The sequence below is a fragment of the Tachysurus fulvidraco genome, chromosome 7 (assembly GCF_022655615.1).
Source record: "Tachysurus fulvidraco isolate hzauxx_2018 chromosome 7, HZAU_PFXX_2.0, whole genome shotgun sequence".
Lineage (NCBI taxonomy): Eukaryota > Metazoa > Chordata > Actinopteri > Siluriformes > Bagridae > Tachysurus > Tachysurus fulvidraco.
This window is the reverse complement of record NC_062524.1, coordinates 21782086-21854174: the sequence shown is the minus strand read 5'-3', so window position 1 is coordinate 21854174 and position 72089 is coordinate 21782086. Positions and strand designations below refer to the sequence as shown.

At 36.1% G+C, this 72089-nt stretch overlaps 4 protein-coding genes across 13 annotated transcripts in view; 1 reads left to right on the top strand and 3 right to left on the bottom strand.

Moving 5' to 3' along the window:
- The window catches only part of si:cabz01007802.1, a 10814-nt gene extending 4109 nt beyond the window's left edge, over nucleotides 1–6705 (bottom strand). The window contains exons 1-9 of one of the 3 annotated variants that reach the window (XM_027139267.2): nucleotides 6552–6705; nucleotides 4157–4214; nucleotides 3939–4022; nucleotides 3723–3786; nucleotides 2644–2703; nucleotides 2448–2528; nucleotides 1949–2008; nucleotides 976–1023; nucleotides 65–142 (exon numbers count right to left, since the gene is read on the bottom strand). In XM_027139267.2, the coding sequence (XP_026995068.1) occupies nucleotides 65–142; nucleotides 976–1023; nucleotides 1949–2008; nucleotides 2448–2528; nucleotides 2644–2703; nucleotides 3723–3786; nucleotides 3939–3964 (417 nt within the window). In that variant the 5' untranslated portion in view covers nucleotides 3965–4022; nucleotides 4157–4214; nucleotides 6552–6705. Of the gene's footprint in view, nucleotides 1–64; nucleotides 143–975; nucleotides 1024–1948; nucleotides 2009–2447; nucleotides 2529–2643; nucleotides 2704–3722; nucleotides 3787–3938; nucleotides 4023–4156; nucleotides 4215–5388; nucleotides 5630–6551 lie in introns of those variants that run through there. The other 2 variants (XM_027139268.2, XM_027139269.2) reach the window with 2 other exon arrangements.
- Nucleotides 6706–7347: 642 nt separating this feature from the next.
- On the bottom strand, nucleotides 7348–25812 carry si:cabz01007807.1. 5 transcript variants are annotated; one of them, XM_047816530.1, is made up of 36 exons: nucleotides 25702–25812; nucleotides 25557–25616; nucleotides 23681–23725; nucleotides 23311–23367; nucleotides 22466–23215; nucleotides 22274–22336; nucleotides 21538–21675; nucleotides 21270–21335; nucleotides 21117–21176; nucleotides 18490–18525; nucleotides 18143–18205; nucleotides 18028–18063; nucleotides 17873–17932; nucleotides 16996–17055; nucleotides 16799–16873; nucleotides 16665–16715; nucleotides 16500–16556; nucleotides 16355–16399; nucleotides 16168–16224; nucleotides 15220–15270; nucleotides 15027–15107; nucleotides 14880–14930; nucleotides 14687–14785; nucleotides 14535–14588; nucleotides 14365–14448; nucleotides 14218–14271; nucleotides 13554–13637; nucleotides 13386–13439; nucleotides 13205–13288; nucleotides 13058–13111; nucleotides 12446–12529; nucleotides 11801–11893; nucleotides 9434–9473; nucleotides 9272–9326; nucleotides 8637–8970; nucleotides 7348–8324 (listed from the first exon to the last, which is right to left on the bottom strand). In XM_047816530.1, exons 1-36 carry the CDS (start codon nucleotides 25702–25704, stop codon nucleotides 7911–7913), a joined length of 3552 nt encoding a protein of 1183 aa, XP_047672486.1. In that variant the 5' UTR covers nucleotides 25705–25812; the 3' UTR covers nucleotides 7348–7910. The 5 variants fall into 5 exon arrangements, with proteins under 5 accessions (XP_047672486.1, XP_047672487.1, XP_047672488.1 ...); XM_047816531.1 differs by lacking the exon at nucleotides 15220–15270 and having other exon boundaries at nucleotides 16355–16402; XM_047816532.1 differs by lacking the exon at nucleotides 23311–23367 and having other exon boundaries at nucleotides 16355–16402.
- A 7562-nt stretch (nucleotides 25813–33374) lies between these two features.
- On the top strand, nucleotides 33375–40259 carry LOC113638246 (protein translocase subunit SecA). 4 transcript variants are annotated; one of them, XM_027139258.2, is made up of 3 exons: nucleotides 33375–33741; nucleotides 34079–34151; nucleotides 34874–40259. In XM_027139258.2, the coding sequence occupies exon 3, from the start codon at nucleotides 34958–34960 to the stop codon at nucleotides 38102–38104; it is 3147 nt and encodes a 1048-aa protein (XP_026995059.1). In that variant the 5' UTR covers nucleotides 33375–33741; nucleotides 34079–34151; nucleotides 34874–34957; the 3' UTR covers nucleotides 38105–40259. The 4 variants fall into 4 exon arrangements, with proteins under 4 accessions (XP_026995059.1, XP_026995062.1, XP_026995060.1 ...); XM_027139261.2 differs by having other exon boundaries at nucleotides 33376–33741; nucleotides 34084–34151; nucleotides 34879–40259; XM_027139259.2 differs by having other exon boundaries at nucleotides 33376–33741; nucleotides 34879–40259.
- Nucleotides 39602–70034, bottom strand: ndrg2 (NDRG family member 2). The gene is made up of 16 exons (XM_027139262.2): nucleotides 69874–70034; nucleotides 51661–51754; nucleotides 50632–50673; nucleotides 50412–50517; nucleotides 49825–49945; nucleotides 49359–49421; nucleotides 48100–48160; nucleotides 47547–47633; nucleotides 47347–47403; nucleotides 46941–47044; nucleotides 46817–46855; nucleotides 46403–46454; nucleotides 45638–45685; nucleotides 45469–45504; nucleotides 45296–45347; nucleotides 39602–43275 (listed from the first exon to the last, which is right to left on the bottom strand). The coding sequence occupies exons 2-16, from the start codon at nucleotides 51733–51735 to the stop codon at nucleotides 43112–43114; spliced, it is 1107 nt and encodes a 368-aa protein (XP_026995063.1). The 5' UTR covers nucleotides 51736–51754; nucleotides 69874–70034; the 3' UTR covers nucleotides 39602–43111.
- Nucleotides 70035–72089: the final 2055 nt, after the last annotated feature.

Genomic DNA, 72089 nt, shown 5'->3' with positions numbered 1-72089 from the left:
TGCTACAATCTGTTAGACATTATGTTAAAACTCTCTCATGTTTAATGTGTTTGGTTCCATTTACCTTAAAATGATCCCATTCAAACCCAAGCATCTTGGTAGACCCGGGTTCAGTGGATGGGCTGGATGCTAACATTTCTTCCTGGACACAAAAAAAATGTAGATAGAAATGAAGCAGTAACATTGTAGGCTTTGAATCAGACTAATTAAAAAAAACATTGATATCATTAGATTATCATGTTAATAAATTATACCACAGTTGTAGTACTGCAGACTACAAGCTTTATATTAATGCACTTGTTCTAATACACAGCAACAACTTACACGAGGATTTGTATGGAATAAACAGATTTTTATTTGATATATGTGTATAATGGTTGAAATGCTGGTAGATTTTTATTTAGCATTTTTAAAAAGGAGACTAAAGTCATTGTAATCTAAGGTCTTTGTAATAATCAAAAGGTAAGTTATGACAGGACAGAGGGCATTAAGGGTTCTGGTTTCTTGGTAACCCAAGAACGAGCAAGAAAGGGAGGAAAAACGAGAGGATGATGAGGGAACAACTGGATAGAACCAACATTTTGCGTGTACATTCCACAACATAAATTTAGACAGGAAACAGGAAATCTATTTCTGGAAACAAACTCAACATCACACCATAATATTCTGTATTGATTGATTTCCTATAACGGCATATTAGATTACGTTTTATTCCTTTTTTACAAGATGAAACCCAAGCTGTTGGAAATCCTTAGTAAGAACCAAAAAAAAAAAAAGAAAATAGACAATTTTTTGTTTACTTTTGTTCACTATAATCCACAAAGATTTTGGTATGAAAAAAATTCATCATGCAGTTAATATCCCCTACCTAAACTGTTTGGTTAAGCATATTATCTTGATTATTGTTAATTTCTACATTCACTCAAAACCTCTGTACTCTTAGATTCAACACAATTACAAGTAAACATATCTTACCGGATTGTTTTCGTCTGTGTTTTGTGGGGAAATTTGATCATTGCAGCTCTGAATTGAAAGGAAACATGGAAAGGGTGAGAGTGAGAAGATCATGTGCTGAAGCGGACAGATATTTCCTGCTGAGCTCTGAGAAAAGATTGACAAGTGTTTTGTGCTGATGCACAATCTGTGTGTGTGTGTGTGTGTGTGTGTGTGTGTGTGTGTGTGTGTGTGTGTGTGTGTGTGTGTGTGTGTGTGTGTGTGTGTGTGTGTATCTGTGTGTGTGTGTGTGTGTGTGTGTGTCTGTGTGTCTGTGTGATTGTCTGTCAGTCTGTATTGTATTTTTGTTTTAAGTTTTAAACTGCATTCATTTTTGCCTCGTCCAGGTTACTTCAAGATTATTATAAAAATCTTCATATGTCCCTAACATCATGGGTAAATCTAGCACTGCTCGTCTGTCCCCACCGTCTCTCACGGTACCAGGTTGGTATACTTCAAAACTCTTCTCTGTTCTGACAACTAGGTGGCGGAATGAACTTTCCCTAGATGTGTGAACACTGAATGTCTTCAAGCATCTTCATACTTAAACTAGCATGGTATCCATAGTCTATGACCTAATGAACCAGTATTGATATATTTGTTATTAAAGACTTTAAAAGCACTTTTCTACGTCACTCTGTATAAGGGGCATCTGCGAAATGCTGTAAATGTAAACGTAAATTTGGTTCCCACAAAAAGAGCAGTTTCTCTCGTCTTAAACCGAACATGTCTTTACATCTGTTTGTGTTGAATGGGTTAAACATCTCCATTGTTGTCAATACGGAAAAACTTACTGCCTGATTCAGATGTACAGGAACACTGCACAATGTCAGACATGTACATTTAAGAGAGATAACAGAGAAATCTGCTCCTTCTCCTCTCTTTTACACTAATCTCTACTATCTACTATGCAAATAACAAAAGCACTGTCATGTGTGAGTGGTGAGTTTGTTACCTTTGAAGATGACTTAAATGGGTTGACCATCTGAATTAACCCACTGATCATACCAGGATTCTGTAATCACATGTTTTACCAAAAGAAATAAAGCTAATGAAGTCAAAATGAAGCTTGAAAAAAAAGTTGTAGTTATATGTATCTAGCACAGTCACACACCCATATAGTCCAGATGTGTCTTAACAATTTGTGAATAAAACACTTGGGGTGATGCTATGATAGGAAACCATGGGGTGGTGTAATGCACTCCATGTGAAGCAAAGTTTCTGTTACCATCCCAGAGTTATTTTCCAATAATCACTATCAAAAGCATTGTCTGTCAATTGCTATAGGTCATATATCAATTTCATAAAATGCACAAAGTCACTGAGGTAAAACTTACTGCCTATCACAGTATACAAGGCCAAACAACAAATTTCCATGTATTCCTATTATTATGGTGACATGTGTTTACCACAAAACGATCAGTTTTGCTGACCAAATCAAATCTGAAACTCACTTGTTTGTGTTCAGTGGCTTTATCATTTCCATTGGTGTCAGTGGGAGAAGACTTACTGCCTGATTCAGATGTACTGGAACACTGTACAATAGCAGACATAAATTTAATGCATCTGTGCTTTCATTTCTTTTTCACATTGTTTAGTGTCATTAGAATACAAAGAACAGAACACTGTGCATATGTTTGAATGTGTTACCTTTGCGGATGACTTAAAGGGGTTGAACATCTGAATTAACCCACTGATCATACCAGGGTTCTGCAATTAAATGTTTGATAAATAAATTAGCAAAATGCTAGTAAAGCTAGTGCAAAAAATTGTGTCTTTTATCTATCTTGTACATATGAGCCAAACACCTTTATAGTCCATATGCATGTTATTTCAGCCCCAGATGTGTGTTAACACATGGGTTAATGACATGATAGTAAAATAATCAACTATGAGGTGGTGTGATGCACTTAAAAAGTAATGTTTTCCTTTGTGGAGATATAATCTAATTATAAGCCATTGATTATTGTGAAGCATTTGCCATACGATTGCCCGTATTAAATGTTAGTAAATGAATCATCTTCAGCCCGAAAAATTTAAGAGCAGCGTTGGGTAAGCGTGATTACTTGGTCTCTCGGTTGCTCTGGGCCTATGTTATGTTTCAAGGGCATGAAAATAAGCTGATGAATTAGGCAAGTTAGTACAGGAAAAGCAATGAATCGTGTAGTGTTGTAAACCTCAGGGAACCGGGAAACACCCAACTCTGTTATTTGAGAAAATAACAAAAACATGCCAAGTCATGCTGCAGTATCAACTTTAGACCATGCAACACTGTTAAAAGGAAAATGGCTTGGATGCTATTTAATCTATTTACACTGTCATACTACATTGTATACTACTACACCATGGAATTGACAGCAGATTATATTCAATTCAAGATCATGTTATTTTCCTGACAGGTAGAAATATATAATCATTTCTAAATAACAACAGATGTACAAATGTACTTTGTAATAGTTTTATGAAACATCCGTACAACCTTACCTTTTAGGTCATGTTAGCTAGCTGGCAACTGCATATATAGCAGCAATATATATATATATTTTTTTTAATAAAAAAAATATATATTCCTCTCAGAAATCCTGTTTGGTTAGCGTATGCTTGCTAGCATACTGTAAGCATGAAGACCTCATGTGCTATCGTTCCTCTATGTGCATTTTAACTTGCCTAATTGTGATGTCTGTTATGTGACACACAAAATAGTTGTTTAGTTCGAATCAGAAACTCACCTGATGGTCTTCAGTGGGTTTATCATCTCCATTGAGTGAAGACTTGCTGCCTGATTCAGAAGTGCTGGAAAATTGCCATACACATTCCATACATGTTTATTAATCAATAGATTCCCATGTATTCCTATCGTCAGGGGAATATATGTTTCCAAAAAAAGAGAGATCAATTTATTCTGTCTCACAAAAATAGTTGTTTTAATTCTAACAGAAACGTACCTGTTTGGTTTTTGGGGGTTTATCATCTCTATCTGTGTCAATGTTTAATCAAGACTTACTGCTTGGTTCAGATGTACTGGAACACTATACAATGTCCGAAATATAAATTAAAGGTAGATGTTAACACAAATCTCCTCGTCCACATCTCCTTCATACCTGTTTAATCTCACTAGATTACAAATTATCAGACCCACTGTAGATATGTATGAGTGTGTTACCTTTGAACATGACAAATTGTTTGAACTTCTTAATAAACTCACTCATCATACCATGGTTCTGCAATCACAAGTTTTACAAAGACATTAGTAAAATGACACTACCGCAAAATAAATAGTTACAGCTTACAGCTATCCAGCACAGGTCTATGCACTAAGCAACCTACAGTTAGTAAGTGAGCCACTCAGCAACCTACAGTTTTATGGTGCTCACTGCTGCATAGTTCTGTGATTGCTTTACATTGCCATGTGTGGTTTGTTTTGGTTCATGTTTTCTCTCCACCCATGTCTTGCCACTGGTTGTATCCCTTATGTGTCCTTATTACCTGCACCTGTTTTGAGTTATTCCCTTTGGTTAGTTTCTTTATTAAGGAATTGCCAATCAAGAAATGGAGGGATTTTTGTCATGAATTTCCCCTTCTCTATATTCGGTATGCTCAGTTGTTGAACAAAATCTCATTTTTTCCCCCTTTTGACTGTTTTGTGATTTATTGTGATTTATTCCAGTCTTTTCTCTGTCATTGGTATATATCTCACCCCCTTGCTTGTCCACCCATGATTAGTTTGTCTAATGCAAGGTCATATCATTGTAAATATCTATTTTTTGAGCCATTTCAGTGTTCCTTAGTTTTCTTCTTTTATCAGATTTTTTTGATTCACCTTTTTTTTTTTTAAACATTTTTCTTTCACCTGCGTTTGTCCTTTTTTCTAGATGTTGTTCTAACAGCTGTAGCAGATGGACTCAGCAAATATACACACATCCGGTTAAAACTATTATTTTCTCTGTGCTTAGGCTATATATGTACGTGTTTAATAGATGTGTGTGTTTGAAAGGGTAACTACATTGCAGACTAAACTTTTACATTATACTTTCATCATATTTTTAATCTGCCATCGGGTTATTTGCAGTTTACTTATATCTTAAAGTAGATTGGATTTTTCTGGAAGTAAGTGCAACAGCACCACCAATGGTCATAAAACAAACACACAATGGTACGATTCATACAGAAACACTGTGACAGTCATGAGTACACAGAGTGAATCACCCCTTTGATATTATGTACACTGAAGCGTAGATTTCTCAGCCCACGTCATACCACATCATTAACAGTCTGTTACAAATTGACATTTTGCTGTATTATGGGATATCTAGTACCAAAAACACAGGCCTTTATCCAGCATTCACATGAAAAAATGTATATGCTCATACACACACATACAGTACACACATTTACCTTTTCAATGGGACTCTTGTGTGTCTTCATTTTTGATGTGAATTCATATGAAACAAACACCAAATCTAACAAACTTAATCTAACCTAAATCTATCAAAATCTTTAGAGCTATGCATACACTAAGATCGAGTAGTCTTGACTTGTATAATCCAATCTAAATGTATAGTATAGTGTTATTTATGTATGTATTGTCTTGTATAGTATAGTGTTATTGATGTCTGTATTGTCTTGTATAGTATAGTATAGTGTTATTGATGTCTGTATTGTCTTGTATAGTATAGTATAGTGTTATTGATGTCTGTATTGTCTTGTATAGTATAGTATAGTGTTATTGATGTCTGTATTGTCTTGTATAGTATAGTATAGTGTTATTGATGTCTGTATTGTCTTGTATAGTATAGTATAGTGTTATTGATGTCTGTATTGTCTTGTATAGTAACATTCTGATTCTGATTCTGATTCAAGTGACAAATTTTTCACAAATTTCATCAGTAATCTAAACTGTGTGTTAAAGATTGAATATTTTCCTCTAAAATAAGGACAATTGCTTAAACTTTTAAGCAGTGACAGAGTAATCACAGCTCCTACTATTGTCTGTCATCTCATTTATTCACAATTTAATTACATTGTTTATTTAGTATATTTTCTCATTAACCAATAACGAATTCCACTTTAAAATTAATATCCACTGGTATAGCTATCTTTTATAACATTAACTTCATATACACTTATACACTTTAAACTAGTTTTTATTTTATTTAACATATTTTTATGACTATTTCAACAAAACCCGCCTCCAATGCTAGGATTGGCTAGTAGTATTAATATCATTTGCTATGATTGGCTAGTCGTCCAAATCCGGAAGTTCCGCCCTTGTATGTCCTAGAACTCAGGCGTGAATATGACAATAAACACCGGAGGCAATAATAAGGTTATAAACTGCGTTTATAAAGTATTTTTTAAGTATGAAAATTTGATCGCTTTGAGTTGTTATTATTACTATTTTCTAACAATACTGCTTCAAATTTGACTGTTTTTGTCCACTGAAGTATTTCTCCCAAAACAAAACAATAAAGAACCTTAACATTCCTCTAAGTGACCATAATAAAGCAGGTTGTCGTTTAAACTGAATAATGTACTGAACTAACAACAAACAAACTGACCTTTCAATGTGTCTGGAATCCTTTTAGTCGGTAAAGTTTTGTTTGAGCTTGTAGTTTGTTAGGAAAAGGAGTGAATCAGTGACTTTCAGAGTTGGAGAATCCAGAAGTCCGACCTCCAAACGTCACTGCAGCTCCTTAACCATTGGAGATCAGGGGACTATAGTGTTATGTGATTAAAAAGCCTAAATAAACATATCTTATTGTGTATTTGGAGTATAATGGACTTATATAATGTAATTATAAGAAAAATAAGGATGGTAACACTTTAGGTTGATTATTTTCCAGTTACCAGAAATGTTATTCCACTTATACCACAGCAACTTGACAGCACAATATTTCTTCACATTTATTAATGAACCATGTTATTCCTTCACCCACATATATTTAATATTGTGGTACGTCTGCGAGCCTTAGTCCCCTAGAAAATGCTGACACAAAGATTCCTTCAATAATAAAAATAAAATAAAATAAGATATTCAAATACCATTAGTGATTAAACATATCCTTTGTTGTAATTATTAGCATTAGATTATGAAAAGTGTCCAACGTTTAAGTCCCTGGGAATGAGCTGTTTCTCTAGAAATGATAACATATTAGAATGAGAATATTTTATATAATTGGATCGGACTTCTCTACTGTCAGAAAATAATCAAATCCTTCCGAGCAATCAGATTGAAGAATATAACAGCACTGTGGGATAAAGTCTGCTTGTATTAATTTGTCATAATATTTGCAAACTTCAAATTGAACCATATTTAGCTTCAAATTTCAACCAAATTTAAATAAAGCAATGCGATTTCAGCTGGTCACTTTTATTTTTTGAGAATGTTAGGTTGCACTCTGCTAAATGTAAGCAAACACAAGTACAATGTACATAAAAGTATTAGGATTCTAAGTTCCTACCTTTTTTTTTTCAGTCTTTTACTGTATGTTTAGTATACAGATTACAGATGAGAACTAAAGAGCAACTAAATCCCAGAATAGTGTCTACCATGAATATTTCTCATTGTGGAAGTGATTATTAAAACAAGAACTAAACTGCACAAAGGAGAAGGAAACCAAAACTCCAACCACAGAAACTGTTTATCTAAAGTATAGAAGTTACGTTATGTTTCTGTACATCTAAACAGAATCAAATGCTCCACAGAAAAAAAAGGTAGAAACCAATAATAGTCCTACATTTATATTAATATTTTCTATGCATTTTGATTTTTTTGACCTGTGACTTCCTTGTCAGAGGTCTCTGCTTAAGGTAATACACTATGATACAATCGTAGAAGTCAAAATCTTCCATCATGAGTAGCATGTGAACAGCTTAGATAACAATGTTCTAAATGCCTTATTTATCTATTTTCTGTTCTAAACATGTCCCATAGCTTCCATTAATTGTTCTCGCATGGAGTTGAGCATCACTAAGTCTTCATGCAGCAGCTTAGCTAACATATTCACTTGCATTGTCACCTCCTTCTTGCAGCCCTTCTTCAGCTCCTTCGAATCCTTGCTAAAGTAACTATATATGCCTTTGCACACACTTTTCAGAGCCACAGTGGACTTCTCCACAATATCCTCGGCATGCTGTACTGGTTCTCCAACCAGGCTGATGGTCTGAAGGGCTCGCCGTACCTCCCAGTCACCAGCATAGTAATTATTACGCCGCAGCAGAGGGTGGAAGCGCATTCGGCGCACACCTTCAGCCACAAAGTGCAGGCTGCGCCGGAGTTCTGCTAGCCGGGTCTCATAGTCCTGAACCACCACCTCAATCTTCTTACGGTCCTGGTTGATGAAGAAGATAGTAAAAGTGAATGAAATGAATGAAAACATGAAATAGTTACCAGTTTCGATCTTGCTATTGTGCTACTGTAATTTCACTATAAAAGGAATATTAAGCAGTGAGCAACTCTCCAACACGGTTTGGATAGTTTATGTTTAATTCCAAAGGTAGAACATGACATAGGTAGATATTATTTAATAAAAGGAAAGTCTCGTTGATGATTATTTAAAACATGAGTTACAAGTAGCAAGTTTCAAATCTTTACCTAATACTGTATTTTGGGCAAAGAAAGTAAACGAAAGCATAAAACGTACATTCATGTCGTGGACGTTGTCTGATATGCTGGCCGAAGCTGCTGTGATCCCACCTGCCGTTGCTACCCCTAGCCCAACAGCAGATACAATCAGAGAAGCCCCTAATGTGACAGGTGCCAGTGCCAGGCCAGTGATGGCTGCTACACCACCCACAGCTGTGGTTGTGCCACCTGTGATGTTGGCGATCTTAGCACGGCGGTGGAAGTTGCTGATGTCATCACTAATGGTGTAGAGGCGCAGCACATGCTGATACAGAACTTCAGCATGCTCAGTGAAAACTTTATAGAAAACTCTGAGACCCTGGTGAACTTTTTCAGCAATCTCAGTGAAAGATCTGATCAAGAAAGAAAGAAGAGGATGAACTCTTATTTTTTTATGTGTTGCATCATGCTCTGTTCATTAGTTAATGCCGGGTCTTTCATAGACCCAGGTCAATGGTTTGGCTTTTATAGATATTAAAAAACACCCAGTATGTACAGTATAATCCTAATGATGTATGCATCATTTGCAGATGCAGATACGCTAGTTGGGTGTGTGTGTTATGGCATAAAAGATGTCCTCATACATATAAAGCCAAGTTTCACTCTGGGAAAATTTTGGTTAAATGAATGACAAGTGAATTTAAAGTGATTTACTTAGTCTCATCTTCCTTCAAGCTGAGTTCCTCATCAGATGGCAACTCGTCCCATACTGAGGAAAAGGATTGTGTAAATATCTTTATTATGGCTTAAGTGTTTATGTGTTTAAAAGGTGAAATATGAAGATTTTGCAAATGTGCAATACTAATGAATGCTTACATTCTACTGTGCTCCACCACTCCATTAGACTGTCAGTATCCTGCAAAGCAAAGGAAGGGTACCGAATTAGTATGGATACAAATAAATAAATGGACCCAGGAGGACTCCTGTTTGGTGTTTGTGTGTGTGTGTGTATGTGTGTGTGTGTGTGTGTGTGTGTGTGTGTGTGTGTGTGTGTGTGTGTGTGTGTGTGTGTGTGTGTGTGTGTGTGTGTGTATAAGTAGAAAGTGCCTTTTTGTTAGTGATTGCTATCAAAATAAGTAGTGGGGAAACATTTTCAAATAAGCTTGCTTTGCTTGCTGATTTGGTGGATGACTATTTGATTTACCTTTCTTTGCCATACCAACTCACCAATTTTTACATTTTTACTATGTGTCAGTCACAGCGAAAACACACAAGGAAACCTATTGTGTGTGGATGTCATGTAGATGGGATAGAAACATGTGTATGGAATAAAAACACTGTCAATAATAATCGTACGTAATTCAAAGCATTGTGTGTAAATTTTAATTTAGTTGTGCGTAATTTAAAACTATTGTACGTAATTATGTTTTTTGTGGAGTTGGATCCCAAAATCTACGGCCACGACAGTTTACAGATACGAGATTTTGTGTGTTTGTTCAAATACGACTCCAAAATGTACGACTATGACAGTTTACAGACACAACGCTTGTTTTCACAACACCTCTTTTTTGCACACGAAAACGGTCTGCGAAACAACTGTCAAAAATACGTCATCACATTCACAGGCATTACTATCTGAGGGAAGATGAATCGATTCCACAAAGCGCATGCGCCCCGCCCTCTTCTAAACCACTCATAGAAACCACTGGCCAAAATGGCGGGTTAGTTATCACTAATAAGAGAGAGAATTTTGTGCTAACACTTTAAAATAATGGTTTTTATTTTATTTCTTGACTTTTACAAGGCATTTGATACTGTTGAACATACTTTTTTTATTTGAAATCTTAGAGTTTTTAGGTTTTGGGAGTAATTTTTGTAAAATAATTAAGATGTTTTATACTGACATATAGTTCTGTATCCCTGAAACCGAGTATAACTCCTAGGTTTGAAGTGCTCCGCAGTATTAGGCAGGGATGCCTGATTTCTCCCAAACTGTTTATTCTAGCCACTCAATCACTTATATTACTCATTAATCATAACCCCCATTTGCATGGGATCTAAAGGAATTTAAAATTAGTCAATTTGCAGATGACACAGCAATCCTATTACAGAATAAATTCATGGTTGATGTTGCCCTAAATTCAGTCTCGATTTTCCCTAAAGCTTCAGGATTTACCCTTAATATTAAAAAATGTGAGCTACCTCTCTTCAATTTAGGTTAAAGACGAAGTGAAATATTTAGGAATAGTTTTATCTAAATGCTTTATGCTATTAGAAGAGAAGACGTTAACTTTTCTAACCAGTTAATAGATATGAGGAAATCTTTGAGCTATTTCCAAAATAATCTATCCATGCCACTCCCTGTATGTTTCTACAGTTAATGTTAAGAAAGCTAATTTGATCGTTTTCCAATTTCTGTGGAAAAACAAAACTCATTATATTAAGAAATCACAGCTGGTTAAAGACTATGATATGGGTGGTATTAAAGGACATTCAAGATTAATTGGTTGAAAACATATCGGTGGCTTAGTGGTTAGCACGTTTGCCTCACAGCTCCAGGGTCGGGGTTCGATTTCCTATGCTATTACTTATACTGCTTAGTTCATCTTGCTTCCATATTAGTTAGTAGTATTAAGCTCAGTGTTAATGCAGTACTACCTATTACTTCCTGCATAGTCACTCGTTACCAACAGACCATTATTTTAAAGTGTTAGCACAAAATTCTCTCTCTTATTAGTGATAACTAACCCGCCATTTCGGCACCAGTGGTTTCTATGAGTGGTTTAGAAGAGGGCGGGGCGCATGCGCTTTGTGGAATCGATTCATCTTCCCTCGGATAGTAATGCCTGTGAATGTGATGACGTATTTTTGACAGTTGTTTCGCAGACCGTTTTCGTGTATAAAAAAGAGGTGTTGTGAAAACAAGCGTTGTGTCTGTAAACTGTCATAGTCGTATATTTTGGAGTAGTATTTGAACAAACACACAAAATCTCGTATCTGTAAATTGTCGTGGCCGTAAATTTTGGGATCCAACTTCACAAAAAACATAATTACGTACAATAGTTTTAAATTACGCAAAACTAAATTAAAATTTACACACAATGCTTTGAATTACGTACGATTATTATTGACAGTGTTTTTATTCCATACATGTGCAGCTCAATGAATTCCTGATTTTTGAAAATTATGAAACAATGTTTTTTTCTGTGAGTGACTAGAATGACCAAAAGCTGTAAGACTCACCCCATCCACTTCCTCCGTCACTGCTTCCAGTTCCTCGTCTTCAGTGGGTGCTCTTGCTCGCCTCACATCCATCTGGGAGGACATCCACTCAGCCTGAAGAAATAGATAGTGAATCACATCTGTTATATATTTTACACTCGTCAATAACGAAAAAATACTTATTGCTGGGAGAAAGTAAGAAAGAAGATTGCTGATAAAGACAGTTTTTTTTTTTTAAATAAATGATAATAGCATTCATTTGATTCCATTATCTTCTTACTTTTCTTCAAAATCTAAATATAATTTCTTTTGGAAGACTTTGGGTCAGAGCACTGTCACGTTAAAAAAAATGCAGTCACATGGTCAGAAATCTTTAGGAGGTGACCCCTTTGATTTTACAGGGTGTAACAGCTTGTTAAGCTGGTTTAATTACACACAGAAAAGCCAAGGCAAATTGGTAATTGCTCAGGATAAACAAAGCAGGTAGAAACTGAAAGCAGCAGTAACAACTGGCCAGGCAATCAAGCTCTGTTGTTTTGATATTTCACAATACTGACTAACCAGGAAGCACATTTTCTAATCCTTAGGTTGTTGATTTTCAAGATAACTGATATGTTATCATTCTTTAACTTATATGTATGTTAAGTAAAGGTTGAGTGTGGATACCTTGGCTGCTTCTGAAAGATAGTAATCACCAGAAGTAGCTCCTGGTGGTTCAATGTCTTCGGGAAAGCACAGTTGGTCCCTGGCCTTGAGGGTCAAAGATGAAAATTGAGTATACATAATAAGCACTAAAAAGACAGTACAGCTACATTGCAATACTTGGGAACTGTTTAATTCATCTTGTATTTTTGTATTTGCTTCATGCTTATTTATTATGTAACTTTATTTTCTGGTGGAGAAACCAGAAACACTGGTTTTTAATATTATCAGCACTGCCCAGTGAAAGCCTCTCTATGAGAGTATAACAGCACTGAAACCTTTTATTGTAATGTCCAACATTATAAGAGAGTTGTTTTGTTTTAATATTTCTGTTGTTTGAATGGGTGTTTGTATCGGTGGATCATTGTATAGGTGGACTAATAGGTTAGCAAGGCACATTCTAGGTTGTGTTTTTGCACTCCAAGCTCGCAACCAATAAAAATCACCTACAGAAGGACCTAGAAGTGAGGCTAGAAAAAATATTGGAAAATATTTTGAAAAATGCTAAATGGTTTGGCAGTGTAACATAAGTAAACTTGTGTATATACACATAGCACTAGTACCTAATAACCGTACCTTTGATTCTCTGCTTGGAAGACGTCCTTTTTTTACCTTCTCTTTTTTTGAGTCCTAAACACATACAAAGAACCGACACACATTACTTGCTTGGATGACTAAGAGACTAAGTCAACATGAGCAATGAAAACATAGATGAACAGATACCATGTTATACTTCTCTGTCCAGTCATCATCTGCAATGTCTCCTGCTTTAAATAGATCCCCTCCTTTCTCTGCCTCCTTTAGGCCCTAAATATCACAAAACAAAAGCATGTCCTGTGTTCAGCATAGAATCCATCTATAAATAGATTAAACAAAATGAAACAGTATAAAAAAACACACTAACCTTTGATTCGCTCTGAATGATTGGTGAAACCCTTTGTATAGGAGACTTCCTCGACTATGAGAAATGAAATAATTCAAAAGATTTACCGACATCATCAGAAAATCCTCATTAACTAATACAAATCCAAGGATAAAATCTGTACGTTAAGTAAAGGTTGAGTGTGGATACCTTGGCTGCTTCTGAAAGATAATAATCACCAGAAGTAGCTCCTGATGGTTCGATGTCTTCGGGAAAGCACAGTTGGTCCCTGGCCTTGAGGGCCAAATATAAAAATTGAGGAGACATAATAAGCACTCAATCATTTTGGAATGAAACAAAAGACAGTACAGCTACATTGCAATACTTGGGAACTGTTTAATTCATCTTGTGTTTTTGTATTTGCTTCTCGCTTGTTTATTACTTATTTTTATTTTCTGGTGGAGAAAACAGAAACACTGGTTTTTAATATTATCAGCACTGCCCAGTGAAAGCCTCTATATGGGAGTATAACAGCACTGAAACCTTTTATTATAATGTCCAACATTATAAGAGAGTTGTTTTGTTTTAATATTTCTGTTGTTTGAATGGGTGTTTGTATCGGTGGATCATTATTTAAGATTAAGAGGTTAGCTAGGCACATTTTAGGTTGTGTTTTTGCACTCCAAAGCGAGAGCTATGGCCAAACCATTCAGCATGCCTTCCAATATTTTTTCTAGCCTCACTTCTAGGTCCTTCTGTAAGTGATTTTTATTGGTTTTGCAAACAAATATTGGAAGGCATGCTAAATGGTTTGGCAGTGTAACATAAGTAAACTTGTGTATATACACATGGCACTAGTACATAATAACCGTACCTTTGATTCTCTGCTTGGAAGACGTCCTTTTTTTACCTTCTCTTTTTTTGACTCCTAAACACATACAAAGAACCGACACACATTACTTGCTTTGATGACTAAGAGATTATGTGAACATAAGCAATGAAAACATAGATGAACAGATACCATGTTATACTTCTCCATCCAGTCATCATCTGCAATGTCTCCTGCTTTAAATAGATCCCCTCCTTTCTCTGCATCCTTTAGGCCCTAAATATCACAAAACAAAAGCATGTCCTGTGCTCAGCATAGAATCCATCTATAAATAGAATAAACAGTATAAAAAACACACTAACCTTTGCGTCTCTCTGAATGATTGGTGAAACCCTTTGTACAGGAGACTTCCTCAACTATGAGAATTGAAATATTTCCAAAGATTTACAGACATCATCAGAAAATCCTCATTAACTAATACAAATCCCAGGATATCATCTCTAAATTAAAATACCTGACTATAATCTTCAAATACATTGTTCTCCATCCCATTAATGTCACTGGCTTTAAACAGATCATTGCCTTTCTGTGGAATATCATCCACCAAGGTACTCTGAAAACAATTTTGTAAACAAAATGTGAAAGCCGTCTACATATGTCAGGAACAAAAAATTCAGTCTTACATTAATTACAGAACAAAGCAGTACCTTGGATCCTTTTCGATGCAAGTAAGGAACTGTGAATTTAAAAGATCTCTTCTGTATAGACAATAGATTAATTAATTAATTAATTACATCAATAAATCATTTATGTGGATTCATAGACAGGGATAAGAGAAAGCATTAGGGACATACTTTTCGAAAGTCTTGCAATTCTTGCACTTTTGCACTGCTGTCTGAAGATTTTGGAGAAAACTGTTCACGCTGGTACTCTGCCTAAGCATTATAACATACAAACATTTGCTAAATTCTCATGAAGTAAAATATGAATATGTAATCTTAAGGCACTAAACAGTACTTAAATCTCATACTGAAGTATGGTACATACAAGTAAGTCAGCAGAGAAACGACGATTTTCTTTCTCAGCTTTTACATTTTCCTAGAAAAACATACATATCAGATATGTATAAAATCTTTAATCAACAATACTATAAAACTTTAAATATGCACGCGCATGAGTCAAGTGAATGTATCCCTTATAGGCTACCAGCTGTTATGGTGACACACTGGATTTATTGTTCAATTTATGATCAATTTATTTGTACAGCTCCAGGTTTATTACTGGCTATGCAAACATAAACCAGCACAAAAAATGTTCGTGATGCTCCTGTGCAGTACAGTCTGTACAATTTTGAGGTGCAATTATCTCTTACAAGGACAGGCAGATTCTAAAATGCTTTGTATTCAATTTATATACTATACAGATATATACTATATATACTGTTTTCCAAAGACCAACATATGTTTAAAAATGGTATCTTCCTATATAAGGTATAGACCCAAACAGAAGTTTGCTATATTTTATATAAATATATAATATATGACTGTCACAGCCATGTATGGTTCTTCCCCAAACTGTTGCCACAAAGCTGGAATCACACAATTGTGTCATAATATGATGCAGTATTATGGATTTTGTTTATTGGATCAAGCCTAGCCCAAATTTATTCTGTCTTGACAATGTTTTGCACAAAGCAAGGTCACGGTTTGTTAATGCTGCTGTGGAAGAATGTGATTTGCCTGACTGAACACCAGGCTTTTGTCCAACATCAGTGCCCAGCCTCACTAAAGCTTTTATGGCTGAATGGGCAAATCCCCACTTCATTCTTCCAAATTTGTTGCCAAGCCTTCCCAGAAGAGTGGAGGCTGTTAAAGCAAAGTGGGGACTAATTTCATATTAATGCCGATGGTTTTGGAAAGGACTGTTCAACATGCACATGTGGTTGTCACGGGCCATAAAGTGTAAAGTTTATCCTGATGATCAGTCGTAAAATACCTTTGATTCCTCCAAAAACGAAAGTCCATTTATCTTCTTCAGTTCTTCAATAGAATCCTTTAAAAAGTATATCAATTCATAAGAACGTACAGCACAATGATAATGAGTCAACCTTCACACTGTGTAACTTATTAAATTAATTAATAGAGGGGAATTAACATATTTATTACATCACAGTATAATTTACCTCAGATTTTCTGTGAGACAAAGACGGTTTGAATTTCATTGGTTCCTTCTGTCAAAGAGGGATTTTTAATTAGAATAACAGTACATAAAACATAACACATGTGTCATTAGTTCATTAGGTGCTACTGAAAGATCACAGTGCAAACCTTGGGGTCTTGTAGAAACAGTGATCCGTCTTCAAAAACGTCACCAAGAGATTTTTTCTGTTAAAAGAAGTAAACAAATCAGACAGAGCCTCTTCCCTAAAGAGCAGAACTTTTGTAGTTTCACATATTTAACTTTGCTCATTAAAATTTCATTAATGAAATTACCTTGCTTCCTCTGTATTTCAAATGAGGAACTACGAATTTTGTCATTTTACTCTGTGGAAATGAATACAATCATTATTAAGTCATGCATAATGAAAACCAAATACATATTTAGAATAAAAGAGAGTGAGTAAAACCTTCGTTGATTTGCTCTTTATTCTTGTATTCTGGTCTTCTTCTTCAGGCAAAAAAACGTCATCTGATGCATGGTACTACAATAATAATAATAAAAAATTCATGCTTATAAAAATCAAGTGAATATAAGAATATACAGAATATAAAGAAGTGGAAGTATAATTATTTTATAAAAATGTTATATATTATTTTTGACCACCTTTGTCCCAAAAGGCAATGCATCACCATATGCACCGTTCAAGCTGTCAGGATATTTTTCCTAGTGACATGGAAAATATAGAAAACATACTATATTACAATGGCATTACATAAAGCTATACTATCTCCAACTTTTGGGCTGTAAGAATATCATTGTTGAGGAATGATCCACCATGAACTACTTTCTTATTAATATTTTTAATGTGATATTGTGCAAAAGGTTTATGTTATGAATTTTTAGTTTAAACTTCTTTCATTGACAAGTTAGTTTTTTTCTGCATAGGTTCATGAGAAGAAGACATTTTTTTGTCACATATACATTACAGCACAGTGAAATTCTTTTCTTTGCATATACCAGCATTTGGAGGTTGGGGTCAGAGCACATGGTCAGCCATGATAAAGCAACTCTAGAACAAAAAAGCTTAAGGGCCTAACTCAGGGGCCCAACAGCAGCAGCTTAATAGTGCTGAACCCCGACTTTCCAAACAACAACCCATATCCTTGGCCAATTGAGAGCCCACTATAATGGTTTCCTACACTACTCACTTCATTACTACTTAAAGAGTTTTATGTAGTAGTTTGGCCACGCCTCTTTCACCTCTTCATCTGTACACACTGCTGAAATAACATAATGCTCAATGTCTTTGCGCTCGTCAGTTAGTTGTGGAGTTGAGGTTGATTGAGTCACTGTCAATAAACATTATTGCTAATGATTAGCTATTTTGCATGTAATCACAAAGGCTGCCACGGCTGAGCTATAACATGTAGGATTTATATTGTCATGATGTTAGAAAATGTAGCAGTGTTTGGGGGAATATCAGTGAATTAGTTTGACAGTTTCTGTTTTGCAACCTGGATATATGTACAGTATATATTACCTTTGATTCTGGGCGAACTGTGTCTATGTGTGGAACTATTGAGCCATCTCCTGATTTATCCTAAAATCCAAAAACATTTTATCAACATGCCTTGATTTTACAACAGAAGTTTTGCAAAAAAAAAAAAAAAAAAGTTTGAATAAAGTATTATTTACCGTTGACCCTTTTCTTAAGATGCTCATCTTCTTTTTCTAAAAAGAAAGGGAATTCTAATGAAGACAGTGATCCCAGACACGTTCTTAAATAAAATAGCATAAAGGACAAAACTACCTTTTTGCTGGATTTCTTCCCAAGAGTGTCTGAATTTAGGGCTGCCTCAGATTCTAAAACAATCTAACAAGAACATACACATTTTCAGTGTATGTTCAAATTGTCTAAATGTTCAACTAAAACAATACATCTCCATTTCCACACTTTCTAAACTAGAAATTAAATAATAATAATAATAATAATAATAATAATAATAATAATAATAATAATAATAATAATAATAATAATAATTATTAATAAATAAATAAATAAATAAATAAATAAATAAATAAATAAATAAATAAATAAATAAATAAATGTTTTGGCACAAATGAATATGAAGTATGTGACACTCATTAATTACTCACCCTCAAAGACTCCCTCCTTAATTTAAATTTCCCAGACTGAAAAAGTAAACAAGTACAAAGATGAAGTACTGTATTTTGCAATACTGCATTATAACTATAGAGCTAAACAAAGAAATGAAATATACATTCAATAGTCACAATTGCCTGTATTCAAAATTGAGTTTAGGGAAAAGAATACTGACATTGTACGCTTTTGTATTCAGGTTTTACATACTATAATCACAGACCTAATAACTACTCAGACAGCTATTTGGGCGTGTACAGGAGGAGTTTGAAAAAAACAAACAATGTCTGACAGGTTACATGGTTAGGACTCTAAGTACATACAAATATATTTGAGATGACATCCAAGGGTAATATTCCCTTTGCATTTTGAATTAATTAATTTATTACATGAGTTATTTATTCTAATTATCACTATTAAAGTGGCCACAATGATTTGAAAATGAAAAGAGATCAGATGACATGGCATCTTAATTGGAGTCAATAATAACATAGAATTAAAAAAAAAAAACATGTTAAATGCTATATAAAGAACTAAAATGCTTGGGTTATGTTATAGGAAAATGTATTAGTTTCCATTCAAATAGCATGCCTGAGTGTTGTATTCCATGGCAATTTGTTACTGAACAACATGTCATGCTTTTAATTTGTTTATAGTTACATTTAATGTTGTAAAACTTGTTAGAAATCAAAAAGTGCAGAAAATATAAGAACGAAAACTGATACTAGAGTGATAGATTGAGACTTATAGAATTGTTAAATGTCTCCTTACAAAAACTTTACCATATAAGTCATTATATATTTTCTTTAGTAAACCAGTTTAGTTGTTAACCACCACATATTTTAAAATCTGCTAATTATTTGTTTTAGATAATGAAGCTCATTCATCGTATACTCAGAACTAACGTCAGAGTTGTGACGTTATGGAAAATTATTTTACAGCACAGAAAACAACAGTATAAATTACAGTTAACGATAATATGCTGTTCATTCACATACACGTTTATGCTGCGACACCATGGTCCTGGAGAAACGTCATTTCATTTCTCTACTTACTTCATCACAGACATCATTAACTTGACTTGGCGTCACTTAAATTCTCACACATGCAACTGAACGCAATGCAAATTTAGAGTAGTCGATCCTGCTTCTGGCATGTTTTTGTGAACTACTTTCATTCCTAGGCTTCATACGCTTTGTAAAAAATATTGACCTACTTCTAGTACAAAAATATGAAGATGATGCACACAGAAGATGTGGGTGGAATCCAAATCTTAATACCTACGCAATTCTAATAATTCTTATAATTTTTTGTGCCCTGTTTGAGATTAGATGCCTTAATATCCAGTATTTACATTATAGTATCAAATGTCTACTACTAGACATTTATTTGAATCTGTGCCCACATCTCATTTATATATCATTATATTCTATATCCAGTATTTTTAAATGTCTTTTGCTTTTATGCTAGATTGTATTAGAAACTGATAGCAAAGGGATCTATCCCGTGATTTTTTTTTTAAAGGACAGTTCTTGTCTTTAAAGCTGGTGGCTTAGACACAACTCCTGTCAAAACATTCCTCCCAGAGAACTCGACAGAACTCACACGCGCAAAAAAACTACACTGCACTGCACTGCACATAGGAAATGTAATTAGCTAAAATGGGGCAACCAGAAATACAACATACGCACATAAGTGGAGAGTTTAACATAAACACCTGCGTAGGTTTTGTTGACGCAATTTTGGAACTTATAATGCTGACTCTGAATGTGACGTGAATTTGTTGAGGCGCAAAGTGTAAATGTTCCATTCATATTTCTTTGACAACTATTCATGCAACCCTTTCTACCTGTTAATCACTGTAAAACTGTTGCTAGAAAGAAACACAAATGATATATAGCATGCCTTAGTTGTGCTGTGGCATTTCATTTCTGTTAAGTTCAGCTGACATATGGTTCAAAAAAACAGCATGGATTCTGGAAAACCTCAGATCCTCTCATCACCATGTCACATGAGGCTATTTTCTCAATCCTAAAAATTCTGCTAAAGGCAGTCATGTGCCTTTAATCTAATTTAAGAATTGCCATGGGAACTGTCAAACCCATCAAGTCTCATTTCTTAAATTATCCAATCGGGCAACTGTGTGGCAAAACAATACATAAAGTCACAGATTTTGGCCACAACACATGGCAGAATGAGGAATACTTTGGTGATATGGTGCTATATGGAGAAAAAAAACAAAATTGCTAGACTGGTTCAAGCTGCCAGGAAGCCTATGGTAGCTCAAGTAACTACTCTTTATAACCGTGGTGAGCAGATAAGCATCTCAGAACACACGATAAGCTATACATTGAGTGTTAATAGCTACAACAGCAAACGATCACATCAGCTATCAGTCCTCTTAGTCATAAACAGGAATCTTAAACTTTAGTGGAAACAGGACAGAAAAAAAAGGAATTGATTTTGTTAACAAAGGAAGATCTGCGAAACCTAACAGATTAAATGCCCTTTTGCTGTGATTAAATTATAATAGGATGAAAATGTTTACAGTCAACTTTATGCAGTTATTGTCAGTGATGTGCCCCTAATAAAGAGGTAATTAGGTGTTTAATGAACTACATACAGGTTTCCAGTCAGGGCTAAGCTCAGGGCTGTCCTCTGGCCAGTCCTCCACACACTTCTCCTGGAAATCATTAGAAAGGCACAATGTTAAAACACATGTCCAAGCATAAGGGTTTATGCTAGCACACAAAAGCACAAACACAAAAGCACACACCTGGCCGATGAAAAGAATGTCTTCATAAACTTGGCTTGACTTTAACTCATCAGATATTGTGGTGTCCTGTCAACCGAAAACACAGAAATTACTCCTTCCATGTTCTCATCTATGCAGTAGTGTAACGTTATTACTGTAGACTTTACAAGAGTATCAGACATGATACTCTTAAATTACTATTAGATAAAAACAAACTGCTATAGTATATACCTCTAATCCAATAATAATAATAGTAAAAAAAGAAAAAGAGTAATTGGACACAAATTACCTGGCTATTACTTTTAGCTCTTGGCACAGTGGGTAAGGAGAAGGGATTAGCCGGCTTAGGTGTAAACAATGTCTGTGCAAGTTTTCTATCAGTAGGTACAGATACTGCAGGTGCTGAAAAAATGTCATGATGGATACTCTGTGAAATGGACAGAAAATAAGATTTAAGCAGTCCAATGAATACCTTTTCCATTTTTTTTCCAGACAAAGCATGAGAACACGAGTTTTGATAATTGTCAATACTCTGCCAAAAATAAATAAACTACATCGTACGAAGCAAAGTGGGGACATAATAACAGTTGAGGACGAAATTTTGCTGTTAACTATTATACGGTGTATAAACCGGCACAAGGGCGACCTACTGGAACATAAGTGAGGGTCAATGTTAAAAGTATCTGCACCTTTACACACAAGCAAAGTGTAAACCTTGCAAAAAAGTAAGTGTGCATATCTTAGTGTTTCTAAGTTTCTCTGCATGCTCACTTCAGTCATGAATGTAATTGTGAGCTCGGTACATGACACCTTACAGTATATGCATTTTTGAAAACCATGCTTGCTGATACTGATCTGAGGTCTCAGGTCACCGTCCTCACAGTCTCTGTTCAGAAGTGTCAAAACATTCACTAGGCTTATGTGAAATGGTATCATGTGCTATTGGATGTTGGAAAAGTATGAGCACAATAATAAAGCATGGTAGATGGACTGATACATTTTTGCAGGTCTAGACCTCTGTTTACCTGATCAGGATTCTTAGGAGCCTTATTGCGTGGAGCTGGTATGGGAGGTCGTCTTTTAAACATCTGCAAAATAGAAACAGCTTGTACTGGTTTTTATATGGTTTTTAACATCTCAAAAAAAAAAAAAATCATTTGGACCTGCAAAGAAAGATGGGATTGTCTAAGATGATCAGATTATTAAGATGTTCCTACCAGGTCTCCATTTGTTGGTGAATTAAGATGTGAAGGCAATGTGGAAGTCTCCTGGAATATTCCATGACTCAGATCTGTAGACAGGACCATTTTGCTACAGTGGCTGTCCTGTGGCTTGAACTGTCCGTTATGTACAGTGAAATTATCAGATAAATTAGTATTACCATTCTGGACAGATGTTGGGTTCTGAAATAATTGAATTTTTTGAAATACTCTGTTCTGTACACTAGACTCAGGAGCTTGAAAGATATCACTCGACTGAGATGCAGCAGTGTTTGTGAAAATGTCACTGGTGATAAATGTGGCAGGTAAAAAACTAGACGAGTCATCAGAAACTTCCATATGACTAGATGCTGCGGAAGAAGAAATCGATTTCTCATCATTTTTTTGATTGGCTAGTATGAAATCTAAAAGATAATCTCTCTCCTCCGATGTTGTCTCATCAGCCACCATTCTTTGGCAGGCACTGGTTTCCTCTTCGAAAGGTTTAAAAATGTTTGATTTCTGTTCTCTTAATCCCCCTGCAGACGTTGTAGCAGAGTGTGAAACTTGGCCGATGTCCCATCTTTGATTGGGGAATGTGGTGTGGTTTGTTTTCTGGCTGAGAGTAGGAGGTGGGAAAACAGCCCAGTCACTCTCAAGTGATGTTGTAGAGGAAGTTGGAAAGTGAGACCACATATTACTTTCCAGTCCATTACTTAAAATGAAGTCTTTGTTGTTGTCTCTGAAAACAGTGTTCCCATTGGCGTCCTATAAGATAAAGTCATATTAAGGTCATAAATTCATTTTTTGTTGTTTTTATCTTGCAGTGAAGAAAAGAAAGGATACATGAGTTTATAGCTTACTTTGCCTTGAGTAAAAAATGGGTTTGTGACTGTTGAGCCGAGCCCATTGTCTACTGTCTGAAAGTAACAATCATAAAGCCATTTTAAAACTATGTACTGTAGCCATATCACACCCCATATCACACCCACCCTAATTCACAGATATGTATCTGGAATGAAGTTGGACTAAAAAAAGCAGTCGACCCGTAAACAAGATAAAAGGATTCACATTTTTTTTGCAAGCCCATTTTCAGGAAAGATAGCTTTTGAAGGAGTAGAATTTTTTCAGTAACAAAATATGTCCCTGGGCTCCTTTGAAACATTTTATATTTAATTAACATTTTTGTCCAACACAAACAGCTAGGAACTAGAAAGGTGGAGCTATTTTTACCTGTGCTTGGTGTAGAAATGGGTTCAGTGACTTCAGACATCCATTCTTTTTTAAAAAATAAATAAATAAATGAAAGAAAGTTATTAACTGATGGTCTTTCAGGGTATTAGCAAGATTAAATTTACTTTCAACATCTAACCCTTCTCATAAAAGGCACAGCAGTCTAGTCATATTTAAAGAATCTACATGTTTAGACTGCAAATAACTGGCTAAACAATTATTTGCTTTAGAGTTGGAGTTCATTTAAAGTCAGGTTAACAACAAAATACCATTTGTTAGTGACTCATACAGTTTGTTTCACAAGGATGACATGAAACATAATGTAACTTAAACCGACTGATACAGTAAACCGATCTTATGCCCTCTAGAACAATATGAAGACACCCAGAGTTTATGAAGTGTTTTGTTTACAGCGGTGGAAATAATCATCAAATTATTAAAGTTATAATGCTTATAAATAACTCTACTTAGAATTCGAATGACAATGTTAATAAAAATGGGTGAAACGTTTAAAAACACTATGGTTCCTATAAATATGCCAAATAATATTGTACATGTTTAAATAATGTACCTATTTTTAATATGTTTTAGATAAAATAAAACTGTGCATTAAAAATGTAGCATACTGCTCCATTCTGTGTTATTAAAGTTGTACTCTAGACTAAATGTAGGTTTGTGCATGCGTTTGCCTTGTATAGGCTTTTATTCTGATTTGCTTGATATGCAAACAAAATGTTATTAACACAATTATTCCAAACATGTTATGTAGCAGTTTTTTATAACATGGCATTTGTTACACATTAAATATCTTCTTTAAAATCTGAATATTTGCTGAGCAAATACAAACATCCTCTTTGAATATATATATATATATATATATATATATATATATATATATATATATATATATATATATATATATATATATATCTTCCACAAAGACCTTGTAATACAGTTTTTCCCCCACTTTCCTACACTGTTTTATCCCTACATTATCTTAAAATCGAATTAAAGTTGCGATCATTGATCAATCCACTAAAAAAAATCAATTTGTAGCTTGGCAGAATACTTAACACAACAAATGTGTTTGTAGGAACAGTTATAATACACTGAACTCTCATTGAATATGTCCATATTCAAACATGTGTTTAAAAGATATACAGTAAATACAGTTTAAAACATTTTAAATGGTCTGCAAATGAAAATTAAAACGGATATTTGTCAGTCATGCTGACACATGGAATTTTGCAACACATAAAACATGGTGCATTGCACACACACAAAAAAAGATAACCGACTTGTAATAACTAATTACGGATATGTCAAAAATAGTTCCATCCACTAATTTTAATATAAAAGATTATATGTATTACTGCATTATTTTGAAATGCAACTGTTGTAAGAAATTATACTCTATGGATGAACGTTTTGACATTTTGTTTAGTTAATAATAATAATAATAATAATAATAATAATAATAATAATAATAATAATAATGATAATAATGATGATGATGATGATGATGATACTACTACTACTACCACTACTACTACTACTACTACTACTACTACTACTAATAATAATAATAATAATAATAATAATAATAATAATAATAATAATAATAATAATAAAAAGTTTGCATCTTCATTTTTATGTTGTAATACAAAAATGGCTTTCTTTTTTTTTACAACTGTAAAAAACTATGAACTAGAAACTATGAACAAACATCAGAGACCAAAATGTGTCTTTTTACCGACAAGAATCACTAAGTGGTGAAGGAATTAAATATAAAAATGCAGAGAGAACACAACATTTAATCACTGAGTAAATGATAATCGAGTAAGTCTAAAATTGTGCTGTTTTATTATTAACTTACCAGTTGTCGCTCTCCTGAAGTGACCTCATTTTGTCTGCCAACGTGATCATCTCGCACCTCCTGAAACACATGAGAAACATCCCATTTAGAAACAAATTTACCTTTCCAAAACCTTAATTTCTTTTAAATGTTTGTCTCATCTTACCATGTTCCTCTGTGTATAAGTGTTTAAAAATCAAACAGAGCAGATCAGAGCTTTTACTTCTGCAGACAAGTCGTGAGTGACAACTTTCGCAATTCTGAAAGACAACACGAGCAACATGTGAGAGAAAATATGTGAACTCGTCCGGCCAGTTAGTCTCACTCAACGCGCTTCATTCTGTCATCGTGGGCATGAATTTCAGTGATTAAAAAACCAGTCCTAAATTTACGTGCAGCACTAAAACAACATGTGTTCAAAAACACATCAGAATGTCTTCATGGTCATATTATAAGAAGCCTGTGAGGTTCCAGTAACTTTAATATATTGTTTCTGTTTGGATATTTGTTCTGGTAACCAAAAAAACTTTCTCTGTAGATAACCTCCCAATAAAGTTTTTATTTTTTTGTAATAGCATAAAGAGAACTAATACAGAACATTTTTATTGGTATTTTTGCTTGTTTTATTTTTATAACCAAAAATAACTTTCCCAGAATACTCGGGGAACCAGATATTGTTAGGCAATCATTTATTCTCCAGACAATTTGGACTGCCCAGAGCCACAAATGCCAAAATACAGGCTAAGCTGGTCAGACTGCCGTCTGGAAAAAGGTACCGAAGCATTCGGGCCCTCATGGCTAGACTATGTAACAGTTTCTTCCCACAAGCCATCAGACTCCTTAATAACTGAACTGTACTGAGCACAACACACACACATGCACATCAGCTGTATGGACTGCACAGACCTACACCATATACACACTCTTCCAATATACATCCATCAATCTGTTTAGTTTTTTGCACACTTTCTCCTATTTGCACATTCTGTCTGACATTTCAGTTGATTGATTGCTGTTTTGAACAATCCTTTACAATATCTCAGGTAACTGCTTTTATAACACTGTGTTCATTCCGATATTTCTGCACACGTAATATTGTCTGAACATACAGTATTTACACTGAGCAGCGCTGTTTCTGTTTACTGTCTTTTGTGTATTGTCTTTCGTGTATTGTCTTGTATTTTTTGTTTGCGCTGTCTTTTTTCCTGCATTGTCTTGTCTTCTGTCCTGCAGTGTTTGCACCAGGTTGCACAGATGCACTTTATGTATCTAGGACTAACTTACTACTGTCTGTCCTTAGCTCTGTTTTTGTTTTATCTAGCTTCCTGGAGAAACATTGTCTCATTTCACTGTGTACTGCAACAGCTATATATGGTTGAAATCACAATAAAAGCTTCTTGACTTGACTTGTCTTGACTTGAGAGCATTTGCAGAGTTGAGCTTTCTTGTCTTCATTACTGTAACGTGTAATGTCCATGTGACTAATTTACACACATCATGCCATTTACACCTTTTTCAACCATTTTGCATTTTATTGCCACCCAAACTCAAGTGTCTATTTGCACCTGAAGAAACGTTGTCTATGAGGATGACAACCTCCTAATCAATACGCAATTGTCGGACTGTATATGTACTGTATGTAGAAATTATTATTCATAATAACGCTCTCTAGTGTTTATCACAGTTAATAATCACACCCTCTAGTGTCACCCAAATGAGAATAAGGTTCACTTTTGTGGCTGGTTTCTCTCAAGGTTTCTTCCTCTTTCATCTAAGGGAGTTTCTCTCACCTCATGCTTGTTCATTGGGGATGAATACAAACACATTTAAATACAAGTCAAATATTAATCTTGAATCTTTGCATAAATCTTTGTATAATGTTAACCTTTTTGTACTTTCTACAATATTTTTTATATTTCGCTATACATATGAATTTGAATTTAAATTAATAATATTGAATAACAATAAATTATTGAATTCAATAATAGCTTCTTGGCTTGGCTTGACTTGTTCAATCTAATCTAATCCAAACTAATGCCGCATGATTAGCGCCAGTATGGTTACTTAATATAAAAAAAAAACTGTATTATAAAAACATACTTACCAATATGAAGAAACCAAACTGTCGCCCTCTAGTGGAGTTCTTTTTATAGACTAATACAGTAAAATAAAAGCACAATAAATTGTAAAAGAACATAGAATCTAACATCAGGTTGGATATGTTTTGAGAGCTGTAGATGTGCACTTTATTTCCAGACTTTAGAAAATTACACTGTTAAAAGCTAATTCTTTTAATTTAAGCTTTATTCTGATTTGTAAATTAATTAATGCTTTAGGTGAGGCACTAAATATGTTCATCAAAAGGCTAAATACAACGTGCATATTTATCTCAATTTGCTAGTTTGAATTATTCACTTTTAGACTGGTGATTAATGTCATTCATTTAACTCAAATTTATTTATTTATTTATTTTAATGGAAAATTGCTTTTTGAATGCATTCACAACTGAACATTCTTTTAAGAGAATAATCCACAATAACAAGAGTTTTCACAATCCACAAATATATTTTACTCCATTTTTGTGTGTGTGTGTGTGTGTGTGTGTGTGTGTGTGTGTGTGTGTGTGTGTGTGTGTGTGTGTGTGTGTGTGTGTGTGTGTGTGGGTGTGCTCAACCAGTAAGTTGAATTTTGCTCAAGCTACCATAAATAGGGTACAATATGCAAACTTTCTGTTTCATAAATGTTATGTAATAAAGGTTTATCATCAACATGCATCAGTTTGTCTGATAAAAGCTTCAGATCAAGATTCTTTGTGAGAAACAACAAAACTGGCTGGAATTTTAGACAATATTTCCAGACTCTTCTGTGTATCTCAGATGAACATAGCACACTGAAAAAAAAATGGAGTAAAATATATTTGTGGATTATGGAAACAAAAGTAAATTTAACTAATCATATTGTGAGGTTTACGTGGCACAAAGGATTATTCTCATAAAAGAAAGTTCAATTGTGAATGCATTCAACAAGCAGTTTCTGTTTCTTTTAGATAAATAAATTGAGTTAAATAAATAACATAAATCTCACCAGTCTAAAAAGTACATATCATCCAAACATCTTTAATTAAAACACTACAAATTTATTCTTAATCCATCATAACTTCTTAACTTATTTGTGGAGACAAAATCTATGCATCTGACTGAGAAATACAGAGAACGAGCCAAGTCTTTTGATTTACCTGGAAGTTTCAATAAATACATTCAGTACTGAAAATAAAGCATTAAATAATTCAAAGAATTTGCTTTTTTTGCAGTGGTTTCTGACCCAATGGAGTTTATGCCTTGATAGGGCAGAGCTGTTTTGGCAGCACAAGGGCTAATGGTATATGTTTAAATCAGATATTGACAACCAGTCAGTTGTTTCTGTGAAAGTTGTGTGATGAAGACAGGTTTTCTACAATAATTAATTTTATTTAATTGTACTTAACAGATAAAGAATACAACTGACTGAATTTCAGAAAGAATGAGTATCAACACAAAGTGTCTAAAAAAAGATAGCTTTTTGTTGTCGCCCTGTCCAAGGTGTCCTCTGCCTTGTTCCCCGAGTCCCCTAGCATTGGCTCAAGTACAGAAAATGAACTGGTGGATGGAGTTACCGAGCTGAGCAGAGAGATAATTCAACTCCAGTCACTGGGACTGGACACCCTCTTCTCAGTACACACTGTGTTCTCTTTTTTTAAACGTTTGAGTAAAATACTGTGTTTAGTTAAAGGCTCAGCTAAACTATTTGTCAAAAGGTACAGCAAAGAAACATTTTCAGCACATATCCTTTTGGCATCCAGTAGGGAAGAACTGAATTATAGTGAATTGCTGATTTAGAAGGGCCTCCTGAATATAGAAAGACATTTATTAAATATCATTTTTATAATCATCTTTTTAATTAAAGTTACTACATCAAACTGCCAGACTTTAGTAGCAGAATTAATAGTGCTCCTTGCTCAAGCCAATACTGCACAGTTTTCCCAGGCTAGTACTGTACCTTTGCTATTATTTTATGAAGTGACCAATGATATGATGATATAACACACTTATTGTAATGATTTGTTTGTTAATATTGTTATTACAAGTCTTCTCTTACCATTTATACCTTTTTGGCTAGTATTAGTAATACTGCTAAGTATTTGCACAAGAGTCTACCCTTTGTGTCTCTCTTTGTGGATCACTGTGTACATGATCCTCGTACCTATAATACCTACATTTACATTTACATTTACAGCATTTGGCAGAGTTAAAGCTCTAACACTGAATACATTAATGCTGGTTCACTAGGTTACATACTTAAGATACCATGAGTTTAAAACATTTGTTCAAAGTTACAATGAAAAAGTGTCAAAGTTTTTTTTTTACCTTTATCTTTTTTTAAACACTTTGTGTTGTTACTCATTCTTTCTGAAATTCAGTCAGTTGTACTCTTTGTCTGTTAAGTACAATAAAATAAACTAAATTATTTTAGAAATCCTGTCTTTCTTATCACTCACATGACTTTCACAGAACAACTGACTGGTTGTGAATAGATGATTTAAACAATATACCATTAGCCGTTGTGCGGCCAAAACAGCTCTGCCCTACTGTATCAAGGCATATACTCCACTGGGTCAGAAACCACTGAAAAAAAAGCAAATTCTTAGACTTATTCAATGCTTAATTTTCAGTACTGGATGTATTTATTGAAATATCTAGCTAAATCGAAAGTGTTTTTATTTAAAAGTATTCTCACAATACTTTTGAACTTGGCTCGTTCTCTGTATTTCTCAGTCAGGTGCATGGATTTTGTATCCACAAATAAGTTAAGATGTTATGTTAGTCTAAGATTAAAGCTTTAGTGTTTTAATTAAACATGTTTAGATGATATGTACTTTTTACACTGGTGAGAATTATGTCGTTTATTTAACTCACATTTATTTATCTAAAAGAAACAAAAACTGCTTGTTGAATACATTCACAATTGAACTTTCTTTTATGAGAATAATCCTTTGTGCCACGTAAACCTCACAATATGATTAGTTAAATTTACTTGTTTCCATAATCCACAAATATATTTTACTCTATTTTTTTCAGTGTGCTATGTTCATCTGAGATACACAGAAGTGACGAAATATTGTCAAAAGTTCCAGCCAGTTTTGTTGTTTCTCACAAAGACTTGTATCTTGATCTGAACCTTTAATCAGATAAACTGATGCTTGTTGATGATAGACCTTTATTACATAACATTTATGAAACAAAACATTTGAATATTGTACCCTATTTATGGTAACTTGAGCATAATTCAACTGACTGGTTGAGTTGTACCTGCAACATTGATTTTTGTTTTGTTTTTTATTCTTCTACAGAGCTTCAATTTACTTGCATTAGCTAGTATAAACTTCCCATTGTTGGGGGGAAGAGTTTGTTAACTGTTGACTCTTTACTGTAAACTTGACAGGGCAGTATCACCTCCACCACATTACCTCCTGGTTAAGGTCATTTAATTTTATCCAACCTTGATGTAACACCTCCGATCTGTCTGCCCATAAACCTGCTAAAAAAATTCAATCAAAAAAGTTCAATCAAATCAGTAAAGGCAATAGTACCACATTTATTAGGTGAACTTAAAATTGGACTTATTATGATTCAAAGGTCAAGACCAGATACAATTCTTACACAGATCAAAATTTTAAATGCAACAATTTTGTTTTTGACCACCATGTGCCTCACGCAGTGCAACCCATCTCCTTTGCATAGAGTTGATCAGGTTGTTGATTGTGGCCTGTGAAAAGTTGGTCAACTCCTTTTCAAGTTGCTGGATACTGGCAGTAACTGTCAGGACCCAGCCCGGACTTTGGCCATGTGCAGTTTATGTTTGGTGTCACATGTCTGCCCCGCCCTTGTCTCTTCCTCCCCGCCTCTGCACACCTGTCCCTCATGTGTCTGATTGTTATTAGTATTTAGTTGAGCCACATTGCCTTGAGCAGCACGGAATCCTCTGTTGTCTTTTGTCTTCATTCTAGTCGTGTCTGGTTTTGTCTTTGTCCTTGTTTTGTGTCTTTATTTAATAAATCCTGTTTTTTTTTATACTATCTTGCATTTAGATCTGTTTTATCCCCGTGTTACTGAGAGTAACTGGAACATGCTGTTGTAAGCACCGATCCAGAGTATCCCAAACATGCTCAATGGGTGACATGTCCGGTGAGTATGCTGGCCATGCAAGAACTGGGATGTTTTCAGGTTCCAGAAATTGTGTATAGATCATTATTCTGCAACATGAGATGATGGTTGTGGATGAATGGCACAACAATGGGCCTCAGGATCTCATCACAGTATCTCTGTGCATTCAAAATGCTATCATTAAATTGCACCTGTGTTCATTGTCCATAACATATGCCTGTCCATACCATAACCCCACCGCCGCCATGGGCCACTTGATCCACAATGTTGATATCAGCAAACTGCTCACGCACATGATGCCCAACACACTGTCTGCCATCTGCCCTGTACAGTGAAACCCAGGATTCATATGTGACGAGAACACCTCTCCAAAGTGCCAAACGCCAGCGAATGTGAGCATTTGCCCACTCAAGTTAGTTACGATGACAAACTGCAGTCAGGTCGAGAGCCCGATAAGGATGACGAGCATGCAGATGAGCTTCTCTGAGAAGATTTCTGACAGTTTGTGAAGAAATTTGTTGGTTAGGCAAACCGATTGTTGCAGCAGCTGCCCGGGTGGCTGGTCTCAGACAATCTTGGCGGTGAAGATGCTGGATGTGGAGGTCCTGGTCTGGTATGGTTACACGTGGTCTGCGGTTGTGAGGCCATTTGGATGTACTGCCAAATTCTCTGAAACACCTAAATAAACATTTAATTCACGGGCAACAGCTCTGGTGGACATTCCTGGTGGGCATGCCAATTGCACGCTCCCTCAAAACTGCTGTGTGATAAAAACTGCACATTTTACTGCAGATTTGTGAACAATATTTGAGAGAAATAAGCCTTTTGTGAACATATAAAAAGTCTTAGATCTTTGTGTTCAGCTCATGAAAAAATTGGGACAAAAACACACTACTGTATGTTACACACTATAGCCATAAAATGTCAGGGATAATATGGAAGTCAATAGTAGTAACATCTGTTTATAATAAAAAATGAGAAACCATAGGACTGAATTTATACCTTTTTTAATGACTGACCTTTTTAATTGTTTTTCATAATTTTTTTTTTATTGTGGATGGTCCCACATAGGTGTGTTAAAAATCTTGTTGCAGTGAATAATCTCACTTGTAATCATGTATCTATTACTGTTACCTGTTGGTATAACCATAAAGAATGTTCTGTGCTCAATCTAGGACACTTATTTTCAATATGCTTATACCCAAGATCCTTTTAACACACTTCATATTGTTTGAGTGTATATAGATTTATAATCCCAATATGCAATGTCAGTCAGAAAGTGATGGGTTTTCCTTTTGGATGTTTTTTAACTCAAGGTTCTTTCCTCATGTGATCTCACTGAGTCTATTTACCACGTCACCTCTGGCTTGCTCTTGAGGGATCTAAAGTTCTGTAAAGCTCCTTTGTTAAATGTTAAAAGTGCTATACAAAAGATTGTGAATTTTGTGTACAGGTTATATTTTGAATATAGGCGTCTCTTTTTGAAGCAATAGGCTTTGATGTTCTTCACACAAACTGCAAACCAGGATCTGTAATGTTCTCTGTTCGGGGAACAAATAAGCTGGAATGTATTCAAATACTGCAATGTTGCAAGATTAAAATTGGATTCAAGACACATTGAGGAATATGATTAATATTCTGCCTAAACATGATGTCTGTTGGTATTCAAATTGTACTGAGGTCTAAAATCATTACTACCTCAGACACTGCATGTTAAAAATGTCTTGGAAAACAACTGCTAAAAATGAACAGTATCCAAAACTACACAAAGAAATTTTTATTATTTTATGGCCTTTTTTTTTTTTAAACAACCTGCTTAATGTTATGCATACGCTAATTCAGACTGTGTGCATGTGAATAACTGAAAGCAAAAGTAAACTGAAAGCAAAAGTAAACTGAAGCGGGGAATTCCTTAGCTCTCTTTATAAGAAACTTCATTTTGTTTGCTCTAGTAACATTACTTTGGATGTCATCTTACCTGACGATACTTCTTCATTACCTGTGAGGTAAGTATGACAAGGTTTACGCTATACTACAAAACATGAGAAAAAATAAAATAAATCAATAAATCAATAATAGTGAATTATTTTTCATTTTTTTTGTGTTGGTATGTCATAACTGGTAGTATGTCACAGGAAGAATCTTAGTCCTATATTAACAATAAATAGTGTAAATTAATCTATCTCTAAAACAGATAAACATTCTGGTACCTATTCGAGATCACCTCAATAATAATAATAATAATAATAATAATAATAATAATAATAATAATAATAATAATAATAATAATAATAGTAAATACTGTACCAAAATACCATTTATTCTTGTTTGGTATTTTGACAGTACAGGATCTTGGCAGTTCCCAAATTACCTCAGATGATGTCTTAGCTGAAGATGTTTTACCTTCACCTGTGATGTGAGTACAATGAGATTATTGTTATAATATTAGTTCAGCCTACACCTACGGTACAAAGAGCATATCATTTCTTGTCATTTCTCATAGATTAAATCTACGACTTTCTGGATTTGTATAAATGTTGTATTAAGAACACTGACTGAAGACTAAATACAGTGGCATTACATTATATAGATGTCTGGAGAACACATAATTAAGCAAATGTTACTAACAGAATATATGATTATTTATGACACTCTTAACTCCAGATTGATGTCACATACATGTCTTTTTTAGATACAGGCTCTTTTGTTGAATGTGATTAACCAAAAACAAAAGTAAATACACTGGGGAATTCCAGTTGCTCCTTTATAAATGATGACAAGGTTTGATAGGTTCCTGCAAAAATAACAAGTAAATAGGAACCTTAAAATTACCTATTGTATACAATGGATCTTTTGGTAATTTTACACAAAATAAATCCTAATCCTGATCTAAAATGATCAGTATAAATTTATTAATTAATGGTTAATTCAGGATCTTGACACAAATATCACTGATGATCAAATGTAATGTAATATGTTTTTGTGTTTTGCATAAGTGATCATTATTTATTTTTGTCATCATTTAAAATAATTAATATTTGTTTCTTTATATGTGCTTGTACGGTAGGTTAGATCAGAAATTATTCGTCAACAAGATTTGTGCTTCTTATTTCACACGGTTATATGTTCTGTTTTAAGTACAGGAAGAACAAAATGGACTTCTGAAGATCATCTTGCATCTTGAACAGCACTGTGAACAGTGTATAATTTACACCTCAGGTCATGGCATCAACAAAAACATTGTTATCAAGATTGCGTGATTTGGTCAGATATGGACAGTGGAGTGAGGACGATGTTGTGGATTTGTTCACTGCCCTTGTGAAAGAATATGGTGTCAAGAAATTAAACACTGATTTCTACACATGGATGGCTAAAATACTTTACCAAGTGGAAATTCACAAGATCAAGAAGTCAGATTTATTATCTGTGATTCAACCAAACCAGTTTGTGGATGTCATTGAAAAGAGAATTAAAAGCCTTGCTAAAGAAACAAGAGAGAAAAGCCTCGAAGAAATCCTTGATGAAATTCGAACAGAAGGAGACACTGATCTCAATATTTTATGTAAAGTTGAAAACATTGTGTCATATGTGTCCTCATCACCACCTGTTTCAAAAAACCCATCAGATTTAAAGGAAACATTAGTGACACTATGTGAAGCAGTAGAAAAAGCTAAAGGATGGAAACCAAGGCTGGCTCAGATGGTGAGCTGGTGCATCATGGCTCTTTCTGATTCCAGCCGGTTAATCCAGGTTGGCACAGGAGAAGGAAAGTCATGTATAGTAGCCATGTTTGCTGCATATCTTGCCATGAAGAGAAAACATGTAGACATTATCTCCAGTTCCCCTGTGCTTGCAGAGAGAGATGCTAAGGACTGGCTTTCATTTTATAAATATCTGGAAATCACTGCGACTTACAATACAGAAAAAAGAAAAGTTGAAGACTTGAGGCAGTGTTATGCATGTCAAGTAGTCTATGGCACAGCTCAAGATTTTGCAGGAGACTGGTTAAGACACAGGTTTCAAAGAGAAAATGTGAGACCTGATAGAAAGTTTGAATGTGTCATAGTAGATGAGGTGGACTCGCTCATGTTGGACAAAGGCCTAGAAATCGTCTACTTGAACAGTGAGATGCCTGTGATGGAGTCTTTAAATGTAATCTTAGCTAAGATTTGGTTTGTTGTCAACCAGTCTGAAGATCTGGATGTAGAGAAGACACTAGATCTTATTCGCGCCTCACTAGCATCGGATGATTTAGACATACTGCCACCACATTTAGAGATCTCCACAGGTACATCAGAGTGCAACAAAATCCACATTCCAGGTTTTCTAGAGCACATAAATGAGAGGCTAAAAATATGGATTGAAAATGCATTTCTTGCCAAAACAATGACTTTAGGGCATGAATACATTCAGCATGAGAATGGTGTAGTTCCTGTAGATTTCGGCTCTACAGGAGTCGTGCAAAATAACATGAAATGGGGAAACGGACTTCAGCAATTCCTAGAAATGAAACACCAAACCAGGCTGTCGAATATGTCCATTATAACAAATTTCAAGTCCAATGTAAGTTTATTCAGGAGTTACAAACAGATTTATGGGCTCACAGGAACTTTGGGGAAACAAAACGAACTTGATTTGCTGCAGAAACTGTACCCTGGCATTAAATCATGTAAAATCCCACCATTCAAACGAAGGAAACTTTACGAGAAGGACGGCATTGTAATTACTGATGAAGATGGGTGGGTAGAAACAATTTGTAAGGTTGTTAATAAGCAAGTGAACCCCACAGACTACCGAGGGTCAAGAGCAGTCTTGGTCATCTGTGAAACTATTAAACGAGCACAAATTGTCCACGATGCACTCTCAAAAGCTATTCCAACAGACAAACTGAAACTGTACACAAATAACAATATGGACAATTCAAATGTTACAGGTGAAAAGGTCACAGAAGGTTGTGTCATTGTTGCAACCAACCTAGCTGGTCGTGGGACTGACCTAAAAGTCCACCCAAATGTAAATGATTCAGGGGGTCTGTTTGTGGTGCAGACCTTCTTGCCTCTTAATATCCGTGTTGAGCAACAAGCTTTTGGACGAACTGCACGAGAAGGACACCCTGGTTCTGCCCAGCTCATCATGTGTTCTACTCACTTCTCTGAGTCAGTGAAACTGGTGATGGCACTACACTCACCTCATACTTTGCTTACCCTTTTGAGGCATCTAACAGACACTTTAGCTGTGACAGTGACTGGAAATAAGTTTGAAGAAACCCTCATAATTTATCGGCGAGAACCCAATGAAAAGAATTGTGAAGCCATGGTGAAAGAACTTAGAGGTCTGCTAAATACTGAAAAGCCAAGCGGCTTAACTAACCTGGAGATGGAAAAACAGTCTAGAGATTTTATTGTGCAAACAAGACTGTCACGTATTCTTGAAGATGACATACCAAAAATCACCAAAAAGGAGGATCTCTTTTATGAGTACCTTGAAATGTTGGACACCATTTACAAACAGGCTCAGGGTGGCAACCATGAAGATATTGTGTCTTCACTTCATGAGTGCTGGGGTATGTGGCTTCTGATGAAGTTCAATGAGAATGAATCGACTGAAACATTAAGACAGCAGTTAAAGAAAGACTTGCAAAGTGCAAAGCAAAAACTGGATTGTAAACAGTCTCCTTCCACTATGGTCTACCATTATGTAAGACTTGGCAACACACTGCGCAACAAAGGATCCTTTGCAGACAGCATTGAGATGTACACAAGAGCCATTGAAAACAATTCTTGCTGTCCTGCCATTGCTTTGTACAATCGTGCATTGTCCATTCTGTCCAAAGGAAATAGTGGACATATCGCTCAGGCATTGTCAGACCTGAAGAAAGCTGAGGAGGCAGTAGACTCCTACATGAGAAAGTTGACATTGACTTTGGTTTTTGTGAAAAGCTCCAGCAACGATCCCCGTTTGTTTCCTGACACCTCATTTACCAAGCAATTTCATGCCAAGCTAATGGCACAGCATCGATTCAAAATAAATATCCAGCAAGCAATACAAGTGATGCAGTTTGCTGAAAGTAGAGGTGATGATGTACGGATAACAGATTACCCAGTGGAACTTCTGGTGTTGAACCCTGTTCTTTTAAGATCAGATGAAATTATAAAGGTCCTGCGATCAGTTGTCGCCCTGTCCAAGATGTCCTCTACCTTGTTCCCTGAGTCCCTTAGCATTAGCTCAAGTACAGAAAATGAACTGATGGATGGAGTTGCTGAGCTTAGCCGAGAGATAATTCAACTCCAGTCACTGGGACTGGACACCCTCTTCTCAGTACAAAATGTGTTCTCTTTTTTTAGGCGTTTGAGTAAAATATTCAGTTAAAGGCTCAGCTAAACTATTTGACAAAAAAGTACAGCAAAGAAAAATTTTCAGCACAAATCCTTTTGGCATCCAGTAGGGAAGAACTGAATTATAGTGAAGTGCTGATTAAGAAGAGACTCCTGAATATAGCAAGACATTTATTAAATATTTTTTTATAGTCATCTTTCTAATCATCGTGATTACATCAAACTGCCAGACATTACTGCAAATTTTCTCAGGCTAGCACCTTTGTTATTACTTTATCAAGTGACCAATGATATGGCCGTATCCTATTATATGTACCTATCCTATTGTAAAGTTTTTTTTATTGTTATTACAAGTCTTGACTTACTAATACTAACCAAAAAGGTATAGAAAAATAGTAACTCTCACAAGGTTTTGCACAATAGTTTTGTACAATTGTGGATCAACAGGGTACATATTCCTCATAACTATATTACCACTTCCTTTATCTTTTTTTATTTATTTTTTTTAAAGACATGTTGTGTAGTTACTCATTCTCTTTTAAATTCAGCCAGTGTACTCTTTGTCTATTTAAAATAAATAGTCAAAAACCTGTCTTTGACATCACACCTGCTTTCACAGGGACAACTCATTAGTTTCAATAATTGATTTACACAATACACCATCAGCCCTTTTTCTGCCAATACAGCTCTGACCCATCAAGGCACAGACTCCACAAAACCACTTTAGTGATGAGGTATCTGGCAGCAAGATTTTAGCAGCAGAAGTCTATTAAATTGCTACATAGTGCCTAAATGGAACAGACCTGATTTCCAGCACACCCCACAGCTCAATCAACAACCCAACTATTTGGCATGTTCATCAAACCAATCCTAAACAATGTTAGCAGTGTGCCAGGGTGCATAATCCTGCTGAACAAGGCTACTGCCAGTAAGGAATACTGTTGCCATGAAGTGGTGAACCTGGTCTAAAACAGGCTTTAGGTAGGTGGGGAGTAAACTCGGTGCCATTCCCAAGCCCAGATAAAATGGGAGGGTAGGAAGCTCTGATGCAACCCTGATGCACATCCAGGAACATCGATCCAGCTGTTCCATTTGAGACCAAGTAACACAAAAATGGTGCTTAATTAAATAATAATTTTAATTCACTCCACCATCAAAAAAATGTAGAATTTTTAGAATAGAAAGACATTCTCCATCTTTAAACTAAAAGGAATCTCCTGATTTTGTAGTTTTTGAACATATACTGCACAGTTAAAGAAGGGTAATGATTTCATTCTCCGGTGTCACCCAGACAAGGATGGGTTTGATTTTGAGTCTCATTCCTCTCAAGGTTTTTGTCCTCATATCGTCTCAGGTATTTTGATATATATTCATTGATATATATTTATACATGTAAAGCTGTCTTTGTTAAAAGTGCTATACAAAAGCTGATTGTCAAGAACGATATTACATTGTTATTACTGCAAGAATATTCTTCATGGCATATTAAAATAATATAAACCGTATTAAAATAAGTCAAAGCAAGACAGCATGGTTTACTTCCTTTTTATTAATACCTTGTTTCGGTTGTTCATAGTATTACACAGAATTAGCCACACAAGAAACTTGGATTGTATTTTGTTATACTTTTTTTTTTTTTTGTTAATAATGTTAATTCCCCCGTTTTTACATTCTAAGGCTAAAAAAAAGGTTACACAAGAACTAGCACACTGATGTCTAACCTGTGACATTATAACATTGAGACAGTAACCTAATACAACAGAAAAAACAGGGAGGATTGAACATTAAAATGGTATCATTGGTAGGAAGGAAAAGAAAGTGAAATTGAAACAAAATATAAAGTGGAAGAACAATCTCACAGCTCCGGCCCAAATACTGACGCTTCCGCTTTTTTTTTTTCCCTTTTTAATCCCCACAGAGTAAACTATCAGAAATTTCCCTTTACTGTGTTTTGGTATAGTATTTATCCAGCAATGCAAATGCACTTATTCTGTATCAAACACCTGTACCTGTATTCCTCCATTAGCAATTCACTCAACAATACCATGTGCCATTTCTATACATATCAGCAACTAATGTTCTTCTGCTCCAACTTTCAACACTATTCTCAACAAAAGCAAGGACTTAACACAAACTCTACCCTTGTGTTTCAATACTGTTTTTTTTGTTTGTTTTTTTTTTACATTTTCCTCACAATTCAAAAGTGGGACATCATCACTGATCATCTGCAGCACAAGCCAAAGAGGGAGTAACAGGTGCTTTATTTACTTTTACATTAAAAAAAAAAAAATCTGAAAGCAAACGATTAAAAACCATTTTTTAGACCACCTCCATTTAACAGACATCATACAATCTGATTAAAGACAAACTCTACCCTGAAACACAGAAAATATCTTAATGTAATATTTGGTGTTATTAGCAATCCTGTGGCTAATTTATTGGCTAGTGCTTTATTTATTTTTTTGTTGTGTACCATGATGACATCACAGAAAGCCATTGCTAGCAATGGTGTTCAATATGTGAACATATTCAATACCAAAAAGTCAGGGTTGCTTTTTTATTTACATATTTTAATTGCCCTTAAGAGGAGAATTCCGTCAAGGCAAAAGTTGAGGATGTGCTAAAAACAGTACATTAAACAAGGCCTTAAGTTTTAGTGTGGCTGCACACTATAAGTACACAAACCTAGACTATCAAATACACGTAGCAACACTTTCGATGGGATTCTGTGTCACTTCAACAATGGATTGTGTTAGAATTTTGTGTTTTAGGGCAGTGTTATGCTGATTATCATGGTTCGTACAACACAAAAAAGTGTTGTGTACAGAAAAAAAAATTGATTTGTATTGGCTTGCGATTTTTGAGCAACGTCATTTTTAAGACTGAAGATTGCTTACTAATCGTATCCAAAATCTTTGTAAGCTTAGCGGTTTTGATTCAGTTTATCATCATTTGATTCTGTATTAGTAGTAACAGACAGGTGGCAGTGGATTTGCTGGCAGATCATCACTCAAAATCAAAAATCATATTTTTTGGAGTGATTATTCATTCATGAGACATAAATTGCGAAAGTTGGCACCTTAACAACTGTACATCAAACGCTGTAAGATCGTTAATTCCAAAAATTCCAAATTATTTTCCAATGTTCATGTTGGCCCTTATTCATAAAAGCTGCACCGATCACACAAAATGGACAAGGCTAGTAGTGTCGTTATTTATCGATTTCATCTTTGCCGTATTACTATGAAACTCGCATCTGAAAATAGCGCATGAATATTAGCGGAATTTTTTTTTTTACAACCTGAAAAATATTTGCTTTATGTTTAAATACGGAAAAGCGACATGATAATCAATTATATGAGCCAAGGTTTTCAGAAGAGCATTATAAATGCAGTAAATATTATTGATAATCCCAATCGTATGTACAGTATGGAAACCTTGTATGAAAATACAAGTAAAGGGGCTTAGCGTTGGCCTTGCAAATGTAATGGAGCAGAAGCTGAACTTTTTCATTGGAGATACAGGTCCTGGCTAATTAGAAAAAGAAAAAACTTAAATGAGGTAATTATAATAATTTTATTTCACATTAATCTCAGTAGTCTGTGTTTCTGTCTGTTTCGTTTATATGACCTAATAATTTGTGTTTGTTGAAGAAACTTGGCTCACTTTTATTTATACACACAGCTTTTAATAAGAAACCTGAAATTAGTTATATCTTACCTGCTCTAAAATGAATTAAAAACTTTTTTTTTTTTTTACAGATTGCCATAATTAATTGTAGAAACGTTTGGAAAAGCAGTTTTCTCCCTAACTGTGATATATTATGAGGGTAAACTGGGAAATGTCAAATGCATGGAACATGTTTTTTAAAAAAAATAAAATGGAAAAAAAGTGGATTTATCTGTTTATTCATATCACCGTTCATGAAACTGTTTCATGAATCAGATACAGATTTGTTCCTATGTAAAACCATGCAGCAAATTCTGAGCTTTATTTCATGCAACTTTGCTGAATAAGGGCCACTGTTGTTTTCTCTGGGACTCGAAGTGTTAGTGTTGACACTGAGAGCAGTGAGTTCTAAATATTTAAATGACTGTGTAATTTATTTCTTCTTAAAATGCAACTAGAGGGAAAAAAAGATGGTAGAAGCTTAACAAGTCACTGTTTTGTCTGTTTGTCTTTGTACAATTAGGCATCTCCATAATCTTTGTACACTCACAAATCACCATCACCCAAAAATAAAAATATCTGTACCATTTCTACCATGCACTTTGGATTGGAGCATCCTAATGCCTTAATCTTTTATTCCAACACCCAGTTTAGCATATTTACCATTTCCCTACTTATTTTTTGTTTTCAAATAAGTCAAATGGAAGACATGAGCTGGCTGCCACCGAAAGACATGGTATTTATCCCACACGTGTTGCCATGGCCCTATAGGAGAGCCACATGTCCATTACAAATAAATTCGTTTTTAAAAAAACCCACTCCAAACACACCAAATAGTATACCAAAAGAATTCAACAGACATGTGATGAGTATTGCTACGCTATTGTGTTTTTTTTCCTCTATTGTTCAACATGTAATTAAGTGAATTGTTTTCAATTACATCATTGTCATTATTTTTTAGATAATAATAATTATTCTATATTAGAAGTATTACTATTGGTTATCACTACATCTTGGGTCTCTCTCTACAGGCCCCTACCTGCACCACAGATGTCAAGTTATCAGAGGGATGGAGAGATGGATTTTTTTTCTTTTTGTCTCCCTCTCCGCCCATGTTGCTTTATTTCAGCGCACTTCCCTTAAGAATCTCTCACTTCCATAAAGTATTGGAGGAGCGAATCATGCATGAGAATGAGATTTATTTTGGTAAGAGGAGTCTCTCCGTCTCTCTCTCCCCCCCTTTCATGCTTTACACTTTGATGAATGGATATGACTGATTACTATGACCCTCTCAATAGTAGTGGCTTTCCACTTATCTATCCATCCATCCACCTCTCTCTCTCTCTCTGCTTCTCTTGTCTTCTCTTGCTCTTCAGCAGGACACCTCCATTGTGTTGGAGGGGCTTGAGACCATATTTCCTCCTACGGAGCCCTGGGAGAGAGTGCGTGACCGTGAGCGAGAGCCCTCCAGGGAGTAGGATGAAGAGAGAGAGGTGGTGCGTGAGCGGGACAGTCGTGTCATGCAGGAGGAGGCCACTAATGAAAAAGTAAAAGAGAATATATACGTTAGATAGAAGAGGTTGTTGTCCATTCAGGTCATGTGTAATATTACAGTTTTTCTGCTTAAACTTACTTCGTTTAGTATGATTAAACCCATCCACTCTTCAGTAAGTTAGACCAATCCTCCAACTCCCAAAGAAAGTCTGACCAAACCCACCCACTCTCACAGAAAGTCTGACCAAACCCACCCACTCTCACAGAAAGTCTGACCAAACCCACCCACTCTCACAGAAAGTCTGACCAAGCCCACCCACTCTCACACAATATTTTCTAATGAAACTTAAATTAACCAATTATATTAACAAACAAGAAACAGGCTGCTGTCATATGGAGTTACTGTTACTACCTCAAATTGATTATTTTCCTATAACAGCTTATACTGAATTGTTCTCTTATTATTATTATTATTATTATTATTATTCAATAGCAGTTTTCCAATGTTTGTTTTTTTAATAAATAACAACATTATTTAACCATTTAATATTGTAATCATTACTACTGTGAAACAAGATTAGTTCGGTCCTCCTAGGTTTTCTTTGTTAATTTGTTAATCAACCCTTCTGGACACTTCGGGACGTTTTTGTCCATTAGGTATCATAGTTTTCCATTTTTATGGTCATTCTGTCTCTGTGTTAAAGCTAGAGAAATTATTTTTTGGGACAAACCCAAAACTATATATAACTTTGGGAAAGAGTATTTCAAATTTTACACCCTTACGTATGCTTCAAGACCAAAAATGTCCATTAATTTAATTTAATTAATTTGATATAAAGATATCAGATTAACAGATTTGTGCAACACAAAATTGAAAAAAAAAAAAAAATTAATTAACCTCAGTTCTAATCAAAACTTCTAAAAAAATTACCTTTTTAATTAGCAATTTAATTATTTACATCACTAATTTGCAAAATTACATTTTTAATATTAGTTGATAAACTGTATTTTTTTTTTTTAGCTTTTATCACAGTTTTGAATACATCAAAAATTAATAACACCACTGGCATTTATGCATTTTTAGTTTTTCTGCAGCATCAGATTTAAATTTTTGTCCCTCATTTACTTTTCGTGGCCCCATTGACTGCCATTATAACCACATTTTTCATTGCATGGCCATGACATGAACAAACATGCATTCTTGCTTATTATTGGTTCCCTCAGCTGGGAAGAGATAAAATTTGATTTTTTTTTTACTGCTGACCATTACCCCATTACACAGGCCTGTGCAAATTTTCTTTTTTTTTTTTACATCAAACTCTATGGAGTAATCAGAGGTGTGTGTCCACGTGTGTGTCAACAGTAGGTCAACAGTAAAAATTGGAAATCGTTGCTCTTAACAGCGAAGGGAACCATAAACAAGCAAGAATGCATGTTTTTTCCCCATGTTGTGGCCGTGCAATGAAAAAACAAGGTTATAATGGCAGTCAATGCAAAACAAACAAACAAATAAATAAATGAGGGAGGAAAAAAATTAAATCTAATTATGTGCAAAAACTAAAGATGCATGTTGAAAAGCCAATGTTGTTAGTAATCTTTAAAAAATATATATTATTTTGATATTAAAAATAAATAATTTTCTGTTTTTATGTAATAGTTATGTAATTCATGTAGTTTTGATTAAAACTAAGGTTGAAAAAAATATTGATCTGATATATTTTTATACAAGTTTAATTTAGTGGCCAGGAACATCAAAAAGAGTTCTTAAACGATCTTAAAGTGTCCACAAGGGTTAAATCTTTTTTTGTTTATTATTAGCCTAGAATTGCATGCCATATTGGCCATGCAAGTACAGTTAGATGTTTTACTGTAGATCTGATATTATATTAAAATGAGCACATTAATATAAACCTGTAGCTGGCACTATAGTCAGATCTGCTGTTTCAGAAAACTACTCAATTAAACCCTTCTGACCAATAAGAAATGAGAATTCACCATCGCTGTGATCCAACCTTTCTTATCAGTCAAACAGATTTCATCATCGTGATTGCAAACTACTCACTGTATCCCATTCCCTGGATGAAGTACTTGAATGCTTCAGTAAACTTGCTGGGCTGCAGAGACATAATTAAGAAAAAAAATTAACAAAATCCTTTGCATTCTAATTCTCTTGATGATTCGGTAGGTCAATGATGTGAATAGTGTTTTATAAAAATAAAAATAAAAGTGAATTACTTGAGTGAGATGTGGCATCCCACCAGCATCAGCCATCTACAGAGAGCCCAAAGAAAATTTTTTAAATATTATATTCTTAAGAACAAGGCTTGAAATGCATTAGTTTAATTGCCAGATCAGTAAGAAATGTGTAAGGTTAACTGGAGAAAAATGTAAAAATGAATGACACCTTCAGGAATGAGGTTGTAGTTGGGTCCAGTTTGCTGTTGCACTCCACCTGATGGACAAAATGCAAACTCTGTGACTGTTTTCTCGAACGGCTTTACATTGTTTATCCAAAAGCACACCGATTTGAATTTTAAATCTCATTAGTGCCGTTTTCACACTTTTTTCCATGACAGAAAAGGCAGATGCTCTTGATAGATTACATAAAGAATATTCTTGGTGATAAGAATGTTGTTTGATTTCACTGTAGCTCTGGAGGCAAAAAAATTAAGAATAGACGAGTGGCTTTATGTGACTGTATGCAGTTACGGTCACATCGCCTACTGAGAAATGTCCTCAAAAAATAGCCAGCTGTTATTTCAAGTTATACTGAAACATTGAGATACTGATATTAAAAAGTTTCCAGGAACATAGACATTTGAAGCCTTAAAATGTAATAAAATTGTGATGATAAAACTAGGATGCAAGACATGAAAAAAAATAGCGAAGTATATATATAGTGAAGTAAAAAAAAATTCTAATGCATTGTGTAAGTTTTGTAGCATTTCATATTTACTTTAAGAGAAATAGTTAACTAGTTTTTGCAAGAATCAATCTGAAGAATATATACGTTAAAAAAAAAAGATAGACTTCAATTCTAAGCTTAAAGTGATCTACCTTTTCTCAAATGTATAAGCAACAAAACAATACAGATCTAATGAACAGTATCTTTAGAAAGAAAAGATTTTCAAAAGAAATTGAATTAGATTTTTATTGTACGTGAACTCACTACAGCTTCTTCGTATGGTGCCTGATCCCCTACAACCAGCATGACGGGACATCTGGCAAGACGGAGAGAAAGACAGGGAAACGTCATATACATGCATTTGACGGAACCCTATAAATCCGGGCTATTTGATTAGCGGCCAAGGTAATTTGTTCCAGCCCTTCAAGTAGCCTGGTGTGAAAAAGACCTCTGTAGAATAAATTTAGTTCAGTTGAGTCAGACCCTACAGTTATGAAGAGCCACAGAGTAGAAGTCACGTGAGGTTATACGAGGATGCGAGCAGCCTCTCCTGTCAGACGTCAAGTCAAGTCAAGTCGCTTTTGATGACTCATTTGAGATGCTTTTAATGAACTGGCCCCATGACAAATTCAATAGCCCCGATATAAATGATATTATTGTATTATTTATTTAACTCACTTGAGAGTGTTGTTGCGGTCGATGTTTAGATCCCTGCGACTGAAAGACAGAAAAACAAGTTGTAAGACTGAGAGAAAATAAAAAGAAAGATGGAAATAGAAGAAGAGAAATAAAGAGTGTGTACTTGTTGTAGCTCTTCCAGAAGAGGTCGATGTTTGTCAGGTTGGAGGCTGCTGAGATCCTCTCTCTGTTTGCCTGAACAAGCTCAGTGTTGGACGAAGTCTCCTCCTGCACACATGCGCGCACACACAGAGAGACGCACAAACACACACACACAGCCATTTATTACCTTTGAATATATTTATTTGAATATATTATCACGCATGCACTCGCACACACTCACTCGTGCACAAACCCCCACACACACGCACAAACCTCCACACACAAACACACACACAACCCCCACACACACACAAACACACACACACAAAGACAAAAACACACACAAAGACAAACACGCACACAAAGACAAACACACACCCACACAAAGACAAACACACACCCACACAAAGACAAACACACACACACACCTGACTGAAGAGGTGACCGAGGATCTGGTCAGCAACTGAAGAAGTCAGTGTGATTAGCTGAAATGAAACACAGAGGGGAAAAATGAGAAAAATTAATAAAAACAAAATTTTCTTAACTCCTAAAAAAAATAACAAATAAAAGCACAGTTTGTTATTGTACCAAGCATAAGCTAGAAGAAGAAAAAAAAAAAAAAACACACCTTTTGGGCAGCCCAGTCCATCCAGCCACGAGCGTTCGGATCAATATTTATCAGAACAAGACCTTCCACAGAGTCTGGATTTTTAATCTGGGAGAGAGAGAGAGAGAGAGAGAGAGAGAGAGAGAGAGAGAGAGAGAGAGAGAGAGAGAGAGAGAGAGAAAGAGAATGAATAATTAAATAAATGCCAGACAGACAATTCACACAATACCACTGTGTCATAATAAGAGACCTTAAAGTCAATGCTAATGGCATTACTTTCTATCAGAATATTTTTTTATATATATATATAAAACGGTCTAATTAGATTCAACAAGATGATATTTATAAAATAATAGTAAAACTGTGTGAGGTCTCTGTAACCAAATGAATAGTGTTGTGTGAAATACTAAAACTGTTTTTTATGGTGTTATTTTTGTCCTCTAAAAGGACATGAATCTGACTATTGCTCTCTACTTTGCGCTGCTTTTAGCTCACTTCTTGGTTCAAATATTTTACTAGAGAAGTGACTAAAGAGGAAAAACCCAGAAACAGAGAGAGAGAGAGAGAGACTTACTGTGAACTTTGAAAGGACGTAGGCTCCTGCTCCAACTCCAACTCCGATCACAGTACGGAAACTATCCCAGTGGACACACACAGTGGAGTAGTTAGAAATACTGAAAGTGTTATATTAAGGCAGTTGTTTCCATGATATAAAAATACAAGTAATCCAATAAAATCTGCTTTTGTTTTCCTTTCTACTGAATGACTACTAGTATGATGACGGTGGTTAACAGACTTTTCAATCAATGCAAACGTCTCCTTGACATAAAGCTCTTTATGAATTTCGACTGCATATACAGTCGGATTAACAGAAAATGTGCGATATGCATCAAAACGAAGTTAGACAGGTGCAAATAAAATATTTATAAACGAAAATCGTGGATATTGTCAGGGGTTCCTAAACTTTTGCATACGACTTGCATAGTCACTTCAGTCACTTGTAACGGAAAAGCGAGCAACTCATGCGTTTGTAGCTTAAACAGAAGGCCGTGTGCCTTGTAGAGAAAGAAGTGAATTACATTTGAGATTGTGATAATTAAAGGTGGGGTGCACGATGTTTGAAAGCCAATGTTGACATTAGAGATCACCAAAACAAACATGCCCCTAACCCAAATGGGTGTCACCCCTGTTTTGATAGCTCCGCCCCACACATACATGCGTAACCCAGGCAACTATTATGGTGTAACCTGCTGTTGCAGCTGGACGAGGGGATATTTTTTATCAAAAAATGAACTCAATGAGTAATGCTATGGTAATACAAATGTGTTTGTAGTACTGTGTTGTACTGTGAAAGGTTTAGCATCGTTTCACGCGGAAGACGACGTTCAACTCCTAGAACCTGATGCGGATGTAACGGCAGGTATCCGCCATGTCAATGTTTCAACCGCTTTCGGCTAATGTTAGACATGCGCACTGAACAATCTCTCCGCCGCATATTGACAAGACACGCCCCTTTCTGCTCATTGGCTACATGTTTGTTTTGTAAGTCGGCCGGACTCAGTTTTCTGAAGCATTTTTCAATCATCGTGCACCCCACCTTTAACAAACAGCACTCAAAGTACTCTTCTAGCTCCGATTTACATTTATAACGTCTGTTTTGATTGTTTTTAAATATTCATGTGACCTTAAATGCCTTCTGGGCAAGTTCTGTCATTGAGCTCTTATTATATCAATCATCCTTCCTATTCAAAAAGAGAAAGTATGAGGTGTGGCTGGAATGCCAAACCCACACACAGCAAAGGAGGGTCATATAATTATCATATTTTCACTTACTTGAAGAACTGTATGACTGATGGGATCATTTCTGCAAGCTGATCCATGGAGACATAATGATACCTAGGATGGAGACGATATGTGGTGATTAGTATTCAGGAGCGTGAGGGTATGGTGGGAAATCAGAAACAGTTACAGGTTATGATATGTCATTGTATTCTGAATAATGAGGTCATTGTGAGCTCTGGGCTCTGCAGCATCTAAGAATCAGTCTGCATAGAATAAGCTGTTTAATGCAGTGATGGTCACAACACAGCCAGAGTTCAGTGTTTCATGTTCATATAGCTCTAAATTGTGGACAAACAAATAACTGGAGCGAGTGTGTTATTGATTGTATTAGTCATCTAGTCTATGCAAACAAACACAAACACACACACACACACACACACACACACACACACACACACACACACACACACACACACACACACACACACCAGCCCACACCAGCCCACACCCAGTTTACCCAGCAGGATAGGGCGCAGCTCCCTCCTCTTGTCCTGGGGCGTCTAAATAAACCACTGTGAAGTTCTTCACAATCTCCTGCATCTCCTCAAACTTAAAGAGTGCAGAGAAGCAGCTCTGGCCTAAGAAAAAAATGGAGCAAGATGGACTAAATATACACACACTTTACAATTTTAGCAGTGTTCTGCAGTTGTCAGTTTTGAATAGCCAATTCACCTACAAGCATATGTATAGGATGCTGGAGGGAACTGGAAAACAAAAAGGAAACCAATGCAGACCAACAGAGAGAGAGAGAGAACATGGAAAACTCCACGTATTAAACCAAGCTCTCGATCCAGATCTCTGCATCGGAGTTTTGATTTACACTGCGTTGTAATATGATTAAGACAAGTCAAGATATACTACAGAAGCAAGATTTTGTTCCTCACTAGTTTAAAACACATAATCGAAAAGCTGGCCTTCATTGTTAAGTTTTTGTTTTTTTAAGTTAAAATTCCAGGTTTACCTCATACATGTGTGTATGAGTGTGTGTGAGTGAAAGAGATAGAGAGACACAGACAAACAGACAGACAGACACCGGAGACTCACTCTCCATTCCCACATCATGAAAAGTCAGTATAGCTGGACGACGGGTACTTCCTGTGCCGTACAGCGTCACATGCATCAAACCATGTGGGGTCTCGATATTGTACTCCTAAACCACACACAAACACACACACAAAATATTAAAAATGTGCAGTTAAAAGTTAAAGTATTCTTTAATTATTCTATCAACATCTCTATAAATTGCCAAATATCAGCTTCTTACCTGACCCTGATCCAACAATATTCTGGCTGCGATCTCAGCATCCTGCACAGCAACAGAGGGACATTAAAGTTTATCAAGTGTTGTTTAAAACCATTTATAATTGGAAAACTCTCCCCTTTCTGCCCAGACTACTCCAACAGCCTTGTAGCAAGTTTCTGCTCTGTTGAGCTGCCTAATTAATTAATCGATTAATTAATTAATCGATTAATTACTTAATCTATTAATTAATTAATCCATTAATTAGTTAATTAATTAATTATTGCATAATAATAGGCAGAAGTCTAAAGACTAAAAAAGCTACATCTGCAGAAAAAGCTGGTTCATGTTCACAACACTAGAGTCCTGGAACTATATACAGTGTTGTTTCCTTCATATTGGGATTACTTCTGATCGAGTGAATTTTCCAGGAAAAGTGTTTTTCACTCCATGCTAATTAGCATTAACTCCCTTGAGAGACTTGCAAACCTTTTACATTGCTACCAGTGATAGAGTTTATTATTTTTTTTAATTAATCAGTCTGCTGCAGCAATTCTACAGGTCTAGACTGTAGTCTACAGATTCTTTCAAGTTACCAGCAGATGGCTCCAGAAAACTCTTCCCATATATTTGCACATTCACCCTGTATACGTCTCACACATATGATGTGATACACATTGGTGATAACATGATCATTCGAGCCTGTGAAAGGCAAAGCACGGCTTGACGCGAAGAGATGACGTGGAACAAAAGCTCGCCTGGAAATATTTGCTGTGACGTCAAAATCGTCGGGCCTAAAATAGCTGTGTCTTTTAACTCCTGATTTAAATACTGCAAATAAACAAAGTGGAAGGTTTTCATAGGTAGAAATTTAGATCCCAAAATATTTAGCATACAATCGTGTGTGTAAAGCTTCATTGACTGGTACTATTTTTGGAGATTTGAGGAGTGGATGTCATTATTTTTCTCTCTGTGTGTGTGTGTGTGTGTGTGTGTGTGTGTGTGTGTGTGTGTGTGTGTGTGTGTGTGTGTGTGTGTGTGTAAAAGAGTGACCTTCACGCTGTTGGTTTGACCCGTAAGTAAAGGCTTGTCCTCCATAATGGTAACCTCTTGCGTTTCGGTCGTCATTATAAGTCCTCCCTATGTCCTGTTAAAAAAGAAAAAAGAAAAAAGCAATTAGTAAACAGCACACATACACACACACACACACACACACACACACACACACACACACACACACAGATTTAATTATGAGTGATTGCCCAAGTTAAACTCTTAACCTTTTTTATGCTCTTTAAAATTAAACCATTTTCGATCTTTGACCAGACAAATATCCCGTCAGAGACATTTGGTCCTTCAAAACCATGACACTTTCGAATTCCCTAATGCTCAAGGGGACTTGCATAATCTGTCACTGGTATTGAATCAGCTTCTTTCTTCTTCTTTTTTTTTAATTAGAACTTAGGGGGAGAGTTAATAAGCATTAAGCCAGAGAGGGCACCCAGTGAAATGAGGACAGCATTCATGGCATTATACAACCTTAATCAAGATACTCAATCATTTATTTTTTTACTTAATAAAACATGCTGATTTATAATGGGTGACCTTTCCAAGCAGGCTGATGTCATTTTAACCAGAAAGTAAGTACGCACTTTCTGAACGGAGTAAACGGTGTCACGCAAACAGACTGACATGGCTTTAGTAAAGTGTGTGTGTGTGTGTGTGTGTGTGTGTGTTTTGCAATGATGGTTGCCTCAGGGAGTCTCTCTATCTGTGCAGAACAAATGGTACCGCCCTCTCCATCTCTCTCTCTCTCCATCTCTCTCTCTCTCTCTCTCTCCCCATCTGACCTTCCACTTTTCCTTCCTGCTCTGTTGCTTTACGTCCAAACAGGATGCATGCAAAAATAACTAACTAACTAAATAAATAACCAACCCAAAGCTTGGTGAATATACATCTGCTGCATATTAAACCGATTATGCTGACAATGTGATTTCCCCATACAAGCTGTAAAATGACAACATTCCTGCAACATCGCTCAGTGCCTTAATGCTGAAAAATAACGTCATAACAATATTCAGCCGCAATACTGCAGGCTCTCGTTGCCATGAATTTCGAAGGCAGCGGCCACCAGGTGGAGCTGAAGGTCACACTGTGACATCAGTCTAAGTTACAGACCATAAACAATCAGGTGGGCATTAAATACTCATTAAAAACAAAACAAAAAAGCATGAGGCTCTTTATCAGAATTGTTAATGAAATGTCTGCCAACTGACTGTGAGTGAAACTTGTTTAACCTACATAAGGAATGACAGTATTATTATCAGTCCAACCACAGACGTACAATATCTAATGCTTTTCTTTTTTTCTCTCTTTTTTTTACCTTAGGCACAATAATAAGACATGATGCCAAAAACCTTCAGCAGTTTCTGGGTTTGTAGTTCTCAAACTGCTGTATAGAATTTTCTATTTTTACACTAGTAGAAAACACAACCAAATCTGTTATATTTGGTAACGAGCTCCTACAGCTATTAATTATTATACAGTCTGAATTGAACGGGTTGGATCCAAAATTCAATAATTAATTTAAAAAAATAAAAATAAAAAATAAAAACAGAGGGAAAGTTTGGAAACATAAAGCTCTATAGCGATAAACAATAGCCAAGATAGTATCATATTTGTACAGAAGTGTATTGCATTCACTTGAGGAAAAAAATCTACTCTGTTTTTCTGAATTAACGAGTTAATTATCTCAGAATTATGAGATAATTTTTCATAAAAAAAAAGTTTTTTGCTCTGTTTTTCTGAATTAATGAGTTAATTATCTCAGAATTATGAGAATAATCTTCATGAAAAAAACATTTTGCTCTGTTTTTCTGAATTGACGAGATCCCTTAAACTTGAAAGGCGGGACATGTTTACTTCCATGCAATCCACCTAAAATAGAGCTGCTGGCAGGATTTTGAGGGATCAAGCAGATCAGGATGTTCTTTTCGTCTGAACAGGCGCAAAGTCTTGAGGTGTCTGTGCAAAGTTGATGCACTAATAACAATACCATTTATATTACTTAAAGACAGCAGTATCTCCCAATGTCTCAAACCCAAAGTAAAATAAAACCGGATTAAACTTGAAAGGCGGGACATGTTTACTTCCATGCAATCCACCTAAAATAGAGCTCCTGGCAGGATTTTGAGGGATCTCATTAATTCAGAAAAACAGAACAATTAATTTTTTTTTTTAATGAAAAATGATCTCATAATTCTGAGATAATTAACTCATTAATTCAGAAAAACAGAGTAGATTTGTTTTCCTCAAGTGAATGCAATACGCTTCTGTATATATGTTATAACAACAAGCTAATATTTGTTTGGAGCAGGTCAATGCTGCTTATTTTACAGTTAAATGTTGTCTCTGCTTAAGTTTTAAGTTGTAACACAACCAAAAAGGCCAAACATCGTTCTTTCCCTGAATGATTTGTTCTGGAATCATCCTAAAAATGATTCCTCAGGTCCAGTAATTCAGATGGTTTCAAAGTCCACTATATTGTGTGAACTGGTGAAATGCCACATTAAATTAGACCTCATACCATGAAAAAAATCGGTTTTGCGACGGGACTCAACAGCAAGTACGAAGTTGACGACAAGGACAGCAAACACGGAAGCCTGTATCTTAGCAATGCTTTGGAGTAAATGGCACCAGACTTGGTGGATAGGTTTAAGACCAAATCATGTAGATCCCCACAAAGGGCTGTGTTTTTCCTCTACAATGTGAGAGTACAATTAAAGAATGAATGTAAATGCCAAAAATGACTAACATCCATCCATGATAATCAAACATCCATATAATCACAGCTTGTTATTCCCGCTATACTTACACATAATAATAATAATAATAATAATAATAATAATAATAATAATAATAATAATAATAATAATAATAATAATAAGTTCTTTAGGACTGTTCGCATCAGGCTCAGGCCTCTTTTGAAACACCATCTGTTGTTGTTCGATCAAATGTCAGCACAGTGTACAGGCAAATACATGACTACTGACCACAATGTCCTACGAGTCAAAATACAGAAAGCTTCAACGAAGCCAGTCAGAGCCAGTGTGTATCTACGTGCTTTCGCAGGCAGAGCTGAAAACGTCTCACACTAACAATAACGCAGTAGCATTATACCTAATCCTTTAGATAACTTCAATCTCTTTTCCTAATCTCTCTTTATTTCCTTCTGTCTCAGTCTTAGATGGTGTCTTTTCGAGCGTGTAATATCGGTTAAACGGAACAGAGAGAAGTGTCTTTCACTGCAAAGAAAGAGACGAGAAAAAAAAATGAATGAGGGAAGTGACAAAGAGAGAGAAGAAAGATCAAATTAACAGAATAAACAAATCTGGATTCATACGCACTTTTGCACACACAGCTTTATTTAAGGGATTTCTACACATCTAAGGGAAGCAAAAAAGTCCTACAAGTTTAGAAGGGAAAAAAAAGAAAAGAAAAGCTCCTCTGCACTGAAACGTCTGATGTGTGAATAAAGAAACTGAATGCTCTCTACAGGACAAAAGACAAATCAATGCAGACAACATGTAGCCAGACACAACTAGCACAGCAAGCCAACCAAACAAGCGAGTGATGTTTGTTCCTGAAATAGAAATCACACACACTCACACTCACACACACACACACACACACACACACACACACACACACACACACACACACAACATGATTAAAATGATCTTATACCTTACACTTATGTGTAACTACTACACTTACACAAAATCCTCAGGTTTACTCTCTTATTCTGTAGCTTTTGCATTCAGTAGTTTGCTCAAATCTTGACTTTAACTAGATTTACTCCTTATATTCAGTAGTTTTCTTCTCATTCACAAGTCTAAATCCCGCATTCTAGAATTTTTCTCGCATTCAGTAGTTGTACGCGATCACATACGCAACCATACTGAGTATGACATGCAGGAAATGCTCTTTACTACTACATGTTACATACCACTCCTGTCAGACTCCATGGTTTTTCCTCTTACATTCAGTATTCTCATGTTCATTACAGTTACTCTCATAATTACAAGTTTTCTTTTCACATTCAGCAGTTTTATGCCTGAATTCAGTATTTCTTCTCTCGCATTCAGTAGTTCCATAGTTTTACCCTCGCAGTCACTACTTTTGCTCACACTCTAGATTTACTCTCGCATTCAGTAGTTCCATACTTTGACCCTCGCAGTCACTACTTTTGCTCACACTCTAGATTTACTCTCACATTCAGTAGTTCCATAGTTTTACCCTCGCAGTCACTACTTTTACACACACTCTAGATTTACTCTCGCATTCAGTAGTTCCATACTTTGACCCTCGCAGTCACTACTTTTGCTCACACTCTAGATTTACTCTCGCATATTCAGTAGTTCCATAGTTTTACCCTCGCAGTCACTACTTTTACACACACTCTAGATTTACTCTCGCATTCAGTAGTTCCATAGTTTTAAACTCGAAATCAATACTTTTACTCACACTCTAGATTTACTCTCGCATTCAGTAGTTTCCCTCTCGTATTTTCCAGTTTTTCCTTCACATTCAATAGCAGTACTCTTTCATTCACTAGTTTTACTTCCACATTCAGTACTTTTACTCTTGTATGCCCTCTCGCATCTTCTTAGCGGAATTTAGTACACCGAGCCGCAGGGATACTCTGGAATATTGCACTTGTGGAAATGAATTTGAAGAAACCTTTTATCGGTTTCTTTTTATACAGGGTGTCGATTTCATGGAGCTGAGCCACATTTTTTGTGGATTTTTATATGTAAATGTCAGAACTAAAATGGTGAATGTGAGAACGTGCTGTGCGTATGTGACAGGTTGGAAAAACAGCCTACATAGCACCCTGTACTTACTTCATCACACACACACACACACACACACACACACACACACACACACACACACACACACACACACACACACACACACACACACACACACACACACACACACACACACACACACACACACACACACACACACACACACACACACACACACACACACTCTCTCCAGAGCTGCGAGGTGAAGGCTGCATGATCGAGTGTCTCGTAACAGGGTGACAGCTGGCACTGTTCAAATGGAACAGGAAAGAGGTTACACACGGCTGTTCACAGAGAACGTTAAGCGGCAGACTCGCACTAGCTGAAAAGCCACAAACAAGTAAGCTGGCACACGGTGTTTTTGTTCTTTCAGTGCTCCCTAATCTCCCTTGTCAGCCATTTTCCTTTTGTTCTTGTTTGAGCATTTCCTCACAATTAGCCTAATACCATACACCTTTTTCCTATAATATTTAATATTTCTTTCATTATAGCTTTAAAACACAAAAGACTTCTCTGGGGGTGGGGTTGGGGGGTGGGCGGTGCGGAAGAAGAAAAAAACATTCAACAGTCTGTATATTCATTATCACCTTTTCTGGAATAAATAGCAAGACGTTCACACTTGGGTGATAGACAGGTGGAATTGCAAGATCTCTTAGAAAGAGCTTTAATACATAAGACACAAAATATCACACGTATTATTCGAGGATGATGTGAAACTCTTGGCTACAAAACCCATGGGCTCATTTCAGGTGCAGAAGACAGGCAACATTTGATGCATTCGCAACACCGGTTCCAGAACATTCGTTAATTTTTGATGGCAGGTTTGAATATTAATCCTGCAGACTAATCAAACTGCACTTGCAAATTTTACTTAAATAAGCAAGGCTCGTGGAGTTTGAAAAGGCAGGTGTGCTAACAAAAAAAAAACAAAGCGAATCGATGAGAAATCTGGCTGAAACGCATCTCGACTTTGACTTAAGTTCAGCAGGTTAGATTAATGATTTATTATCCCAATATCTGGGGTCACCAGGGCTAAACTAAGACGAAAATTCAGGCCGGGAGTGTTATATCCAGCCATAGGACCACAACACAATGACCACTGACCACTTTCACCAAAACTCCTAAACATCTGCTCATTCAATTAAGCCCATGCTCATTAAATAAATCAAACAACAATGGGCAAAAGCTTCAGGCATCACCAAGGCCAAACATCAGAAAAAGAAAAAAAAAAGATATCCAAGTGACTCTGTGTAAACCCAGTAAGGACAAAGGAGAATAGACAGACTGGTTGAAACTGACAAGAAGGCACCAGTAACTCTCTTGACAATAGAGTGAGCAGAAAAGCATCTCAGAAGACACAGTTTTTAGCCGACTCACAGAACAAATTCTTATTTTCTTAATGCTGTATTTAGACGCATTCTCTTGGACAACTTTTTTTTTCTACCAGTGGGTCACCCAAAGGAAGAAGATAGCGCTTTAACTTCCCACGATCTACCCAGATTTCTGCAAAGTTGCTCTATGATGAGGTCGTTTGTTAAAAGCTACACAAATAAATAAAAGAAACTGAAATGTGTAAAAATGACTTGAATCTGTGTGTTTATACTATTTATAACTACTTTTAAATGGATTTTTTGGCCAAAGCACTGCTTTAGTGTGGAGCTTTGACTTTGGCTGATCTATCGATGTCCTATATGGATTTCCGATGCAGATACATTATAGTCTAATGGGAACAGGGTCAATGAACCCTTCCACTTCTCCCAGAAACACTGGGGAAAAAATAATAATAACTTGTGGTAAAAAAAATAGCAGAATTTTCTGAATTCCTGCTGTTACGGTTTTCAATGACTCATTACAGTTCATAAATTGAGATTGCATGAGGATGTGATCTAAGCGGCATAATGTGTTTATATTTTAGTCATAAAATGCATTATTTTGTAAATGCAGTGATGCAGGGATGCACAGCTTGTCCTCTAGGTATCAAAAAATGAATAAATACTATACTATTTTATCATTTTCATCACTAGCACAGAATCCTACCCCGCTGGGGCCGAGTGCTTGTAGGTAGCCGAGTAGCTGTGATTTACAGCGATCCGTGATCGGTTTGGAGATTTCTGGAGGTTTCTGTAGCAACTGTACCAGAGAGAAGGACACAACAGGCATTAAATCAAGAAAGCAAGTCAGCCAGGAACTTATCAGAACAGTGTTCCTAGGAGAAGAAGGTCACACATGGCAGGAGTGAGAGAGAGAAAAAACAAGAGAGACAAATAGGTGTTCCAGGCACTTGGATCTACAAAGAAAAAATCTTATCGGGTGTGTAAGAAAAGCAAACGGGGTAAAAATACATGAAGCTTCCTGTCAATCAGGAAACTCCACTGTATCCTAACTTAATTTGTTATTAAAAGGGCTGTCATAAATCTTCTGTTCCACAACAGTGGTTTGTTGTAAAATGTTAAAAATGTGAGATCGCATCCCAGTGGAAAATCTCAGCAAAGCCACGGAGTCTCCATCTACGCTTTCCTGAACTGAACTGAGGCAGAAGCACCTGTTCGATCAAACTAAAATTATCCAGGATGCTTAACAATAGTGAAAAATAGCAAACAACAAATGCCAAGGAGAGATCCCACCAATAACTATTGGATAAAGGTTACCCTGGTTCAAACAGCTAAGTGAAGACGATGCGTATACACTCGAGAGTCGCTATTAATAGGATAACACAAAATAAAATAACGCACAACGAAGCTTAGAAAAACTAATCTAATGCCTGTGTACAGAAATAAAAATAAAGCATAACGCACACAGCTACAATAACTTGATGGACCTGGGATTCAAACTCACAATCATTAGTCCAATTCCATAACCACAGAGCTACCAGTTCCCTATAGAAATAAACTTCTTGCCTGCTGTCACGCTGACCCGTACAGTACATAAGGTTCAAGGACATGGGATGTTTCATAAAATGGCCTACACTAACCAGACAAACAGTGAGGTGTGTGTACGACGTGCGATAAACTTTAAGACAGGGTTGTCAGCTGGTGGAGCGCAAACATGTTTATGTCGCTGGTGTTGTTAATATGAAACCAAATCTCTGGATCAGATTCTTCACAGGATCTTCTTCAATCAGATAAGGAGACTAGCTACAGTGAGGGCTTGTATCGGGAACAAACTGTCCACCAGATATGTAAAAACTTTGACCAGATATGTCGACTGTCCGTTTTCAGTGGTTCGTCCTCAGTGACCGCTTTATCCTGGTTAGGATCAGTGCAATTTGAACGACACATTTATCTCTATTTTGAAAAAAAAGAATGGAGCATGTTTGTTAGAAAATATCTCAGACAAGTATAGAAACATAACTATGTGAGATTAAAAACCACACTGTAATCTCTAATGTGGAAATGTGAACATATCCCTAAATAACCCCATAGACTATTCAGTACGCATTAAAAAAAAGGAGCTGCTGTCACCAGTCAGTCATCTTAGTCACAAGGAGAATCTGAAGTACGGTATCTCCGGGTCTCTCCGGCACTCATCCGTAACACATCGTACTTTCCTGACCTTCAGCACACTTTCCCCGAAGTTTTCTCTTTTGTTTGTTGAAACTGAACTCAGTCTGATATTTCGCACTTAAGTTTCTGCTATTGCCTGCCATGGCCTGAGCGCAGGGTGTCATTTAGGGTTGCTGTATGGTACATATTTAGGTGTTATTAAGCAAGTATTTTTAGATCTTCTGTTATGGGACACTTGGGCATGCCATGCTGTGACATTTTCGGACGAGCTGTTTGGCTAAGAAGAAAAAGTATAAGTAGAAGAAGGCGGTTGCTATGGTCTGTTTGAGTGCCAAAATATTTCTAATGCTTGGTCACGGCATAAATCTACGATTATACACTTCAGACCAGTCAGTTAAAATACTAACTAAATAAAAAAGCCCAGAAGCACCTTTCCATTCATGAAACACAAAGACATGATATCCAAATTGGATATGTCCACATACCCTTGAAACCAAGCACCGTCCCCCACTATTGCCCCAGGACACTACAGAAAGGACACACTGTGGAATCCCAACCCTGTACATCTGCCCCTCTGACTGACCAGAACATCAGTTCGCAAAATATTCCCAAACCTCTTCTGAGAATTCTCAATGCATCAAACCTTTACAAACATTTTGCTGTCCACTAATATACAATGCTATATTTTACCGCAAGTAAAGTTTACACCTCATTAGCTAGCCAAACTAGTTTGCATTACTCACACAAAAAGTTGTCCTGGATCTCATTAATATTTAGTTAACTAGTTTTTAAGCAAACAAGTAAATAAACAAATTAATAAAAATCAAAACCAACATTTACTAATTACCAATAAGCAAAAAAAAATAATAATAAAAAAGTCTGTCAATATCAAACGCAAATGGTGTCACGAGCTTCAGGCGTTAATTTAATCATGAATTAAACCCTAGTTACGAGATCGTAATTCATAAACGCGACATGACTTCACTCGTCCGGGTCAAATTAGCAAGACTCGTGCGATATCACACACACAAAAAAATCTCATTTAATTAATTACTCTACTTTGCATTAATTTCTAAAATGACAATCACAAAATCTTGTAGTGACTGAGTATTATGAAAGAATCAAACATACATTTACAGCATTTCGCACACACCCTTACCGCATCCCTCATGCAGCCATGCAGTTCAACTCTCTTCACACAAGTTCTGAGTGAAAATGACTCGTACATTACAAGTCTTGTGTAAATTGAGCCAAAGACACTATGTAGTTATTTGAACATCTTCATATCCGTAACTCTATTTGGCTGGGAAAAATAAGGGGCGTGGCTCAAACAAAGACTTTTTTTTTTTTGTAAAACATGCTGCATCTCGTAGCATGGCATGTTTGTGTTAATGAACAGAGGAGCAGGATCTTGGTTTGTTCATATCTGACCGCTCACTTGTGCCATGTGAAGATAAAGTTCAATCTTTTCTTTCATGTTCTATTCATATTTGGTTATAATCCTAGAGTTTCAAAAAGAACAAATGACACAGACACTGAGTGTTTTGTATTACAAAAACGTGGTCGTTTAGGCGCGGAGGTAAGGCCAAGTCTGATCCTGAGAGAAAAGAGACGTTTGCTTCAAACTAAATGCCATGTAGAATGTCAGAGGAGATGAATTTACTGTGAGTAGATTCATAAGAAATGTGCGATCCAGGGATTTGTAGCATGTTCTTATGTGTTGGTGAGAGTGCGAGTGAGAGAGAGAGAGAGAGTGAGAGTAAAAGAGAGTGAGAGAAATGGATGCCAGACTGCTAAATGTTAAAATCTGCATTATGTATAGACTTAAATTTAAAGTGTGCTTAGGCGTGTTTGTGTGTCTCCTGAGCTCTATATTGTGTTTAGAGCGGAAAAATTGGCAACACGTGAGACACACAAAAACAGATCGTTCATCCCTTTAAAAAGAAATGAAAGTTGTAATAAAAAAATGTAAACAAACATTGCACTGATCTACTGTACTGAATATTAATAGGACACAACTAACCAGAAAAAAAAAGATTAGCAGTGAACTTAATCCTAAAATATTGTGCACGGCTTTCCTTCTGTTTGCCTACTTGTCGGTTTCCAATATTCAGAGAGAAAAGAAGCACTTAGGTGGAGAGAAAAATAGATAAATAAATAAATATATAAATAAGTGTAACATTGGCCACCATGGAGACACAGCAAGGTGCCAAAATACTCCTTGGTGGGTATTTTTTTTTGTTTTGTGTTGTTTTTCCCCGTCCACCTCCCTTCATGGTTTGATTTTTGCAAATGTTTTCCACAGTAATAGAGACATTTACACATTAGTTGTTGAAATGTTTAGTAGCCAAAAAGTGCATCAGCTACAAAGTGCTTGCATCCTTCTCCCCTTTATCCTTCCTCGTTTCTCATCTCGTTTTCCCCTTCTTAACAAAAAACAAAAACAAAAACAATCCCTCGATAAGACTTTGTGCTTTGACCTATCGAACCAGTATTAAAGTATTCATTAACAGACGCTTCAACGTGCTTCGGTAAGTCGCTCCGAGACAGTTTGCCAAATATCTAATATATCCAATTGTAAATTTGATGGATCTCCATCAATATATAAATCAATCTATCCATCCACTTAATATCTATATCCATCTATGCACAAATCCAACCATCATTCCATCCATCCATCCATCTAGTCAACTACATATCCGTCTAACTACAGTACGCATCCATCCATCCATAGTTGGCAAATTGCTCTGGTATTATGGCATAAAACAGTTACAGTGAGGTAACAGTTACTTCACATCACTCCATCCTGGCAAGGATAATTTTCCAATCACAGCACACCACAGTCATGTGTTATTCCTTAAGCATAGGTGACTATTTAGCTAATCAACAAAGTGTCAACCCAAGTATACACAATATACATGTCATGGTTCATATAGCAACCATGCACTCGGTATTTAGTTAAAGTGCGATGAAATATGGAAATGCCGTAATTAATAATACACAGGGCATAGTTGTCATTGTTCCAATGGTGACACTGTAACTGGTGCAATTAAATGAAATATAGACAACACATTGTTGTCACAGCTCCTGTGTCAACAAAGCAGCAGGATTCGTTTTGGTTTCTTGTCGGTCTTGTTTCTGCCTTTGCAACTGTTACTGATCACGTCACATGATATCAAAACAAAACAAATGATGACTCAGAACAATAACATTCTGGTTGTTTTGTCTGTAACATGTCCAACTCCTTCACATGTCATAATATTCCCACTGCGAACAGAACTCTCTTAGTTGACTGATTGACACTTGCTGTTTGATTGCACTGGTCAGGAAAACAACCCAAAATTGCGTATCAACTCTATGAATGATTTAAAATGTTCCCTCAAACAACGTGGTGTAGAATATTACGGTGTGTATTTAGGCGATCAATCACCCGGTACGCTAACGCTTCATAAATGTTAACAGAGATGAACTTGGGGCCAAGAAGAAACCCAAGACATACGTGTGACACTAATGACTAAGAGATGAACAACAGAGATTAAAAAAAGTGCATGAAAGGTAGGTGCCCCTGACAAGCATAAAAAGCATGGAGGACTAAGAACAAAGTAAGCATTATGCTAGCACCTGAAAGTTAGCCAGAACACCACATGGAGTCACTCCACTCATAGTGTCTCGTTCTGATGTCCGTCAGCATTTTTGTTTCTTTTACACTTATTTTACAAATTTTTAATATCATTCAACAAAAATTCCTCTCATGACTTGGCATGGATTTGTAGATTTTGTTGGAAATCTAATATGGAACTGGTACAATAACAACAAATTTATTGGGAATTTATTTAGTCGATGCTGCCTTGAACATGCATTTGCATCAGTCCAAAATGCTTGAAGGCAGTTACCCTTACATGTGAAGTCAACACTTCTGTTGGCTAGGTACATATTCCTGCTCTGCAGAAAAATCTCCAGTGACCTAAAAAAGCAATTTGAGACTATGGGAAAAGTCCAAAAGACACAGCACAATGGAAACGGTTAGGTTTAAAGCTGGTCACCGCAATAAAAGGCAAAGAAGACATAACTGAAGTAATCCATGACTATAAATGTCACAGCCATGCTGGTTGTTTTGCTTTGAGCTGCCAAATGCAATGGATAAAAAGATAAACTGGCTACAACAATCCTTGTTTTACACCACACCTTTTCAAAGAGTCAGGAGGTGCGTCTGAGAGGGCGTCACATCCAGGTTTGAATGATACGCACAAGGAACGTGTGGTGCGGTGTAGTGCAGGCCAACATGAAACTTTATTTTTGGCATGTTTATACTTGCGTGCAGGTTCAGAAGCAGCAGTTGCATAAGCTGTCATTGTTGACATACTCGCTTGCCGTCCTTCTTATCTACAACTGGAGGATTATATGAGACATTCATTTGATGGCCTGGCAGAGCCAAAATATCCAGGCCTGTCCTGTATCCATGCGGAAGTGCAAAACTTTGTGCTTGAAATAGCTTAGAGTTACTGCATCATCAAGACTATTGTCATAATCCCTAATTGTCTCGAATAGAAAAATCTGATCTTAATTAATGTAAAAAATCCAAACGTGTTCCAATCGGCTGGTGTGAAGGCAACAAGAGACGTTTTAAAAATTCTTACACTAATGTATGTAATGTATGCAACAATGATCTAGATTCCTATAGAAATATGAAGTTTGACATGTTTTGCAGAGGTTTTTCATTTTTGAATACCGACACTAGCACAGCTACAATACAACTGAAGACTAAAATGAAACAAATATCACTTTAAAGGTGGGGTGCACGATCTCTGAAAGCCAATGTTGACATTTGAGATCACCAAAACAAACACGCCCGTAACCCAAATGGGCGTCCCCCCTGTTTTTATAGCTTTGCCCCACACGTACATACGTAACCCAGGCAACTATTATTTCGGAACCTGCTGGGGCAGCTGGCCGAGGGGATGTGTGTTGTACCTTGAAAGGTTTAGCGCCGTTTCACGTAGAAGACGATGTTAAACACCTAGGACCCGAGGCAGAGGTAACGGAGGTATCCGCCATATCGATGTTTTAATCGTTTTCTGTTTGCTAATATTGAGAAGATACTCTGTTTCACACTTTCTGCTAATTGGCTACACGTTTGTTTTGTTAGCCGACCCGACCGAAGCATTTTTGAAACATAGTGCACCCAGCCATCAAATGGGTCAGATCAACTCATGTAGCATGTCAATGTATATACAATACTTTTATATTAATTACATTTAAAATAAATGATTATAACCCAAGTGAAGTTTGTGGGTTTCTCTGGAGATCTCATTTGCAAACCGTGTGGGGTCACGGCCCCTAGTTTGGAAACCCCTGATGTACAGTATTTGTTTTGGTTTTGATCTTGTGTTTTATAGTGCAGTGATAAAAAGCTTGCACATAACTGTGACGATGTACATTCACAGATATGTGTGTGTTTCATGCCAGTTGTGCCTGACCCACATTTTTTTGGTATTCTATAAGCTCTAATAATTAATGTCGTGTTATGTGATCCGATATACAGTATAAATGTCCCATTCATTGGCACATTGTTGTTCTTGTGACCACTTCAGAATATAGTAGTAAGAAGTAGTACTAAGGTCATTTTGTCTGATGGAAGGACGAATATTCTGAAAATCTGTGATACTCTGCCTGAAGCTTCGTCAAATAAGTCTTCTGATATTTATCTGAATTTATGATGCAGTGTCAGAAGCTGACACACTTCTACTGCTGTGAATCCAAACGCCTTCCAGATATGTCCTATTCATTCTAATGCTCCACTTCCACTCCAGCTTTCTGCACTCGTCTTCTGGCTTACTTTACATTCACAGCTCTTATCCAGAGCAACATACTGTACTCATTGTATACACCTGATGGTTTAGGGCCTTGCTCAGGGGCCAAGCGGTGGAAGCTTGGCACCTGGGATTTGAACTCACAAACTTCCGATCTGTAGTCTGAGGCATTAACCAATGAGTGACTACCCCCCCCCCCCCGACTTACATTCTGCTGCTGCTCCTGATCCCAAAAGGATTTCCCAATTTTCATGATTTCCCAATGTTTCATGTGGAAAACACAGACCTGTGCCAAAGAACTGCCTCAGTAGTCATAAAGACTCCTTAACGCTTATTCACACTACACACATACCGACCAACTTTTTAAAACACAGCACTGTTTACTTTTGGTTGTTTCGCCCTCTGGTTTCAAACTTACTTGATCCCATTGAATCCCTGCACATTTGCCTTCATCTTACGCCATAAAAAACCTGTATGGAGAACACACCAAGACTCACCATATTAGTTATTATTAGTTATTAGTTATTATTATTATTATTAGTTATTATTATTATGGTGCTATTTGCACATAAATCTCAATTCTTCGCAACTTTTCCTTCCTACTCATGGTGCACAAGTGTTAAACAACAACACAACTGATAATGTCTTCGGCTAAACCACATGCACAGGCTACTTTACTTCCTGAACAAGTGCAGAGTCAAGCACAAGTTGCGTTTGTGTTCCACAGGTCCAGCGTAACCTGTTTGGTTATTAAACATGCTCCGAGTAATCAGTCAGAATGAAAGCCTCCTCAATCTTCTTCCTCATCTCAGGAAGCGTTCTTTGTCCCCATCACCTCCTCCCCCTAGCTAGGCCTTGATCTAACGCTACACCCAGATTCCTGAGTCTTTGGTGATAGTCGTAATAGTGATGCCGTTTTCATATCAGAACTTATTCGCAATACTGTAAGAAGCTGCTACAACATGGTACAGATGCATCACTATTTTTAACTGTAAAGTGGCATGTCTGCCTTGTTAAAATGTCTCTAAATTAAGAAGATTTATTTGGACTACCTTTTTTGGTTAGACATTGACAAACCTGATCAGACAAAACAAGCTTGAATACCAGTGAACTGTATATAAGGCTTGAGTGCAAACATGTTTTACAGTAATGTTGAGACGTGCTATTTTTATGGCAATGCCGACTCTTCCTTCGACGTGAAATATGACGTACTCTGCACTCTGTATGACTCATCCGAAATAGACTCACAGACACAGTCTCAATGATGCGAGCCACTTCTTGCAGCATGCAAATAGACACACCACCCTTTAGATACCTTCATAATAATCCAAACCAAGGTACCATGAAGACAAGGGTCAAGAACTGCCTGACTGTGGTACAGATGCAAACCTAGCAAAATATTTCACTAGACTTAACGAAACACCTGGAAAATACTGAACCGATGGGCCAATCACTGCATATTTTGACAAAAAAAATTGATTCAAGCATTTGCTTATAATTAATATTTTAAACAAAAATCCAAATCTGCTTCTATAGCAGATCGCCTATGGGGTTACACCGTTATATTAGTTGCTTATCAGGAGCGTTTGCAAACAAGAAAATTTCTCACTAGACCAAAAAAAAAAGTAAACTATACATGTGTGCATGCTGTAACAGGGATATAAAACCGAGGGGTTTGTAGCTGTATGAAGTACAATTGTCGAAATTCACAGGTGAGTGAATAGCAATAGTGAATTGAACAAATTATTTTTTCAAATGTTTTAAAAATCATTCGCTAAAAAAAGACTGATTAATGATTGACACGAGTGTTGGGGTGGGCTGGAAATACCAGTCAGGCATTATGAACGTGTTACACTTTGCAACATGGACCTGAAGCGCTTACTGAGATTAAAGCTCAGTGAACTTCATTTCACACCTCTAAATCATTGTCTCAAGGATTTACAGTGATGACAGGTTTGTAGAAAAGCCACGACCTGTTCTGTAATCAATCGGAGCAGGAGCGAGAGGAAGACACACTGTCCAATCTACAGCAGACACTCTGGCTGCAATTTTCACAACAGACAACTCCTATTTTTGCACGTTGGGAGTAAATGGCACCTTTTTCATGTCCATTCATATATACAGTCAATTGTAGTAATTACATTTTGAAAAAGTCATAATAGGATTGTTTGGATTTCTCCTGTTACTGTGGCATACCTAATGTGTGTTAGGAAAGAAGCCTCAAATGAGCATAAGAAATGCAATCATGGCATGATCATTAAGGTTGTGTTCACAACTTATAAATATATAAATACTTCTGAAGTTCAATAGAACACTTAACATGACAAGTAAATGTTAAAGATGTCCTCGAGTGTGTATTTACCGCATCCTGTGTGTTCCTTGAGCTGGATTGTGGGAGTGTTCCTTAATAAGCTTGGCACTGTCCACTAAAATTTGTTTGAAAAATAATAGTCCATTTAAACGCTGCATGACTCACTACATGGTGCAGCTTGTCATAGCTCCCCTACCTTACACAGTGTGTGTGCATGTGCGTGTGGTGTGTGTGAGGTGTGTGCGTGTGTGTGAGGTGTGTGTGTGTGATGTGTGATGTGTGTGTGTGAGTGATGTTTGTGTGTGATGTGTGAGAGAGAGAGAGAGAGAGAGAGAGAGAGAGAGAGAGAGAGAGAGAGAGAGAATTTAAAACTCGTCTGAACACATTTTTAACTTGATGATTTGGTCTTGTCATAACATGTGCGTTGGACTTTCTCTGCAGCTTAGCTTGGAAATACACCTCTGCCATTAAGAGACACACACAGACAGCCACACACACAGACACAGACAGCCACACACACAGACACAGACAGCCACACACACAGACACAGACAGCCACACACAGACACAGACAGTCTCCCACACACAGACACAGACAGTCTCCCACACACAGACAGCCACACACACAGACAGCCACACACACAGACAGCCACACACACAGACAGCCACACACACACACAGAGACAGACAGACACACACACAGAAAGACAGACACACAGACAGACACACACAGACAGACAGACACACACAGACAGACAGACACACACAGACAGACAGACACACACACACACAGACAGACACACACACAGACAGACACACACACAGACAGACACACACACAGACAGACACACACACACACACAGACAGACACACACACACACACACACAGACACACACACACACACACACAGACACACACACAGACACACACACACACACACACACACACACAGACACACACACACAGACAGACACACACACAGACAGACACACACACACAGACAGACACACACACACAGACAGACACACACACACACACACAGACACACACACACAGAGACAGAATCTAGACGCAAGCACACGTAAAACGGTACTAGTCTGTCTCGTTAGTACACAGCAACCCAACTAAACAACAAAAACACACGGTGCTAATCCCAGACTGCATACTAACATACTAAACAGTGTGTGCGAATCAGGATCAGGTTTATTGGCGAAGTGTGTTGATGTTGACACACACAAGGAATTTTGGTTCCAGCTGTTTGTGACTCTCAAAAGTACAGAGACATAAACACAATAATATACTATGTTCTATAACACAGCGTCACATGCAATAAGTATAAGTATATAAGTGTGCGATTCAAACCAGCTTATTTGGGGCTGGGTCCATGTATATACGCCATAAATATCTAAACCGTAGCATTAAAAAAGGCACCTTGAGTGCTTTATCTAAGAAAATATGCAGTTTTTCTGCCTAATTTTTTGTTGTTTGTATTTTGGTAACGTGACAACGAAACTGCCGTATTTTGTCGTCAAAAGTCGTAATTCTAAATATAAACAAACAATCTTTACTCGTTTGAAACTCTGTTAAATGTCAAATGCCGTATTCTGTTCCCAACATTCACAATTCTACGAATAATTAACATTTACAAATTTTATTATAATTATTTTTTATTTTTTGGTAGTTTTTCATCATTTTTTTTAACGTACTCAAGTTAAAAAGCAATGCATTTTTGTCCAAAAAAAAGAGTTAATATATATAACACTTACCACTGCAGAACAGGGTTTAATTTTCCACTTTCCACCTTTGTCTCGTCTCTTTATCTCTCACTTTTCTTCCGTCTTTGTAATTTTAGCTTGTCGTTCCCCCTCTCACAGAATCGCTCTGTTGTTTTCCTCTTTCTCGAGTAGCATGAAAAAAACCCCTGCACAAAAATATGGAGCCGTCAATCAACCACGTGGGACGTAGTTATTTCGGGAGTGGTAGGGGGTTAAAATAGTGATGCAAACTAAAAATCGCTTCAGGACAGAATTTCGAAAGGAAATCGATGGAGAAATGATACGCATTACACTTATTTAACGTAATGTTTGGTATTTATCAGCACCTCGTTAAATACCGGCATGATAACGTTAAGTATATATAATACGCATCCCCCTATTTTTTTCTGTAATGGTATGGTTCGGATGTTTAAGTAGCAAGTGACACAACAGGCGCGCGCGCTGAATCGGAATCAATATCAAAAGCAGATTGAGTGGTTTATTGGCCAAGTGTGTTGATGTTGACACACACATGGAATTTTGGTTCCAGCTGTTTGTGACTCTCAAAAGTACAGACATACATAACATTATACTATATAAGACAACACAGACATAAATAACACTATACTATACAAGACAATATAGACATAAATAACACTATACTATACAAGACAATACAGACATAAATAACACTATACTATACAAGACAATATGGACATAAATAACACTATACTATACAAGACAGCACAGACATAAATAACACTATACTATACTATACAATAGACATAAATAACACTATACTATACAAGACAACACAGACATAAATAACACTATACTATACAAGACAACACAGACATAAATAACACTATACTATACAAGACAACACAGACATAAATAACACTATACTATACAATACAGACATAAATAACACCATACCATACAAGACAATACAGACATACATAACACTATACTATACAAGACAATACAATAGACATAAATAACACTATACTATACAAGACAATACAGACATAAATAACACTATACTATAAGACAGTACAGACATACATAACACTATAATATACAAGACACACACACGTCATCTGGATGGACTGCATAGACCCTCACAAAACACACACACTGACACATCATACACTGACACTGTTTACATGCTGCGTACAATCCATCAATCTGTTTACATGCTGTTTTGCACACTTTTCTGCTGTTTTTGCACATACTGTCCAACATTTCCGCCGTTTTTGCACATATTGTACAATATCTCAGCCATTTCGCACATACTATACAATATTTCAGTCATTTGCTGTTTTTTGCACAATTCTATATATTATCCCAAGGACCTGCTGCTAAGAAACTGTGTTCATTCAAATGTTACTGCACGAAATATTGTTTGAACATTCAGTATTCACATACAGTATATACACTGGTCAGTCGGCACTGTTTCTGTTACTGTTACTGTTACTGTTTCTGTTTCTGTTACTTTCCTGCACTGTCTTTTGTCCTGCACTGTCTTGTCTGTCTTGTTTGTCTTCTCCTGCACTGTTTGCACCAGGTTGCACAGTTGCACTTTATGTGGCTGACTACTTATATGTCCTTAGCCCTGACTTTGTTTTATGTAGCACCATGATCCTGATGCAGAAACTTTGTCTCAGTTCACTATGTACTGCAACAGCTATACTGTATATGGTTGAAATGACAATAAAAGCTTCTTCACTTGACTTGACACACATAAATAACACTATACTATACAAGACAACGCAGACATAAATAACACTATACAAGACAAGACAATACACACATGAATAACACTATACAAGACAAGACAATAACTTGCCAAAACATTCCCTGAGGAGGTAAAGAGGATTAGCTGTCAGTAAATTAGCTGTCAGTAAAAGGAATTTCCCCAAACTGCTCTTTGTGGCAGTCAGTATATTCTTCAGTAAACATTTTGGTTTGAGCATTTATTATGATAAAAAAAAATGTCATATCTATTTCTTATTATTATTATATTAAATGCATTTATTTATTATGATTTATATTTATTTAGATATAAATAAAGAGATAGATAGATAGATAGATAGATAGATAGATAGATAGATAGATAGATAGATAGATAGATAGATAGATAGATAGATAGATAGATAGATAGATAGATAGATAGATAGATAGATATACTCATCAACCTTATAGAAATTGTGTCACTTCCAAAAAGA

What these genes read in the sequence shown, in the direction of transcription:
- LOC113638246 (XM_027139258.2), top strand. Translation starts at nt 34,958, where the DNA reads ATGGCATCAACAAAAACATTGTTATCAAGATTGCGTGATTTGGTCAGA.
- ndrg2 (XM_027139262.2), bottom strand. Translation starts at nt 51,735, where the DNA reads ATGACGACCGAAACGCAAGAGGTTACCATTATGGAGGACAAGCCTTTA. An exon ending in GCTGCGCCCTATCCTGCTGG is followed by an intron (nt 49,422 to 49,824) that starts GTAAACTGGGTG and finishes TCTCCATCCTAG; the next exon opens with GTATCATTATGTCTCCATGG. An exon ending in GGATGCCACATCTCACTCAA is followed by an intron (nt 45,348 to 45,468) that starts GTAATTCACTTT and finishes ATGTCTCTGCAG; the next exon opens with CCCAGCAAGTTTACTGAAGC.
- si:cabz01007807.1 (XM_047816530.1), bottom strand. An exon ending in TGTCTCACAGAAAATCTGAG is followed by an intron (nt 16,225 to 16,354) that starts GTAAATTATACT and finishes TACTTTTTAAAG; the next exon opens with GATTCTATTGAAGAACTGAA. An exon ending in AATTGCAAGACTTTCGAAAA is followed by an intron (nt 14,931 to 15,026) that starts GTATGTCCCTAA and finishes TTGTCTATACAG; the next exon opens with AAGAGATCTTTTAAATTCAC.